The sequence below is a fragment of the Leucopleurus acutus genome, assembly GCF_964270905.1.
Source record: "Leucopleurus acutus genome assembly, chromosome: 11".
NCBI lineage: Eukaryota > Metazoa > Chordata > Mammalia > Artiodactyla > Delphinidae > Leucopleurus > Leucopleurus acutus.
In genome coordinates, this window is record NC_139152.1 from 45,858,636 (window position 1) to 45,919,583 (window position 60,948).

At 48.9% G+C, this 60,948-nt stretch overlaps 4 protein-coding genes and 1 pseudogene across 5 annotated transcripts; 1 reads left to right on the top strand and 4 right to left on the bottom strand.

The window, feature by feature from the left end:
* Nucleotides 1-10,802: 10,802 nt before the first annotated feature.
* SDR9C7 (short chain dehydrogenase/reductase family 9C member 7) lies at nucleotides 10,803-22,382 on the bottom strand (the record flags this gene model as incomplete). The annotated part of the gene is given in 5 exon segments (XM_082850449.1): nucleotides 10,803-11,083; nucleotides 17,877-18,049; nucleotides 18,704-18,962; nucleotides 22,066-22,327; nucleotides 22,329-22,382. Coding segments are annotated over 5 exon segments (1,014 nt in total). The 5' UTR covers nucleotides 22,368-22,382.
* A 2,674-nt stretch (nucleotides 22,383-25,056) lies between these two features.
* Nucleotides 25,057-29,786, bottom strand: LOC309968938 (retinol dehydrogenase 16-like; annotated as a pseudogene). Its single transcript has 4 exons — nucleotides 29,474-29,786; nucleotides 27,059-27,322; nucleotides 26,009-26,172; nucleotides 25,057-25,067 (listed from the first exon to the last, which is right to left on the bottom strand). The product of its transcript is annotated as a retinol dehydrogenase 16-like (transcript).
* Nucleotides 29,787-33,368: 3,582 nt separating this feature from the next.
* Nucleotides 33,369-37,812, bottom strand: LOC309968498 (retinol dehydrogenase 16-like; the record flags this gene model as incomplete). Its single annotated transcript, XM_082849761.1, has 4 exons — nucleotides 33,369-33,586; nucleotides 34,142-34,305; nucleotides 35,161-35,419; nucleotides 37,500-37,812. 4 exons carry the CDS (start codon nucleotides 37,810-37,812, stop codon nucleotides 33,369-33,371), a joined length of 954 nt encoding a protein of 317 aa, XP_082705887.1.
* A 7,543-nt stretch (nucleotides 37,813-45,355) lies between these two features.
* Nucleotides 45,356-48,081, bottom strand: LOC309968614 (retinol dehydrogenase 16-like; the record flags this gene model as incomplete). The annotated part of the gene is made up of 2 exons (XM_082849917.1): nucleotides 45,356-45,591; nucleotides 47,769-48,081. 2 exons carry the CDS (start codon nucleotides 48,079-48,081, stop codon nucleotides 45,356-45,358), a joined length of 549 nt encoding a protein of 182 aa, XP_082706043.1.
* An 11,120-nt stretch (nucleotides 48,082-59,201) lies between these two features.
* ACKR5 (atypical chemokine receptor 5) lies at nucleotides 59,202-60,377 on the top strand (the record flags this gene model as incomplete). Its single annotated transcript, XM_082850687.1, has 1 exon — nucleotides 59,202-60,377. One exon carries the CDS (start codon nucleotides 59,202-59,204, stop codon nucleotides 60,375-60,377), a length of 1,176 nt encoding a protein of 391 aa, XP_082706813.1.
* Between the last annotated feature and the right edge of the window lie 571 nt (nucleotides 60,378-60,948).

The window sequence follows — 60,948 nt, forward strand, 5'->3', positions numbered from 1 at the left end:
TTTCCTGCTGAGTAAACAAGGAGACCAGTATATACTTAGGGAGAATGGTTGTGATTCTTAAACCTCTCTTTCTTCATGTAAAGGAGGACAAAAGCCAAATGAGAAATGCCAGGAACAAAAGCCAAATGAGAAATGAAACCATCCTGTCATGGAAAGGGAGGCTCTTCCAGGCTTCTGGTTCCAGATCTGAGCCCAGAGCTCATGAAAAGCTCCCATGATGAGGCTGTGGACTGAAACAGGACAGGACACTGGAGAGTCAAAGGACGACCTGATGAGGCTGCCTGGACAGGAGAAGAGGAAGAAATTTTCTTCAAGATAAAGTTGCAAAAGGCAGGAGATTATTTTGAAATTATTATGCCCAAGACTATGCCAGTGCTGGAGGAGGAAGGGTATAAACATAGATGGGAGACAGACATTGTGGTGAGTGGCCTCTGGGATTCAGACAAATTCTTGCCTTGTGAAAACACAGTGAAAGAGTGAAGGAGGGTTCGGAAACTGGAAGAGAAGGAACCAGCCTCTTCCACAGGCTTGCAAGAAGGGCCATATGCAGGAACCAAAGAGGCAGAAAAACACTTTTCCCCAGGAACAAGGATCTAGCAGAATACATCAAAATTCTAAGACCTCAAACTAAGCCACCAAAAGTGTAATAAATTGAAGATGAAGAAGAAACTGATCAAATATGCCCTTTCTAAATGCTGCCACTAGCAAGCTAAGAAATCTCTATTCTTGCTTGAGCAGATGGCTGGAAGGATATGCAACTGCTACAAGAGTAGATTCTGTAGAAAACAGTTACTGCCTCCAAGAATTTGAAGAGTGTCAGACTTGGAGAGGCCCACAACCCTGATTAACTTGAAATGCTGCCTTTTTCATCTATTAAAAAATGTACACATACATATTAATTGTAGAAATGATACCTAGGAATAAACTTAACCAAGGAAGTGAAAGACCTGTACTCTGAAAACTAAAAGACATTGAGGCAAGAAATAGAAGATGACACAAATAACTGGAAAGATACACCATACTCATGAATTGGAAGAATCAGTATTGTTAAAAAAAACAAAAACAAAAAAACAAGGCAATCTACAGATTCAATATAATCCCTATCAAAACACCAACGGCATTTTTCACAGAGCTAGAACAAATAATCCTAAAATTCGTATGGAATCACAAAATACCCTGAACAACCAAAGTAATCGAGAGGGGAGAACAAAACTGGAGACATCACACTTCCTGATTTCAAACTATAATACAAAGTTACAGTAATCAAAAGAGTATGGTGCTAGCATAGAAACAGACACATAGACCAATGGAACAGAATGGAGAGCCCAGAAATAAATCCATGCTCATATAGTCAATTAATCTACAACAAAGGAGGCAAAAATATACAATGGGGAAAAGACAGTCTCTTCAATAAGTGGTGTTGGGCAAATTGGACAGCAACATATAAAAGAATGAAACTGGACTACTTTCTTACATCATATGCAAAAATAAACGCAAAATGGATTAAATGGAAGATGTCATCATCTTAGAGATCCCACCCAACACCAGCTCCCATTGATTAATCAAGGGAAGGGCCTCTGACTCAAGCTAGGCTTATGATAGAGCCCTCGACCCCTGATTACAATTAACTGATTCAGGGATTGTCATCTGATCCAAGTACTTTTTTTTTTTAACTTGGCTCCATGATGATGAAGCTATGAGATGTGAGGTTTGGAGATGTCAAAGACCATGTGTCACTGTGAAGAGGAAACCAGTCTCAGAGAGAAGCTAAGGTGTGGACAGGAGCCAACACCTCCACTTATGCACTCTTTCCTACTGAAAGTTTCCAGCCCCTCTTTCCTACTCTAAGATACCAACTCAGCAACCCACTCCTTTCTCTCCTTCCTTTCACCCTCTATCGTATCATTGCCATCAGTACACAAACATGATGCTATTTCTCCCATCTTCAAAATGAATGGAGTCTCTTGACTCTGCTTCCCTTCCAGCAACTGCCCCATTTCCCTGTTTCTTATTAGAGCAAAACTCCTTGGAGGAGCTCCCTGTACTCATGGTCTCCAATTCTCCTCCTACCCTTCACAGAAATGACTTTCTGAGATAGATAACCAAGAGGGAGCAGGCCATGGAATGGAGATCACCTGATGATGAGAAGAGCCAAAACATGGGACCTGGTCTGGGCAGGACCCACTCTGGGAAGAGTGGGGGGTGTTCCATGAGGCTTTGCATGAGACCACCAAGGTTGTGGGGATGGACATAAAGAACGCAGAAAAGGCAAGTGGAAGTGAGGGATTGCGCCGGGACTAACCTCATAATCGGCGGTGGTGCCAATGGGTCATTTGGGGAGAATTTGTCCTCCCATATAGCATATAATTACGTAGCATTTACTGTGGACTATGCACTATTCTATGTGCTGTACACTTTTCTTTTTTTTGCATGTCTTTTTTATTGAATTTTATTTTATTTATTTTTTTATACAGCAGGTTCTTATTAGTTATCTATTTTACACATATTAGTGTATATATGTCGATCCCAATCTCCCAATTCATCCCACATATTATCACATTTAATCGTTGCTACAACCCTATGCAATAGATACTATTATTATCTCCATTTTTGCATATGAGGAAAATGAGGCACAGAGGGATTAAGTAATTTGCCCAAGTTCATACAGCTAGTAAGAGGCAGATGAGGATTTGAACCCAGGAAATCTGATTCCACATCTATGATTTTTAACCACTATTTGAAGGGAAATAAAAGGCTTGCCATGCAAAAAGCATGTCCAGGTGCCCGAATCCACCCAAATCGCCTCTCTCAGGTCCCTCCTATAAAGAGTCTGGAGCCAGGACCATTGGGGTGTCCATGACTATGCAGTCATCACAAAAAAACTGTCACCCTGGAATCTACAGGTGGTTCATATAAGCTCAGGTCAAGTTGTTTCTTTCTTTTGAAATGTTTTCCACCTCAGTCCCTTCCCCTCTGTCTTTTGGAAACTTATTCCCTCTCTTTTCTTTCCCAGGTATTTACTCCTGTAGCCCCTTGTCAACAGTTTCCTTCCTCTTCTAGTTTTTGATAGGAATCTGCTGGACACTGCCAGCAGACAGAAGTCCAAAGTCCTAGAAATTAGGGGGATTCAGGCTGAACAAGGGAAATTTGGGAGAGAGTAGGAAAAGAACCCCCTCTCTCCATAAACTGCTAAGTCTCCCCATTTGCACAGAAGACAGGGCACTGATTCTCTAGCTTGGCCTGTGACTTCCCAGTTCCATCATCTGGCTCCACCTCACCTTTACACAGTTTTTTATATCCATTACCTCATGTATGCTTTACCAGAACCGCTTGAGGGGAGATATTATTATTCCCACTTTACTGGGAAAGACATTGAATCACTGAGGGGTTAGATGACTTTTTTTTTTTTCAGTACGCGGGCCTCTCACTGTCGTGGCCTCCCATTGTGGAGCACAGGCTCCGGATGTGCAGGCTCAGCGGCCATGGCTCACGGCCCCAGCCGCTCCGCGGCATGTGGGATCCTCCCGGACCGGGGCACGAACCCGTGTCCCCTGCATCGGCAGGCAGACTCTCAACCACTGCGCCAGAGTGGAGAATTTTATCACAGGTATCCAGACTTCAACTCCCATGTCTCACTGCACCAGGATGTGCAGGAGCTCTGAGCAAAGACCTCTGCTGTGGGTCTTGCTTTTCCACATTAAAAGTATTCAAATAATCTGAGGTGCAATCAAAGTTCTTGAAACAGGACATGGCGTAATGTATATATAAGAACTTTGTAACACTGTGAAGTGCTATACAAACATGATTTGTTATTACATAGTTTGTACTTATATGAAGCATGTTTATATACCTACAGCTACATGCCATGGCGTGTGACTAAGTAGAATCAGCTGCTGTCCTGGATCCAGACGATTGCTCTTTTCCGTCAAAGTAAATAACTAAGAGCTCAATTTATAACTTGATAGTATCTCTCCCTTATTTAATAGACTGGTGTCATCTCATGGGGCCACTCCTTGGAATAAGAGGACATCCAGATTAAGAGAAATATACCTAAGTCATATCTCTGTCCCCCACACACTCCTTTACTCAGTGGGTGGCTACAGCAATGTTGTCTTGGTGACATCCAGGATGTCCCCAGCCTGTCTGACGTTTGGTTCCTCAGCTGCTGCACCCCCTTCCCCATCAGACACGCAGCCAGCACCCTCAAGCCTCACAGGTCCAGCTGGCTGGCCAGCAAGTTCCCAAAGCCTGAGTCCCATGTCACAGTTAAGTCATAGTTGTCTTGGAGGTGGCTCACCCCTCACTGGTCTTCGCAGATAACAGTGCAGAAGATGGAAGAACCCCCTGGGGGAGTTTTCCTCCTCCTTCAGTAGGAGAAATTCAGATCTCTCCTTTCCCGGCAACCTTGGAAGAGTTGGCATTTCTCTCCTTACCTACAAAGCCCTCTGAAATGTCTCCTAAGTGGAGTCTCAATTCTGCCTTTGAAAATTGTTTACTTGCGGTTCATATTCATTTCCTGGTTGAAACTTGTCCCTGACTATTAAATAAACACACACAATTTAAAAAAATCCTCACTCCTCCTGTTCCTCTGTCAGAAATTCCAAAAGGAACATTTTGTTATTGTTTCAAGTTTGGCATTAAAATTCTCTGTATCATTTTGTTCTGGTCCAGATGCAGTATTTACACTGCCGTTGCTCAAGAATATCTCAAATATTCTGGCCAGGCAATAGTTCAGTGACCAGCAAGTCCCAATTACTCTGGATGGTGCTCTGTCCTCCCACCTCCCATCACTTCTGAGTTGAGGTTGACAGGAGATCAGAGAGCTGAGGCTCAGGGGAAAGGCAGGCATGCCCCATAGGAGAAAAGGAGGCCATGGAGGACAGAGGCTCCCCTCCTTTCATGGGGAAGGAGCTGGAAGAGAGGCCCATGCAAGTCTGGCTAGAAGAGGTTCAGAAGGTTTATGGAAACAGAAGCAAAAGCCACATCACAGCTGCTGGCCAGAAAACCCTGCTACAAATGTGTGTGGACAGAGGTGCTCCCCAGGGTGAAATTAAGCACATGCTCAACGAATAGCATTCAGAAATAGAAGGACCTGCTCTGCCAGTTACTTTTAAGGTATGTAATTACCCTCTCTGAGTAATTTGCCCAAGTTTCTTCCTCATTAAAACTGAATAATAATATCCTTCTTTCAAGGTTGTTGTGAATATTAAAGTGCTTAGAACAGTGCCTGGTATTCAGTAACCACTACGTAAGTGTTTGCTATTGTAGTGTGTGGTGAACGGCAGGGACTGGAATCCTCTCTGCCATTTATTAGCTATGTAATCTTTTTTTAAAATTAGTTAATTAATTTTTGGCTGTGTTAGGTCTTCGTTGCTGTGCGCAGGTTTTCTTTTTAGTTGCAGCAAGCAGGGGTGGCTAGTGGGGGCTACTCTTCGTTGTGGTGCGTGGGCTTCTCATTGCGGTGGCTTCTCTTGTTGCGGAGCACGGGCTCTAGGTGCGCGGGCTTCAGTAGTTGTGGCACGCAGGCTCAGTAGTTGTGGATCGCGGGCTCTAGAACGCAGTCTCAGTAGTTGTGGCACACTGGCTTAGTTGCTCTGCAGCATGTGGAATCTTCCCGGACCAGGGCTCGAACCCATGTCCCCTGCATTGGCAGGTGGATTCTTAACCACTGTGCCACCAGGGAAACCCCATTAGCTATGTAATCTTGTACAAATCACTTAACTTTCTGAGTCTTGGTTTCCTCCTTTATAAAATAGGGATAAAACCACAGGGCTTGTTGCAGGGGTTAAATAAAAATTAAATGGATAGTATTTGGAAAACACAGTGCTTGGGACAGAGTAAATGTCCAATAAATGCTAATTATTATTATTTCTATGATTTTGTTGTTACATTTCTCTCACCATCTCTAGTCTTGCTCCTCTTGCACCCCTCCAGTCCAGTTCATTCCAACTCATTCCTTAAGGGCAGCAAAATTATCTTCTTTAAAAGTAAGTAGCCTCAGAATGAATCTATAGTGACAGCAAGCATGTCAGTGGTTATCTGGAGCTAAGGCAGAGGAGAGGGAGGGTGAACTGCAAAAGGGCACCAGGGAAATTTCTAGGATGAGAGAAATGTTCTATATATTGACTAATGGTGGATGCACAGGTATGTTCGTATGTCAAAACTCATCAAACTTTACAATTTAAAGGATGCATTTTGTTATATATAAATTTTGCCTCAATAACTGGTTGTTTCAAAAGGTAAGCAGCCTCCCTGGTCTTCTATTAATTACATTACTACATTTTCTCTTTTCCATGACATTTATCAGTATATAAAATTATTTCATTCATTTCTTTATATGTCTATTCCCCAACTCCTCTCCCCATCAGAATAGAAACTCTTTGAGGGCAAGGGCTCTGTCTGTCTTGTCCACCACTATAACTCTGGCATTTAGAACTATGCCCAGAACACAGTAAGAGCACAGTAAATTCTTCTTGAATTTATTCAGACTAACTGATTAAAATCGTTCAATGGTTCTAACACCAAATTATACACTGATTTCATCCATTCTCGTCATCCTCACTCCACTACTTTAACCTAAGGTAACAGTAATTTCTTGCTTGGATTATGCAATCGTCTCTCTGGAGGGTGTCCTTGCTTCTACCACTGTCCCCTCATTTCAGTCTCCAAAGAGCTCTTACAGTGATCTTTAAAAAATTTAAATCAGGTCACATTACTTCTCTGCTTTAAAAAAAAATGTGGAAATAATTTGATTAAGAGGCTGAATAAGTGAATAAGAAAAGGAAAGTCAATTTAAAACTCTAGGAAAATACAAAAGCTATATAAGAAAAGTTGTGATCCTAATATGAAATAAACTAAAATGTAAAATTGGAGCACTTATAAATTTCAGTCCACAAATTCCGAACTACCTCAACTATTAATGATGGGGTGGGGGACTAGCCCTCAGAGCAAAAAACTAAGTCTTCTATCTGCATAGGTTACCTCTTAAATGTCTGTTGTGCCAGGACTTCCCTGATGGCACAGTGGTTAAGAATCCGCCTGCCAATGCAGGGACACTGGTTCGAACCCTGGTCTGGGAAGATCCCACATGCTGCGGAGCAACTAAGCCCGTGTGCTACAACTACTGAGCCTGGGCTCTAGAGTCCATGAGCCACAACTACTGAGCCCACGTGCCTAGAGCCCGTGCTCTGCAACAAGAGAAGCCACCACAATGAGAAGCCCACGCACTGCAATGAAGAGTAGCCCCTGCTCGCTGCAACTAGAGAAAGACCGCACGCAGCAACGAAGACCCAACGCAGCCAAAATAAATAAAAGAAAATTTAAAAAAAAATGTTTGTTGTTCCAGTCTACATGCCTTTTTTTTTTTTTTTAATATAAGTAAGCAGAGTGCCTTTTTTTTTTTTTGGCTGCGTTGGCTCTTCATTGTTGCGTGCGGTCTTTCTCTAGTTGCAGCGAGCAGGGGCTACTCTTGGTTGTGGTGTGCGTGTTTCTCATTGCGGTGGCTTCTCTTGTTAGCATGGGCTCTAGGTGCGCGGGCTTCAGTAGTTGTGGCACACAGGCTCAGTAGTTGTGGCTTGTGGTCTAGAGCGCAGGCTCAGTAGTTGTGGCGCATGGGCTTAGTTGCTCCGTGGCGTGTGGGATCTTCCCGGACCAGGGATCGAACCCGTGTCCTCTGCATTGGCAGATGGATTCTTAACCACTACGCCACCAGGTAAGTCCCTACATGCCCTTTATATCTGGTGAATCTCTACTGCCTTCCTGCCATGGTGGGACACATGTGTCTTCTGTGAGGTCACCCAGAGTCTCATGTGCCTAAACACACAACGCAGCTGGGACTATCTTGAGTCTTGCCACTTCCCCAACATACTACCAAAAAGTGAACCCTGGTCTTCCCTCATCAGAATTAACCAAAGTGAATCTTCTAGTCTTAGGGGAAAGGCCCTGCTTCTCTGAGACATTGTATAAACCCACAAGACACATTCCCTTTTGCTTCTTTCCCTAAGTCCTATTAAAGATATTAAGGTTGGGGGAAACTAAATCTGGAGAAAGTACAAGAAATGTATTTATTCTATTCCATTAGATGTCTCACCCTAGGTAAAGAAGTACCAAATTGGCTCCTTGCTTGAGTGGGGAAGGGGGAAATAAGAAACCAAGGAGCAATGAAAATGTGTAAATTAATATCTCAAAATATTACCTAGCTATAGGTAGTATGGCTACTCCTCCTAGTAAATTTTTGTGTCTTCAACAAAGAAAATTTATTTTTGACCTAGATTTAACCTTCTCAATAGCATGGAGTCTGAGGTTTGAATGTTCCAGGGCAATAGGCACTGTGACTGTCTCCCCAACATTCCCATTCTGTCTTGTGATTAATCTAAACAATTCGTGGCAATTTACCCCCTTGTCAATGACTGGTCCACAGATGGACAAACCTAAGCCATCCAGGTCTCATTTGGGTCAATGTGATTTTTTTTTTTAATATAAATTTATTTACTTATTTATTTTTGGCTGCATTGGGTCTTCATTGTTGGGTCTTCATTGCCATGTGCAGGCTTTCTTTAGTTGCGGTGAGCAGGGGCTACTCTTCGTTGGGGTGCACGGGCTTCCCATTGAGGTGGCTCCTCTTTTGCGGAGCGCGGGCTCTAGGCGCATGGGCTTCAGTAGTTGTGGCACGAGGGCTCAGTAGTTGTGGCTTACGGGCTCTAGAGCACAGGCTCTGCAGTTGTGGTGCACGGGCTTAGTTGCTCTGTGGCATGTCCCAGACCAGGGCTCGAACCTCTGTCCCCTGCATTGGCAGGAGGATTCTTAAGCACTGTGTCACCAGGGAAGTCCCTGGGTCAATGAGATTTAAGGAAAGCCTCAGTGAGGGCTCTGGGAAAGAAACTTCCTAAATCTTTAGCGTCATGGAAAGACAGGCTCTCTCTTTTCTTATAAGTTGTGAATGAAGAAGCACAGAGTTCCCGTTGCCACTGGCAGTCGTGCCACAACAATAAAGGTAATTGGATTTAGGGTAAAGACTAAACTGTGGATACCAGAGCAAAGAAGCAGAAAGATGATGCAGTTATCATTTAGCTATGGGGTCCTGCCCTAACTCTTTCTTTGTTGTTTAAACCAATGTGAGTTGACTTTTCTGTTACTTGCTGCTCAATGCATCCTACCTGATACAGAGAATTTGGTGCCAGGAATAGACGTGATGCAAATAACAGACTTAGTGGGTTGTATGGTGGCCCTCCAAAAAATACGTCCACACCCTAATCCTTAGAACCTGTGAATGTTACCTTCCTTGGAAAAGGTGTCTTCAGCAGATGTGATTAAGTTACATTTAATTATTTTCAAGTTCAGCTGGATGTTGAAGAGACACCAACTAAAGACATTTTAATTCTAAAAATTCACATTTGACCTTTATTACGTGATCACTCCTCAAGATCAAAAGTCTTTTCAATAGAACTTCATATGGCTCAGAAGTTTAAGGATTTTTAAAGAATAATAATTTCGTTTCATGACTTTTTTTTTTTTTTTTTGCGGTATGCGGGCCTATCACTGTTGTGGCCTCTCCCGTTGCGGAGCACAGGCTCCGGACGCACAGGCCCAGAGGCCATGGCTCACAGGCCCAGCCGCTCCGTGGCACGTGGGATCTTCCTGGACCGGGGCACGAACCCATGTCCCCTGCATCGGCAGGCGGACTCTCAACCACTGCGCCACCAGGGAAGCCCATTGTTTCCTGACTTTTTTGACAATGTTACTAATTACGGGAATTTATTCTCCTGTAACTAAAATCCTAGCCTGGGAATCTAAACACCTGAGTTCTGTCAAGGCTGTGTTGCTAGGGGACCTCCCATAAGTCACTTCCTCCTCTGAGCATTAGTTACTCCTATGGAACTATCAGCAGTTTCCAAGTGCCCAGAGGCATCAGAATCATCTAGGTCCTTTTGACAAATACAGATTTCTAGGCTCCACCCAAGCCTAATGAATCAGATTTTCTAACACCAAGGCCCAGGAATCTGTGTTTTAATTAACCAGGTGATTATGATATACACAGCCAAGTTGGGGAACTACTGAATTAGATAAACTCTAGTGTTCCTTGTAGCTCCAAAAATTTGATTTTCTGATTTCTGTTTCTGCTATCGCTATCCTGTCTCTGCTACTAGATATTGTGCTAAAATACAAAAACAAAACCACAAAATAAAGAGTGAAAAACCAAGACCATGATTCAATCATATTTCTATGCTTCTAGCACCTACACAGGGCCTCGTCTATAGTAGGCACTCAGGTAATATTTGAAGAATTAATCAATGGTGATTAAACAAACGAGTGTTACTTCATGGGAGTCCCAATCACCTATGGATATAGAAATCCATAAAAGAGAGAGAAAATACTATGATAAACTTTTGCGTGATATAATCTTGCACTCCCTGTTTGTCCTACTACATACTTCAAATAATGGTTTATGTGAATAAGGTTAATGCATATTTAGAGACACGAGAGGAAAGTGGTTGAGTTCTCCTGTGGGCTACATAATCCCACAAAATTTCCCAGTGGTGGTGATAACTGAGGGAGGCTCATGATTCAGCAGGAACTAGTTTTCCTCTCCTTGACTCCTCCAGGTCAAGAAAAAGCCATATCCTGATTGGGTGACAGATGTTCTTGGGGCCAGGCTGCAGGTCTTTGAACCTGTAAAGGCCTCCTCAGGTTTCTGTGAGGCCCCAGTGAGTAGGAACACCTTCTGTTAGAAGTTATCCATAAATTCACCACCAACAGGTAGGGTGTCAGCCAAGCAAGGTGTCCCCAGAACATCTGATACCCCCTCATGTGACCCTACAGTGCCTCCTCCTCCATACTCCACTGACCACCCCTTGGGCTTCCCCAGCTCGGACACTGTCTGCTGGCCTTGGAAGGTACCGCCTCAGGATGAAATCTGTCACAGGGGTAGGAAACTTAGCCAAGGGGAGGTAGAGGAGTTTGACATCCAGGCCAGGGTTGTAGTGGATGCGGGGGTTCTGGGAAACAGTAGCGTGCTCCATGCTGTTAGTGATTTCACTGATCCTTGACTCTGCCAGCTGCATCGTGTTCTTTAACTTGTCAGTATCTGTTTAAGGGTACAAGAGGGGGAAGAATCAAAGGCTCTATTATTCTTCATTAAAGATTGTTTCTTCTGAATTCCATCCAAGCTCCTTTTTCACCGGACCACTGATCTAACATTTCAGACAGATTTCACAAGCTCCAGGTTGCCCCTTAAACAAACACCCTATAAATAATCTTATTTCTCTTCCCGAATTCAATAGTTGTGAATTGAATTCCTACTATTGCATTAGACTAGCAATGAGGAGAACTGTGCCCAGTTCTGCCACTTATTAGTTGTGTGACTTTGAGCTTAAACTATCATCATCTGTAAAATGGGGATAATAATACCTGCCCTAGAGAATAATAAAGATGAATAATAGCAGGGTAGACAGTGGAGGAAAGAGGAGAGAAAACAGGTGAATATAAGTGCACAGAAAAATTGGAAGGAAATAAGGAAAAATACTGTCTGTCTGGTGAAATTCCTAGTCGCTGGAGGGTTTTTTTTGTCCTCCTGTGGACTTCCTAGAGTTTCCAAATTTTCTACCAAAGCATGCAGGGAAAAGATGTTATTAAAAAATAGTAACACTGCCTTTGCTTTGGTCATAAGGTCATTACGGGGCTCAGATGAGCTAAGGCACAGACCGGTACCTTGTAAGGCTCTAGCAAATGTGAGGGGCTGTTCCGTTAGCATGGTACACACGGGTGTGGAGATGGGTCCAAGTCTGCTGTAGCTTACAACACAGATAGGAGACAAGCCACACGATACACTTAGGGAGCCCTGATCTGCACCCTCACCCCAGGACTCTGGGAAGGGGGTAGCTCAGTGGGACTCATATTTCACTGAGCGCCCCAAGGACTCAGGAGGAAGTGGTGCCTGAGAGTCAGACTTCGTGATAAGGGATTAGAACTTGAAAACAAAGAGGGAGCAAAAGCTAGCCTGACTTTGGGGGTGGTCCAGGAAGGCAGAGAAGTCACCCCTTCTGTGCAGGACACTGGTGGGCAGTTGATGAGGGCAGAACAGTGTCGTTCAAGTATGTTTTACCCACCTCTCCGACTCCGAGGAACTCCCTTTCTGTTTCTTAAAGAGAAAACTACTGTAGTGAAAAGAGGTAAACTACATATTAGGGGTCCCAAAAAGAGCCACACTGACTTAAAGCCAGGCTGTCTATAGAGCAATAATGTCTTAGGAATCCGACACTCTGTGCTCCATCCTTGGGTCTGACACAGAGTCCACCACCAACAGGTTCCAGGCAGGGAAGCGAGTGTCAAAGGACTCATTCATGAAGCTCAGGGTTACGGCTCCCTCAGAGGGAGGGAAGGCTGTGTGGGCTGATGAGGATGAGGCAAGCTGATGGGATGAGATGGCTTTGGACCCACAAGCTGATGGGGTGGAAGAAGCTGCCTGAGACTCTGAAATAGTCTAAGGCACATCCTTTCCATGTTCTCTCAAATAGTTATTGCACTCCTGCTTTGTGCTGGGCACCCAGCTAGACATGGATTGAGGGAGACAGGGGTACCCTTTAGCCCCTGTCAGTCTCCTGGACAGTGAGGAAGAACTCAGGCTTTGCATTTGGGCATCCAGGAAACGTTTGTGCTATTGTGAGAATTCAGCAAAATAAAGTCTATAAAACAGCAGGCACTAGGCTTTGGCACTCAGTATGGACCCAACGGTCCTAGTCCCTCCCTAGGAAGAAAGGGGACTAAAAGGGGAATTTTTGGTGGCTTCCCTGGCAGGGTTGAGATAAAGAAAGAAACTTGGCAGGTGGCTGTGTTGCTGCGAAGTATGCTAACAAGCCAGGCTGTGCTCTGTGTGGACCAGAGCACTGTGTCCTGTTCACGTGCTTATCCCAGTGACTCTGTGTGCTGCTTCTTCGGGTATGTGCCTAGGTTAGGTTGCTATTAACTAGCCATTTCCAATATGGTTCTATTTTGGGGATAGCTAAAAATCACTCCAAGATACCTGGCCTGTTCCCCGATTCACAAGGCAGGGGCCTGTTTGATTGGCCATAACAGCTTGCTGGAGTTCGTGTCCAGTGGTGCTTGTGACCACTCCTAAATATTTCTTCAGTCTGTCTCCACAGCACCCGCCCCCCCCCCAACACTACCCCACATACATACATACTTCCCACAGTGCCCAAGACCTTTCACTTCATGCCTTTGTTGGTCCTTCACTGGGTTTCTGAGGGGGCCTCCCAGCTGGTCTCACGTCTCCATCCTCATCCTTCCCACGGCACACAAATCTGATCAGGTCATTTCAGAGCCATTTAATAAAAGGCTCTCCGAAGTCCTTCAGGATGAGAGCCACACTTCTTTTTTTTTTTTTTTTTTCACAGCCACACTTCTTATTGGACCCATCAAAGTCTTCTACTATCCGACTCGTAACGTCTCCCGGCTTCATTCCCGTGCCCACCTCTTTACACTTCACACTCAGGCCAGACTAGTCATAACAACGATGGCTAAGATTGTTGAGCCCTTATCATATGGTTGAGCTGAGTACTTTACATTCTTGTTTAACTCTCCTAACAACCCACGAGAGAGGAATTATTATACTTTATCGTGGAGAGACTGAAGTATAGAGAGTTATGTAACACGGTTAGAGGGATTACTGTCGTCTAGAGCTTGCATCCACACCACCTTCGAAAGCACACAAGTGCTATGGCAGGTCTCCAAACTGTTGCTCGTGCTCTTCCCTCTGTGAAACATTTGCCATCTTTTTCCCTTTTGGTGAACTCCTATTTATTCTTCAAAACCCACTAGGACACCAATGGTCACCTCTGTGAAGGCTTTTGTGACAGCAGAATTAAGTCCCTGTACTGTTGCTTTGTTTGTTTTTATAATTTACGTCATTTATTTAATTAATTTATTAATTTATGGCTGTGTTGGGTCTTAGTTTCTGTGCGTGGGCTTTCTCTAGTTGCGACAAGCGGGGGCCACTCATCATCGCGGTGCGCGGCCCTCTCACTGTCGCAGCCTCTCCTGTTGCGGAGCAGTAGCTCCAGACGCTCAGGCTCAGTAGTTGCTTTGTTTTGTATGTATGTCCATTGTTGCACAATTTGTGTGGCGTTATACTTGCTTTCAGACCTCCCCTTCTAGATTCCTAGAGATTTTTGTCTCATCTGTGTATCCCAGTAAACACTAGTAAAACTGAAGTAAAAATTAGAGTATGATCACTCGGAAAATTTTTTTTCTAAAAGTAGTCAAATGCCTGCATAAAAATGTTCCTCTGAAATCGTGGAGAGAACTACAGATGAATCAGCCTATAGTATTTTATAACCCAGCCCTTACTTTTCTTCTGAAGAACATCAGCTTTTCAACAGTGGTTTTCAGAGGAAGTTCGCCTTTCTACACATTCTTTTATGGACCTCGCTGAAGACTCTACAGCTTCTGCCTGCATTGAGCTACTTAGAAAATGCCTTTGTGAGGTTTCCAGATACTGGCTGAGTCTGTGTTTCACCCCAGCCTCATAGTGACCCCATAAATAATTTGGATCATTCTTTGCTAACTGAGAGTTTTAGGGGAAACTCACAGGGAATATATATTATCCTCCCCCCAACCCCCAAACAGCTATTCCCCTTGTTTGTAGCAACAGCTACAGATTTCTCTCTGGGAATCCACGCCTCTTCCATTCTGAGTCCTTTGGTCTAGGTAGAGTGCATGACCCAGCCTGAGCCAATCAGAGCTTCACATTTCCCCGGGCACAGTGATGGGCTCAGGGTTGAGTACATCCTGCAATTCCCTCTGCTTCTGCCATCATTGGCCCACCAAGTCAGAGTAAATCTTAGACCTTTTGGGGAAGCTACTGGAAAGGACTATCCTGGGAGGAGATGAGGAGATGCTGCAGCCATGGGACCCCACCAACAGGGGAGAGAGCTGTAAGCCTGAAGCTAGTACAGAAGAAGCAGAGTCAAGAAATAGGGTGATTTGAAATGAAAATAGAGCTTTCCTCAGCTAGTGAAGGGTTTACCACGGCTGGATTGTAAAGGACAAGTGTCACTGAGTGAGCACAAGACAAAGGGCAGTCACATGGATTAGCACAGCTGGTGTATTAGCTCTAATTCTATCGATTTATTTAGCATTTGAAACATCCAGCCCTCTGTTCAAATATTTATTGTAATTCCTGGTTACTTTAAGACCTCTAACAGGCCTGAATAAATCTATAAGTACTGAAAAAAAAAAAAAAGAAATAGGGTGAAAGCAGGTCCTAAGAACATCATTTGTGGACTGGATCAGGCAGTGCCTGAAGCCCATATCCTTATACTTTTTAGTAATAAGCATCAAGAAATTCCTTTTCTGCTTAAATGATTTGGGTTGGATTTTCTGTCACCTGTAACTGAGAAAGCCCTAACTGATCCTCAGAACTTTTTACTTCTCCTCACAGAATTCTAATATGGCCAGAACTGAAAGATTACTTTCCCCAAGGAATACTTCTCCAAATACTTCTCCCTGACTTTTCCCTAAATCAATGAATGAATGATGCCTCCACCCATCAGGTTTCTTGAACTAAACCTAGCACTCGTCCTGGATGGCTTTCTCTCCCTCCCAGTACCAGAAGGTCTAATACACACCGGGCATCTATCCACTTCTTTCCATCTCCTCCACTTCTCTGTAGCCCAAACCACCGACATGTGTAGCCTGGAATACTGCAGCAACCACAGCAGGCTTTCCCAATCACAAATCAGATCACATCCTTAATCCTCAGTGTGCTTTGATGCTCTAATTTATCCTGGGTCTCTTCTGCTCCTCCCCGCACTGCTCCCCACCCTCTGGTACCTTTAAAGTTCCTCTAAGGGAACTCAGTGCCTCAGGGCCTTCCTGAAAAAACTTTCTTGCCTATCCACTTTCCAACAATGCCTAACTTATTCTTCCCCAAAGTCAACTCAGAGAAGCCCTCCCTACACCATAATCTAAACTGGGGCCCCACTCCCAACCCTATTCTTTTTTTCATGGCCTTGTGTTTCTTCCCATGGTCATTATCCACATTTGTCACTAAATGTGTGTGTCGTTATTAAGATCTATCTCCTCCACTGGGCCTTAAGCTGCAGGCAGCCAGCTGTGTGCCCTGCTGCTTTGTCCACTCTCACCCCCGGCCCTACCCAGTGCCTGGCATGTGGTAGGTGCTCAATAAAATGTGCATTAGGTGAATAAATGGCTGTTATGGTTTTTAAGTTATGGTGTCTTGGCTTTTTACTCTGTGGATGTATGAGGTCTAGGAGAGCAATTCCCTAAAATAACCACCCCTGCCCCCCAGACAGTTAGATACCTGCCATTAATTTAACTGAGTGATTATATTTAGCCCATTCAGAGTTTCTGGGTATATGTTTAAAATTCATCACTTTGGATTTTGGATGATTGCTAGTTAAGAATATCTCTTTGCAACACAGCTCGCAGGTACCAGTGTACTAGAGAAAAGGAGGCCATGCTCTTTTTCTCTGTTACACTGGTAATAGATAAAAACAACAAACTTTTAAATCAAATTGTTCCTACCAGGAAGCAGATAATATTCTAAGCACTTTTTATATATTAACTCATTTAATTTTTATAACCCATTACAGATGAGAAAACTGAGCAACTGGCCCAAGGCAAGCAGGAGAGATGAAATTTACAGTCAGGCAGCCTAGTTTCAGAGTCTAAGAGCTTAAAACCACAACAGGAAATTGCCTCTCAGGGATGTTCATGGAAGTCAAGTAAAAGAGAGGGAAAAAAATCTGGGTTAGGGAAATATATGACTAGGCCACTGAGGCCCAAATGGAGCAGGACGGGGCTGAGAGCCGGCTGCTTCACTCTGGACCGAGGGACCCTCCTGAGCCAGAAAAATGCCAGCCCCACCTTTCCGTCCCACACAAGGGCAGCTCCAAGGGTGGCCCTGAGGGGCTGTTCCCCCTCCAGGCACTTGGAGGGGAGAAATGGAGAGAAGCAGGAAATCTTGTGAATGATCCTGTCCTGAAACCAACTGGCTTGGCTTTGGGATTAGAGGCTCTGAGTGAATGTGGGGCCGCCCAGTCCTCAGAGTAGGCCTCTCCCTACCACGAGGTACTCCACCAGGTCTTTTGGCCAATCCCTCCTCCGCTGCACCTGCAGGCCACCCCTCCTCTTGTTCTCCAATGGTGGGGGCTCCGTGCATCCCTCAAACTGGAAGAGTTCCCCAAACTGTGAGTTTGGGACAGTATAGTAAACAGCTGTGATGTCCCTCCTCTACTCTCCAGAAACACCTGAGATTCACAGGAGACCCTTAGGCCAGGGAGAAAGAGAGCTCCCAGAGCCCCTTCCTTTAAAACATTCGTGTGATTTTCCTCTTTACTGATTTGACAAGCACTTAGTGCATGAGAGAGACTTCACAGACATTAATCCTCACAGCAGCACTGTGAGGTAGGCACTATCATTAACTCCATTTTATAGATGAGAAGACTGAGGCTTAAGGCGACTAGGTAACATTCTCAAAGTCTCCTCCTAGTCCGTAAGTGGCAGAGCCAGGCTTCAAACCCAGGCAGTCTGGCTCAAGTAGCTGTGCTCTTAATAACTTCTCTGTACTCGTGGCAGTGCATTTTCACCTGATTCACCTGCATACGGATGTTTGGGGGGAAGGCAGGTGCCAGGGGGCGGGTGGGCAGCATCTCTCTTAACACCCCCATCTCCCCGCAGCTATGGTTTTGTCACTCCCCCAGCAGTTCTCAAATCCCAGCTCTGCCACCAGCTGTGTGGCCTTGGGCTCATAACCTCTCTGAGCCTTCATCCCATCATCTGTAAAATGAAAGTGGGTCAGTGACCCCCAAGACCTTTCCATCCCTCTCAGAGATCCCTTTCTCTCCTGGGGAACACACAGATAGGGAAGTACTCCTCTCCATAGCTCTCGCGGGTCTCCTGAGGCAGCCGCTCCCACAGCTTGCACATGCTCTTCTCCGTGCCCTCCAGGTCCTTCTTGCCCAGAATGGATGTCTGGTAGTTCCCCGGCTCAATGATGCTGACTTTGACCCCGAAGTAGTGGAGCTCACGCCTGGGAAAGAAGAGCTGGACTCAGTCTGGGACTCCACGATGACAAAGGATCATCAGGGAAAGTCACCTCTGACACCTCTAGAGGAGCTGATCTCCAGAGATCAGGAACTTGGAGGTGTGCCCCCCACCCCTGCACCAGGCCCAGCACTGCTTTCATTCAAATAAGCCCTTTCCCAAGCCTGTCTCTGGACGATTCACATTAGGCCAGCCTAGTCAGGAGGAATCTAGACCAAAGCCTTGCTCCGACCAGGTCCCTCCCACTCAGCCCCACCCCCAATGCCTAGGTGGCAAAGGAGTGAAGGGATCTATGCAAGGCTTGCATCCTTCTCGGAGGGCTGCCCACAGCACATCTGCCCCCAGACCTCTCCGTCTGTTTGGAGGACTCTCCCTCCTACTCCCACAGGCCCAAGCAGCATGTTGCTTATTCTGAGACAGCTCAAGGGAAGGCTGCTCATCACCACCCCACCTCTTCTCATCCCTCTTCTCTGGGTCCCTGAGGAAGGCCCCTGGAGGTCTAGCCTTCCTCCTGCTACTGTTTTAGCATCTTCTCTCCAGATCTCCCCTGCCCACAGGGTGCCCCCACCCAGCCCTCTCTTCCTAAGGTGAAACCCCCAGAACTCCTACCCTGAATGGTTTGGCACCTGGGTCCGGTCACCTGATGCTGTCAGAGAAGACCTCGACGCCAAACTTAGAGACGCAGTAGCCGCCACCAGTGATAGCCACATGGCCACCAGAGCTGGACATTTTGACGACCCTGCCCTGGGCTTTCTTGACCATGGGCAGCTTATGGAGAGTCACTTCGATCAGTCCCACCAGGTTCACGTTGATCACCTTCACATAGTCTTCCTTGGTCAGCCATTCATTGGGACCACTGGGCAGGCCTACACCAGCATTGTTCACCAGGGCCCAGAGGCCTGGGGGCACAGTGGAGGGAGGGAGAACCAGACAAAAATCAGCAGTGTTTCTGGAAAAGCACAAGGGTCCACGAACCCCCAGCTCAGGGCTGCTGAGGATGGTTGAGCATGTCACAAGGCACGAGACAGCCAGTCTGGCAGCGTGGGGTGGGGAGCTATGACAGCCCAAAGGGACATGGGCATTTTACTCATGGGTTTTCCCTAAAGGGGCAGTTTTTCCGATTCACGCAGTCTGCCAGCTAGCTGGACACTGTACCAGCTACAATCCAGGCTTTAGCTAATAGCATCTAACCTATTGGCTCTGGGAAAAGAGATCTCATTTTCATACCAATGAATTAATGTTTCAATTCCTTCCCCCATCATGCTTCCCCCTCTCTGTTCACCTGAGTGTAAGAAACCAACTCCATTTCACACATTACCAAAATCACTCTGTTCATTCATTCATTCATCCATTCACACATTCATTCATTTCATGCATCTGTCAGTTACAGAGGAAGGTGCTAGAGACATTAAATGAACAAAACATGGTCTTAATCCTCAGTGATCTCAGAAACCAGAGAAGAAATAAATAAGACTTATAAACAAATACAGAAGACATTTAAATAAAATAATTTTGGAAAAATGTGAAAAGGGCTCCCTTTGAGATATTTAAACTGAGTTGGTATAAATGGAGAGAAATATTGCTAGGTATTGTCCTTCAGCTCTGCAAGAGCCAGGCTTGAAGAGCCTCAGGTTCTAGTCCTGGTTCTACCTCCAGCCTTGGACAGGTCACTTCCTTTCCCTAGGCCTCAGGTTCATCGTTGAGTGGATTAGGACAGTTGTTTCCAACCTGTGGTTTGCAGTCCTGAGAGCTTTCAGGCTGAACCCCAGAACCTGATAAGGAAGGGAGATGCAGGAGAACCTCCATTTTCATTTGTCTTACATACTGAGGTTCCAAGTAAAATTCCACTTGGGGGAAGGGCTTGGGGTTCCTTCCCTTTCCCTCCCCTTATCTCACTACCCCACCTTGGCCTCTGTAGCCTCAAGATACTCTTCCACACACACGTGGGCAGGTCTAGATGTAAACACCAATCATGGTTCACCCCTTCCCCTAGGCCTGGGGTCCCCACACAAGCTGTGTCCCCATCCTATCTTTCTGCCTTCCTCCAAGTAGAGACCCCAGGAGACCAACTGGCTGGCAGGACTCAGAGCCTTCCCAGCTAGGGGAGACTCTTGTCTTACAGTGGAAGAAATGAGCTGCTGAGACCCAAAGACTGTAAAACCCGAGTGGTCTCTGCCTGTGGAGAAGGGACACGCACTCGCTGCTACCTCTGATCATCCCTGGTAAATAGCTCTGCCTTCTGGCAAACCAGGACTACTTTAATTTTTTTTTTTTTTCCTGCAAAGAGAGCTAGAGAACTTTCAAAACAGTGTGAACAGCTTTAGGGTCATGCCAACTTGTCATGTCCAGAGACTCTGAGGGGCAAAAAGAAAGCATGCAAGTATCCCTTCCTCCCATTTCCCAGTGCTTCTTAGACCAAAGATGTTGCCCAATGGCCCCCCAGAGATGTCCCCATACTAATCCCTGGAACCTGTGAATATGGTGGATTACATGGGAAAGAGGAATTAAGGTAGCAGATGAAATTTAAATTGCTTAACTGACCTTAAAATGGGGAAATTATCGTGGATTAGCTTGGCAAGCCCAATATAATCACAAAGGTCCTTCTAAGTGGAGAGGGAGCCAGAAGACAGAGAACCAGAGAGACGGCAGCCTGAAAAAGACTCAGCCCAACCTCGCGGCCTTGAAGATGAAGAAGGTCATGAACCAAGGAATGCAGGAGGCCTTTAGAAGCTGGAAAAGGCGATGAAATGCAATCTTCCCTAGAGCTCGGTTAACACTTTGATTTTAGTCCAGTGAGACCCTTTTTGGACTTCTGACTTCCAGAACTGTAAGATAATAAATTTGTGCTCTTTTAAGCCACCGACTTTGTGTGCACTTGTTACAGCAGCGACAGGAAACTAATTAATATACCCAGGGAGTCATTAACACAAGGGGCTCAAAGCTGAATGTAGGGCACTGGGCGGAGGCAGCCTGGTGAAGAGAGAAACTGACTCTTGCTGAATTATTCATAAGTTAGTTCATTTGACAAATATTTATTGAGCACCTTACTAGATGCCAGACACTGTTCTAAGCACTAAGGATATATAATAAATAAAAGGAAAAACACCTCCCCCACTAGAAGCTTTATTCTAGCAGGAGAAATAGAAAATAAATAAGAAAAATAAGTAAAATAGATTGAATATTGGATAGTGGTAGATGCCAAGGAGGAAAATAAAGCAAGAGTTATTGTCTGCCCCTCCTGGGCCCCAGAGCTCTCCTGCCCTGACTCGTGTGCACACCCCAGATGAGCTCCCTCAGGAGTCAGGACTTCCCCCAGGCTGCTCCTTCTACAACTGAGCCACCCTGTTCCTCCATTCCTACACCCACATCTCGCGTGTGGGAAGATCCCTGGGTGGGTCCCCATTCAGTCCTAGTCCATCCCTAGCCCACAGCCTCCTTTCCCAATAAGAGCAGCCACCCTGACATAGGCACTTACCCTTAGGTCAACCTGGTATCCATCGTGATACGACGAAGAGGAGAGATCTCGCTCCCCACCCTGCAGTCTAGCCCGACACAGTCAAGGAGAGCAAATGTCCCCACTCAGGGAGTCCAACCTCATGTTCCCTCTCTCCTCCCCCTAGCCTGATCCCGACAAGAAATGTGCTCACATTTTTATAGGAGCTGATAGTTAGGACTACCAAAGCCCAGTGAGGCAACTCCACCTTTCCGACAGACGGAATGCATATTCCCTCCCTGAACTTCTAGCGCAACCTCCCCCAAACCCTGCTAACCCTCTGAGTTTCTGGGAAAGAAAACTTCCTTGGGAAATCACCTCTTCATGTGGACAGTCCAAACCCTGCAACAGGTCTGATCCCACTGAGCTACAGGCCCGGCCCCTTTCTCTACATCACCTCTCCCATCCCATCTGAACAACAGGGTCCCTGATAACTCTCAGATACCTGCAGGAGAAAGAGAGAAAAAGAAGGATAAACTGAGAAAGCCAAAGAATGCAATTCGTCCCACCTTGCTCTCCCACTTGGTCCTTCACCCGCTGGGCTGCTGCTTTGATGCTCTCAGTCTTGGTGACATCCAACAGGGTGGTCTCCAGCTGGTAGGAGGTATCCTGCTGAAGCTTCTGGGCCCCCTCCTCAGTGAAGCAAGCAGCCAGCACCCGCATGCCCCGATCAACCAGCTGCATGGCCAGGAGGTTCCCGAATCCCGAGTCACAGCCCATGATGAAGACGTACTTGTCCGAGAGGTTGCGGACCAGATTGCAGTTCTTGAACGTACAAGTCCATAAAGGAGAGGTCCGTGATAGCCGCCATAGCAGAGGGGAGAGGTGATGGCCAAGAAGAATCGGGCTCAGAAGATAGCAGGAGAGGCTGGTCCTCTGAGCCCCAGTCTGCTGGAGCCTGTTGAGAAGAGCTCTCCTCCCTTCTGCTGCCGGCGACAGATGCACGGCCCCTGGGTGAGCCACTCTATAACTTGTATAGGTGGATGCATCACCATGCCAATTTGCCTAGATGCAAGAAATTCAAGTCCAACCTAAAGCTTTGTCACTTCAGACAGCCTTGGTGGCTCCCCCTCTCTCTCCCCCAGCCGTAATGGGTGAAGATGCCAAGGATGGGAAAAACCACAGTGGTGATGTTAGTGCTGAGAAGTGGCTCCCCTGGGTGGTCTGAGCAGAGGAAAGAAGGAAGGAGGACTCAGCCCAGAGGACCCTCCTGGAAATCCCCCACTTCCAGCCCAGGGATCAAAATCCTTTGTCATGAATGCGGGCATGTGAAGAAATGTAACTGTTATTTTCGGTGGAAAAATTAAGACAAATTCGCTAATGCAAAACAAACAAAATTGGTTTTGTGCCCTCCAAACCCCAAGAGAATTCCAGGTTATCAGTTCTTTGGAATTCTCTGTCCTTAGGTGAGTCTCCATTGCGAGAGATGATGAGAAATAAAGGGTCTGCCCCAGGGTGGATGTGCCTCCGTTGTCCTGAGGTCAGAGGCAGCAGGCCCCCGCTTAAGGGAAACTGGTTATGTGAGGCCCCAACTCCCAGAAAGCAGAAACCCCTGACGGGCTCAGGGCCTGGGTCCTGGGGAGGTGATGCTCAGGTCACCAATGAGGAGTCCCCACTGCACTCCAAGCGGGTCCAGCACCCCCCTCACCCAGCAACCAGGTAAATGGAGGGAGTCAAGGACCGAGGACACAGAAGCTCCCCCGGGCAGGACCCCCAGTGAGCATTTTTCTTCTACCTCCAGGACCAGATACACGCTAGGCTGAGCTGAGGAGCCTGAAAGGGGGTGATGGGGGTGATGTCGGTGAAAGGAAGGGACTGTAAAGTCAACTGACACAGCGGCTCATGGAAAATGCAGAGGGAAGGGAGGCCAGGAGTCAAAATGATTCTGATAACAGGTAGAACCACGGGTGTCAAGAAAAGTCAGGAGGAGACACTTTGGGCATCGGGAGAGAGGCAGGAGAATAGAGAGTTCTGATATGAGCATTACTGAGACGGAGGCCGAGCTAGATGATAAGCATCATTGAGACTGAGGTCCAGCCAGATGATGAGGATGGCTCATGAATGCCCTGGGCAGCTGTGGGAAGGGCCTGGGGCCAAGTCATGGGCCCCGAGAGGGGATGACATATGGGAAGAGCAGAGGACCGGGGTCAGGGACTTAGAAAACTCTCAGGGTCAGGACTGGGAGGGAAGGGAGAGATTCCAGGCAATGGAGCAAAGAACACACAGAAAGGTAGAAGGGAAGCCAGTAAAGAAAAGGAAGCAAGGATATGAGACAGAGGTATGCGTAGTGAGGGGCCATGCCCAGGGCTGCATAAAATATGGGGACAGAATTATGCTGGAGTTTGTGGTGGTTCTTTGGATAAACCTCTAGGGTCACCATTTCTCAGGATAGGCCTGAGAAAAGAGCCCAGGCTCATCCTGAGGGACCCGGGACAGCTGCCTTCACCTTCCCTGTCTAGAGGGTCTGACACAGAAATGGGGCCACAAAGTTCTCTAGAGTGAAGGGAAAAGGATGCGTCTCTCTGCTCTCTGCTATCTATCTACCAAGGTTAGTCAGCTCCAGAATGTCACCACAAATCTCGGAGAGTCTGGCCATTCTATACCAAGGGTGGTAGGAGTAGGGGGGGTGGGGGTCAGTTCATGGACCCAGCCCTGGGGAGCAGACCCAAAGCCTGCAGGGTATGGAGGTAGGAGGTGGGAGGTGGAGGCGAACCTCACCTACTTCATACCCACCCCAAGGCACAGCACTGCCTACAGTGGGTCTGGGGGGCATCTCAGAAGTCTGTCTGCCTCCTTGGTGAGTGAACAAGGAAGTCTTGGCTGGGAGAAGTCAGACAATGTCACCCAAGGGCTGAGCAGGCCCAGGAGTGTCCCAGTTCTTCAGACAGTCCCAGTTGGTGAGATCCAGGGTTTTGTCACTAGACCTGAAAAAGAATGACTTGGAACTGTCCCAGCGCAGGCCTGGGCCTGACTCACCATCTCATGGGCCTGTCTGCTGACTGCTGGCTCAAGCAGCACTTCCCTGGACTCAAACTCCCAACATCAGAAAAATGCAGGCCATGGAATGGGGGTTGGGGGGGCTGCAGGACCACGCAGAGGGCTCTTCTCCTAGGACTGAGAATGCTGCCCACTCTGATAAGTGGCCTCCTTATTCAGCTGGCACATGAGGCTGATGGGTCAGGCTGGTGGTTGCCTTGTGCATCCCCAGCCCCTGCTCACAGGTACTTTCAGTGGAGAGAGGACCCTTTGCCTCTTCCAGGCCATTTCCATCCTGTGGGATGAGGAAACGAAGGCACACTCTGAGGAGATGAACAGAGGCAGAGCAGGTGGGGCTGAGCCCACTCCCAGCGGCTCACACCCTCCGAACAGTGCAGATTCCTCAGGGTGGCAGGAGGGCCATGAGGCTCAGAGCCTTGAGAGGCTGCTCAAGGATGTGTGCTATTGGCTCCCTGTTCCTCAGCTGCAAAACTTGGTCCTTTCTTCCTAATATCCCCAGAGCCTCAGAAGAAGCCTGGAGTAGAGATAAGGAGGAGGATGAGCTGCATGACCTTAGAGACTGGAAAGCCCCCTCCCTCCACCTTCTTTCCCTTCTCTTGAAGCATCATCCCTCACACAGCAACCCAAATAGACCTCCCATACACCCCAATCTTGACTTCACAGGGCCCTGGCCCTTGAGGAGCTCCCGTAGACCATGGCATCCATCAGGAAGGAGGGTATGTAGCTCTTGGGAAGTAGATGAGCTTGACATCCCAGTCAGGTGAGTATCATCAGGTGCGTGGGTGGCAGGTGGTCAGAGCACGTTCACGAAGTTCATGACCAAGGACAGAGATTCAACTTGCATTTTTTCAAAATATTTTCAGTTATTTTGATGTCTGTTCAAGATGAAAGTTTCCTTATATACTTCCACATCCCTCCTTTCCAATTCACAGCTCTAATATGGGAAGGAACCTTCTAAGAAATCCTGCCTTCTCCCTGCCCCACCCCCACAAACCCATGTCCCAAACTAATCCATTCAAATTCTCCAAGAAGCGCCCAAATTCTTACCCCAGGGATAACTGTTCCACACTAAGCGACCTCTGGCTCTACTTCTGAGAATATCCAATACATAAATTGGATCTTTCTATAAACACTAGAAATCTAAGCACATGAAAACCAGCTGCTCTAAAGTCAGTTTGCCATGAGTCCACAGGTGTCTATCCTCTCTGGCTTCAGTTTCCTCCCAAAATAACAAGGGGTTCAGATGAGACAGTGGTTCCCAGGTTTACCAAGCCTGGATCCTTTCCTTAGGTCACCAGTTGACCACATGGGATCCTGGGGATGGAGCTCATGTGCCCACTATGTGGGTGAGTCAGAGCCTGGAGGATGGACCTGAGACTGGAGGAGGTGCTAATGATGGACCTAGGCTTCCAGACAAGGGTTTGCTTCTCTCTCCAAGGTCCACAACTCACTCACCTGAGGCCAGGAATGCCTCCTCATAGAGTTCCTTGACCTCTGAGCTGGCCTGATCCCACGCTGCCTGGAGGCCCCGAGAAATTGCCTCAGGGCTGGTCACAAAGGTCTTGAAGTAACCAGGCACGATCATCTCCTCCTTCACCCCAAAGTAGGAGAGCTCCTTCCTGCAAGGGAGGCAGGCAGAGGGGCAAAGACTTCAGAGTTTTTATGAACCAAGACACAAAAACACACACACACAAATAAGACACCAATACAGTATTGCAGTGCGATAAGCAGGAAACTCTGGGAGGTTGTGAAGTACAGAAAAGCCAGAAGGAGAAATCTTATGATGATGTTATTCTGTATAGAGTTTGAATATTTTTCCAAATATTTTATATACATGTGCTTATGCTTCTAAATCCTACCAGTTGAGTTGCAAGGTACCACTTAAGTGCTATCTCCTCATATTCCCCTCACATCCAATTGATCACCAGGCTTTTTATATTTTATCCCCTTCACACTCAATTTCCTCTCTTCCCTATCCTAACCAGTCTACTGCCTGGCCATTTATCAGCTGGGCTGGTGTAACTGGACCCTAAAATGCATCTCCCTACCTGGGATCACTTCCCTGCCCCATATTCAGAGCCATCCTCAGCCCTGCAGCCAGTAGGGTCTCTACTGCTGATATGATTAATTACTTTCCTTGATTAATTGCTTCCATGGGGTTACATTGCAAACAAGGCTCCCCCAACCTAATATCATAGCAGTAATGTAGGTGGAGCACACTGTAGCCAAATTATATCGGTGACAATTCTACCTCACTTTCTGAGTGTGGGCCAACTTCCAGGGCAGAGTAAGTTCATTCAAACTCTACAGTCGCCAAGTCCATCCTGACACCAAGAACTTAGAAAGGAGCTTCCCAATGAATGCCTGGCAAAAGCAAGAGAGAAAGTTCTGGAAAAAAGAACTCTAAGTCTGTGATGAAAGGAACCCTCTGTAAAAGACTCCCCCAGAAGCACAGAAGCAGAGGGACCAAGGGGGTGGGGGAGGGTCTCTGTCCCAGGCCATAACCTGGGGGAGTCCAAGTCCAAGAAGGCCTCCATGCCATATTGGAAATGCAATAACCTCCACCCCAGAGGGACACACGGCCCGTGACGCTGGAGATGTTGACCACACGGCCCCTCGCCTTCCGCACTAGGGGCAGCAGACTCAGGGTCACCTTGATCACCCCCAACAGGTACACGTCCAGTATCTTCATGAAGTCCTGGTTGGTCAGCCACACACTGGGTGCAGTAGACATGGAGATGGCGGTGTTATTCACCAGGCCCCAAAGTCCTGGGAACAGTGAGAGCAAGAGGGCAACACCATGCTGGGCCCGTGAGTGAGGACCCAGCAGAGGTTCCAAGTCACCTTCCACCCAGTGAGGACTTTAGGAGAGAGGCTGCAGGGGGAACGGCTGGAACAGAGACCAACATGCTGAAGGTGCGCCACCCTCCTGACTCAGTCTTCACGCCCAGCCCACTGCCTGGTGACAAGGGGCAAGCACCCCAGATTGGATGAAGGCAGGGACTGAGGCTGAAGAAATCTAGTGGGTCCATAGTCTGGAACTCGGAGGGTGAAGTTTTGGGTTTTCACAGTCCATGTTGTCCTTGCAGACATTATCAAAATTCACCTACAAGCAGAAACTAACACACCATTGTAAAGCAATTATACCCCAATAAAGATGTTAAAAAAAAAAAAAAAAGAAAGAAAAGTAGTGGTTAAAAAAAAAAAATTCACCTACATTTTCAGATTTTCTGACAGCTGCAGGACTGAGTGCTCAACAACTAGCTAGTATAAGGGAAAGAGAGGGAAACAGAGAGGGACAATGAGGAAGGGAGGGGAAGAGAGGAAGAGAGGAGACAATGGATAAAAGACAAAAACAAAAAAGATGAGAAATATTTGGGTGCAGATTGGCTGGGTAAAACAGACCTGAAACCCCAGGTTTGGGAGAATGTGTTGACAGGCCTGGTATTGACCTCTAGGGCCTGGCTTTGAAATACCCGCATCGATACTGAGCAATGTTCCTGCAGGAATCTGGGGAATTCCATGGGGTAGGCTTCAGGGGAAGGCAGGGCTGCCACTATTAACCACCCTCCCCCAAATCGGAATTTACACTTTGTCCCAGAAATATACACCCTCTCCTCCCTGCCACACAGGAGGCAACTCTGACCCCATAACTCTCAGTTCACAGTTCACCAAGCTTCATGGAAACCTCTCTGCAAGACTCAAAGACACATACCAAATATTTAAACACTAACCAATTAATAGAACTCAGGGCAGAAGAGCAGGGTCAGGGGAGTTGGGTACAGGGTGTTGGAATTATTAACACAGAGTTAGTCCCTCCCCTGCCCAGTACCAAGCCTGCCCTTGTAAGAATATATATTCTCCCACCATATTTGACACCAAAGACCCAATTAATACATATGGTTACAACGTAGGGAGTTGGGTAGAAAGTTTACCAAGACATCATTTCGTTGAATCCAATGAATAAAATGTGGGAAACAATTACATTCATGCCATGAGGTACTTTTTACTAAGTAGTGCTATTCTAAAGTATGGAACATTCTCAATCATTATTTATTATGTTTTTGAAGAAATTTTTGTTATGTGTAAATTTGTTCAACTTCTTTCAGTGGAAAATTAGGATACAAATTATGTACAAAATGTAATATCCTGTATGTAAAAATGTTATCAGTACTTATCTGCGGGTGGCGTGATTTGGGGTAACTTTGGTTTTTATCCATGTACTTTTCCCGTTTTTCACAATGATCATGTTTTAAATCTATACTTAGATAAAAGAAATTAAAGTCCTTTCTTTCTACCATAAAACACAGGCAGAACTACAGTAAAACACACACACACACACACACACGCACACGCACACACACACAGAAAAACGAAAAATAAAAGAGAGAGAAAGTAACTCCATAGTAGTTTTCTGACCTTCCTTAGAAAAGTCCTGACAGCTCAGTGTCGACATCTGAAAAATACGTGACATTTAAACACAAGTCGGATGACTAGGGGTCACCAGCAAGAACATGACCAAGTGCTGAGAACTCAGCTCAGCTCCAGCGCCGCCCCCCAGCCCCCCATGCAGCCTTCCAGCCAGAGTGCCCATCTCCACCCGTCCTCCAAAAAGTGCACCCCGATCACCCTGGTCACTCAGCATCAAGGAACCCAGACCTCCTGCTGAGGGAGGAGGGGACACCAGACAGAAAGTCTGCAAGGACGCATTCTCATCAGGGAAAACTCTCCCCCAAACTGCCGAGCCTCAAGTTTGGGAGGTGGAGGTGGGATGGAAGAGGCTTGGCTGGTAAGCTGGATGAGGAGAAGAACACAGGGAGGACTTCAAGTCCTGGAAAACACCTTGGGAATCTCCCCAGGCAGCTGTCAAGGGGTCTCCACTTCACAGAGAGGAATCAGATTGAGAAATATGGGTGGTACCTCTGTCCCTCGCATGTTCCTTTACCCACTTGGTGGCCGCAGTGATGCTCTCAGTCTTGGCGACGTCCAGGATCACCGTCTCCAGCCTGTCTGATGTCTGGTTCCTCAGCTGCTCGGCCCCCTGCTCCGTCAGACATGCATCCAGCACCCTCAAGCCTCGCAGGTCCAGCTGCCTGGCCAGCAGGTTCCCGAAGCCCGAGTCACAGCCCGTGATGAAGACGAACTTATCCTGGAGGAGGCTCACCACCTGCCTCTCCCGGTACCAGCGCAGGAGGTAGTACAGGCCCACGAGGACCGCCAGGTACAGCCACATGGCTTTGCAGGGGACAGACACAGGCAGGCTGGGGTGAAACTCGAGTCTGGCTAGTGTTGAGACAGGAGGACTTAGAACACACGCAATGTTGGTTGGCCAACCAGCCTCCAGGCTCTCTGGCATGGAGTCCTCAGGATTTTCCTGTTCACCCTCTTTGGTGAGTAATACTGACTCTGGCCCCAGTGTTAATGCTCTTTGGTACATTTACACCATTTCTAATAGATGTCATTGCATTTCCAACACAACCCCTTGAGGCTCTTTTACAACCACCATTTCCAGGTCCTCCCACTCCTCCCTGTTTCCCCTGCTCACCTCTCCCCTCCCCACTCTCCACATTGGGCCTTTATGTCCTTGGTCTCATGGTTCACAGCTATCTTCTTCCCTTTTTCCTGCTCAGCCTGGAACCGGGGTCTCCCTTACCTACTGGAGATTCTTACAAGGGGAATACACGTGGAATCAAGACACAAGTGGCTTCAAAACCCAGCTCTGCTGCCAACCAGCTGTGTGACCTTGGGCAGCTGGCTTAGCCTCTGAGCCTGGTCTCCTCCTCTGGCTCAGCTCCCAGAATTCACTCCTGAAAGACTAAGTCCCTCTCAGCCTCTCTAGGATTAGAAGGGGAAGGCAAACGAGAATAAGGTGTCTCCTGATGAAGAGGTTCCCTGGGTCAGAAAGGTGTTCAGCAGAACAGCGGGGGTGTCTGATCTCAGAGGCAAGGAAGGAGAGGGGCGACACACGCAATGGTGAGACGTCTCCCAGATGCCGGGCCAGTTGTTGGAAGGACTCACACAAAGCTGGTCTAACAGTTGTTCCCCTTTCACTCTGTGAAGATGCCCTGCCCACAGCCCTGGGTGCCTGGCTACATTGCCCTCTGCCCCTCCTGTGCTGAGTGAGGCCCTGCCCTGCCCGGCACCACACCCCGAATCCAGACCATTCAGACACTGAGAAAAGACTGACTTGAACGGGGATCATGGGATGGGCTGTGCGAACCTCCCCCCAGGCAGCGTGGGCTGTAAAGCCCAATAATTGGAAAGAATCAGGTCAGTTGTATCAGGGTGATGATGGAGAAGAGGAGGGAGCTGCCCCCTCAGGAGATTAAAGAAAGGACCAGAGGCTGGACCCCAGAACAGCTGTGCATGCAGGGACTTTCACATTCAGTAATGGGGGTGGACCCATCAGGGGCACAGAGCTGGTGAGTGGGGCAGGGACAGAAGGAGCCTGGTTCAGTGCGCTGGGCATCTCCTGACCGTCCACATTTACTACAGCTCCGACTGGTAAGTAAGGAAATACGAGAGGTACTGGGAGGGAAGGAGAGGTTTCCCCAAGCAAACAGACGCTCAGATGCCCCTGGAACCCACCCCAGCAGCCAACAAAGACAGACAGGGGCACAGATTCAGCCTTTAGTGGTAACTGTCAAGTGCAGGGAGCTGACTGTAGTCCTGAAAGTGTTTGTCCCTCAGGTGGGAGCTGGCAGCAGTAATAGAAAGGCTCGTCTTGCAGAAACCAGCCTGTGCCTGCTTCCTGCGTGACCACCGGGTCCCTCCTACATGGGCTTCCCAAAGGGTGAGGACGAAGAAGGCAAGCATGAAGGATGGTGCCCTGGAAACTGTGTGGAAACGGTGTCAGGAAGCCGGGGCGGCATGCAAATCCTAGGCAAACACAAACCCTGCTATGGGAGAAGGTTTGGTTTCTTTACTTGGAAGAAACAGGAGATTTTTTTTTCTCAGTGACCACGAATTCCTTCAACCATAAACTCCCAAGGGGCCATGCAGCAGACACGTCCCAGCCCTCATGCCATCTGCTTCCCTCTTGTGAACCCTGAAAGTAATATGACGGCTCGCGGGGGTCTCAGCTGTTTCAGACTACATTCCAGGTGGGAACAACCACAGGAAGGTCAGGAGAGAGCAGTAAGAGAAAGGAGCCTGGGGTGACACTCACTCACCTGGGAGCTGCGGGGGCCAGAGGAAGAAATCTTTCAGAGGCGACCCTGTCAGGGAGACTCACTGACAAAGATCTCTGCATCTATGGTCCAGGGAATTGCAGCTGGCCCAGATTCTGAGGCCGCACCCGTGAGCCTGCTTGTGCTGGAGCAGGGGCTGCCACCACCAGGTGTCGCTCTGCCCAGTCTCAGTAGGACCACTGTCAAAGACAGGGTGTCCCACACCATCCCCTCTTCTCATCTCAGGTTGGGTCCCCTGAAGTGGGGAGAGGCGTAGGTAACCAAAGGGGGCTAGAAGGTGCCAGGAGTGAGGGCTAATTGTGCAAGCTCTTTTCCAGCCCTACAGGTATGCAGTCCCCCTACTGGAGTGAGCTCCCAAAATGGAGAGACAAATCCCGCCTTCAGGCGCTGAATATCTGATACTTGGAGGAGATGAGATTTTCAGTGGGGAATCACTGATCCTTTGTCAAAAACCACCGGGACAGCCAAGGGGAGGATTAGGGAAACTTCCTTGTGACAGCCGCATGGGCCCTCACGGCATGGGTTCCAGCCCCTTCACACGTCCATCAGACCAGACCTGGTTCCCTCCCTAAGAAAGGCAGCCTGGAAGGAGGAGGAATAGGGATCTACGGAAGGTCTAGGGTAAGGACGTGGGATGGTGTGCATTGCACTTCTTCTTTCAGCGCTTTTGTTGCTCCGCCTTGTCTAAATAGGGGTCCTTGTGTCACAGTCCACACTGTGGGCCATGGAACCCAACTCAGTGCAGCCCTGCACCCCCCTGTAAGACCAGCAAGGAGGACCAGGGCTTTGCAATCTCACAAGCTCTCTGACATTCTGGAGAGGATTCCTGGGGCTGAGTCCAAACCTCCTGAACACATACCCCCAAGGCATAAAGTGAATCAATGATACTTTATTTGATTTCAGTTTGTTTGGTGTGACTGGCTCGGTGTCTGTGTGTGTAGGTGAGTGTTTACGTGTATAAATAATAATTTGAAAAACAGGAGTCTTCAGATTAAGCATGAAGCTCAAGCAGGTGAACTTTTCAACTATAATTTTAAGGAAAAAATAATCAATGGAAATTCTTGTTTCCAAGAGAGATCAAAACCCGGTTTGTTTGTTCTCCGACAGGATCGCATTCCAGCCAAGTTCTACTGAGTTGGCAGCTAGGCTCGTGAGTCAGGCTGGTGGTTACCCTCCACTGTCAACACATACCCTCAGGCAACAGGGGCCTTTATCTCCCCTGTCCATTTCTATCCTGGGGGAGAGGAAGACTGGACATGGGAAAGATACATCAACAGGTGGACAGAGGCGTAGCAGGGGGGACTGAAAACTCCCAGCCGCTCACACCCTCCCCAAAGCGAGGGCTTTTCACAGCTGCATGTGGGTCATAAGGCACTGAGAGGCCACTCAAGGAACAGGACACAGATGTGAGATAATGAGCCCTGTTCCTCGGCCATAAGACTTGTTCCTTTCTTCCTAATATCCCCAGAGAACTAAGTAATGTCCCAAGAGAAGCCTGGGGACTGAGGTGGGATGGGTGTCCCCGGTGACATGAGAACCCCTTCCGCCACTCTATTTCCCTCTCCCTGATGCATCCCCTCCCCACACTGTTCCCAACTGCCCCCACCATGCACCCCAGTCTTGGGTTACAGGGCCTTAGCAGGCCGTGGGGCGCCCCAGTACATCATGAGATCCACCAGGAAGGTGGGCATGTAGCTCACGGGGAGGTAGAAGAACTTGGCGTCCCAGCCAGCGGAGTACCGGGCGCGGGGGTGGCAGGAGGTCAGGGCGTGCTCCATGCAGTTGGTCATCAAGGACAGATTCCCGGACCATGACGGCTTCAATAAATTAGATGTCTTCATGACTGTCCAGAAGGAGACACCATCCAAAATGTTCTCATTTCCCAATGCTCCCACTTTCAGATCAACATGACAGTTTCTAAAAAGTCCTTTCTCTTCCAAAATCATACTCCAAATCAAATCCATGGATTTCATTGGAGTGTGTCCTGACACTTACCCCAGGATCTCTATCCGTACCAAGCCCCCTCTGGATCTATTCCTGGGAATATGTGCACTACATAAACTGGAGGTCTTTGCAAACACTAGAAATTGAGGCACCTGAAAAAAGCTGGTTCTAACACCAGCTTACCGTGATTCCACGGGTGTCTTCCCTCTCTGGCTTCAGTTTCCTTCCCAAATTAAAAGAGTTTCGGAAGAGAAACTGGTCCCCAGGTCTATCAAGCCTGAATCCCTTCCTTGGGTCACCAATTGACCACACAGGACCCTGGGGATGGAGTTCATGTCCCCACTATGTGGGGGGACTCAGAGCCTGGAGGATGGACCTGAGACTGGAGGAGGTGCTAATGATGGACCCAGGCTACCAGACAAGGGTTTGCTTCTCTCCCCAAGGTCTCACTCACAGTCAGCCACGAACTTCTCTCCATAGAGTTCCTTGATCTCTGGGCTGGCCTGATCCCATGATGCCTGGAGGCTTCCATTAAACACCTCAGGGCTGGTCATATTGGTCATGAAGTAACCAGGCTCAATCATCGCCACCTTCACTCCGAAGTAGGAGAGCTCCCTCCTGCAAGGGAGACAGGCAGAGGGGCAAGGACTTCAGAGGTCCTCTTGCAAAACAAAACATGAAAGAACAGTAAGACACCAACACAGGATCGGGGTAGGATATGCTGGAATGTCTCAGAGGTTGTGAGGTACAGAAGCCAGGGGGAGAAAACTCAGGATGATGGTATTGCTTCTGTATAGAGTGGGAATATTTTTCCAATTACTGTACATACCTGCGCCTATCAGCTCTAAATCCTACCAGTTGTGCTACAAGGCATCCTTTAAACGTTATCTCCTCCTATTCCTCTCCCCTCCAATCAATCACCACACTTTGCACGTTTTATCTTTCCCATACTCCCCAGTCCCCTCTCTCCCCTCTCCTACTCTGCTAACCCCCTGGCCACCTGTCCTCTAGGGAGCATCTCTCTGCCTATGGTATCAGATCCCCCACATCAGAGCCACCTTCTCCCTGCAGCCCGTGGAGTCTCCACACTGATTTGATTAAGTGGCTCCCTGGATAAATGGCTTCATGGGGTACACTCCCCACAGGGCTCCCAAAACCTAAATACCGCAGCAGTTGAGCACATGGAAGGGCTGCACAGACAAATAATATCAGGTCCAATTCTGCCTCCGACACTTTGGTGACTGTGGACCCTCACGCAAGGCAGGAATATGTTGAATCATATTAGGCCTCACACCCACCTGGACACCGAAAAGATAAAAGGGTGCTTCCCAGTGAAAGACCTACACAGAGCAAGAGAGAGGGATCTAGAAGGAAGGGCCATTAGGTCTCTAAAGAAAGAAAACCCCTGTAGAAGGCACCCCCAGAAGCATAAAGCAGGAGGACAGAGGAAGGGCCTCCATTCCAGGCCATTACCTGAGGGAGTCTGAGAAGGCCTCCACGCCGTACTTGGACATGCAGTAGCCCCCACCAAAGAGGGACACGCGGCCCATGACGCTGGAGACGTTGACCACACGGCCCCTCGCCTTCCGCACTAGGGGCAGCAGACTCAGGGTCACCTCGATCATCCCCAACAGGTTCACGTCGAGCATCTTTACGAAGTCCTGTTTGGTCAGCCACTCATTGGGTGCCATGGGAGTGCAAATGCCGGCATTATTCACCAGGCCCCAGAGTCCTGGGAACAGTGAGGGCGAGAGGGCAACACCATGCTGGGCCCGTGAGTGAGGACCCAGCGGAGGTTCCAAGTCACCTTCCACCCAGTGAGGACTTTAGGAGAGAGGCTGCAGGGGGAACGGCTGGAACAGAGACCAACATGCTGCCTGCGGGTTTGGGGAGACCAGACCCTGTAAGCGGTTGGAGGACAGAAGGTGCGCCACCCTCCTGACTCAGTTTTCACGCCCAGCCCACTGCCTGGTGACAAGGGGCAAGCACCCCAGATTGGATGAAGGCAGGGACTGAGGCTGAGGAAATCTAGTGGGTCCATAGTCTGGAACTTGGAGGGTGAAGTTTTGGGTTTTCACAGTCCATGTTGTCCTTGCAGACGTTATCAATATTCACCTACATTTTCAGATTTTCTGACAGCTGCAGGACTGAGTGCCCAACAGCTAGTATGAAAGAAAGAGAGACACACAGATAGACCATGAGGAAGGGAGGGGAAGAGAGGAATAAAAGAGACAGTGGATAAAAGACAAAAACAAAAAGATGAGTAATATCTGGGTGGAGATTGGCTGGGTAAAACAGACCTGAAATCCCAGGTTTGGGGAAACATGTTGACAGGCCTGGTATTGACCTCTAGGTCCTGGCCTTAAAACACTGAGCAATGTTCCTGCAGGAATCTGGGGAATTCCATGGGGGTAGGCTTTCAGGGGGAGGAAGGGCTGCCTCTGTTTACCCATCACCCCCAGAACACAGAGTTCACCCCCTACCCCAGAAAATTCCATCTTCTCCTGCCACGCACACAGGAGTCCAGTCTAGCCCCATCTCCTTGGTGCAAATTCACCCAACTTAATGGAGACCTCTCTGCAAGTATCAAAGACACAATCCCAAGGTTTTAAAGACTTGGTAACCATAGGCCTCAGGGTGGCAGGAGCAGGCTATTGAGGGATGGGGTAGGGCTGCCAGAAGTATCCACTCAGAGAGTTGAGTTCCTCCCCTACTCAGTAACACGTGTGCCTTGTAGGAAGAATATTCTCCAACCATTGTCACCAAAGGCACAATCAACATATGCGGCTATAGTGTAGGGAACTGGGTAGAAAGAAGTTTGCCAAGATATCATTTATGTTGAATATGATGAATAAAAGTTAGGAAATAATTATGTATCATACCATGAGGTACTTTTTAGTAAGTAATGCTATTCTAAAGGGTAGTATATTCTCAATCATAATTTATTAATTTTTGGAAGAAATTTTTATTATGTTGTAAATCAGTACATCTTTCTTTAGTGGAAAGAAAATGATACTAATATGTGCAAAATATAATACTATGTATGTCAAAATATTATCAGTACTTATCTCTGGGTGGTGAGATTTTGAGAGAGTTTGGTTTTAATCCCTGCACTTTTCTGAGTTTCCACAATGATCATGTTTTAAATTATACTGAGATGAAAGAAATACAAGTTCTCTCCTTCCCCTGCAAAACAAAGGCACAACTGTAGTAATTAAAAAAAACAAACAAAGAAGGAAAAGAAAAGAAGAAAAACAGAAAACAGAGAGAGAGAAAAAATAACGCCTAAGTAGTTTTCTGACCTTCCTTAGACAAGTCCTAACAGCTCAGTGTCGACATATGAAAATTGGTGACATTTAAACCCAAGTAGGACGACTACGGGTCACCAGGAAGAACATGATCAAGTGCTGAGAACACAGCCCAGCTCCAGCGCTGCCCCCCAGCCCCCCATGCAGCCTTCCAGCCAGAGTGCCCATCTCCACCCGTCCTCCAAAAAGTGCACCCCGATCACCCTGGTCACTCAGCATCAAGGAACCCAGACCTCCTGCTGAGGGAGGAGGGGACACCAGACAGAAAGTCTGCAAGGACGCATTCTCATCAGGGAAAACTCTCCCCCAAACTGCAGAGCCTCAAGGTTGGGAGGTGGAGGTGGGATGGAAGAGGCTTGGCTGGTAAGCTGGATGAGGAGAAGAACACAGGGAGGACTTCAAGTCCTGGAAAACACCATGGGAATCTCCCCCAGGCAGCTGTCAATGGGTGTCCCCTTCACACAGAGAGAAGAAATAAACAGAAAAAAGAAATCTGGGTGGTACCTCTGTCCCCGACACGCTCCTTCACCCACTCGGCGGCCGCAGCGATGCTCTCAGTCTTGGTGACGTCCAGGATCACTGTCTCCAACCTGTCTGATGTCTGGCCGTTCAGCTGCTCGGCCCCCTGCTCCGTCAGACACGTAGCCAGCACCCTCAAGCCTCGCAGGTCCAGCTGCCTGGCCAGCAGGTTCCCGAAGCCCGAGTCACAGCCCGTGATGAAGACGAACTTATCCTGGAGGAGGCTCACCACCTGCCTCTCCCGGTACCAGCGCAGGAGGTAGTACAGGCCCACGAGGACCGCCAGGTACAGCCACATGGCTTTGCAGGGGACAGACACAGGCAGGCTGGGGTGAAACTCGAGTCTGGCTAGTGTTGAGACAGGAGGACTTAAGAACGTACACAATGTTGGTTGGCCATCCAACCTCCAGGCTCTCTGGCGTGGAGTTCTCAAGATTTTCCTGTTCACCCTCTTTGCTGAGTATTATTGATTCTAACCCCAAATGCATGCTATTTGGTGCGCTCACAGCATTTCTAATACATGTCATTGCGTTTCCAACACAACTTCTTAAGGATGACAGTGCTTTTCCAGCCACCTCTTCCTGGTGCGCTCACTCCTCCCTGTTTCCCTCTACCCACCTCTCCCCTCTCCACCCCACCCCCAAACGTTGTAACTCTTATATCCCAGGTTTCATGGTTCACAACTATCTTCTTCCCTTTTTCCTACTCAGCCTGGGACCGGGGTCTCCCTTACCTACTGGAGATTCTTACAAGGGGAATACACGTGGAATCAAGACACAAGTGGCTTCAAAACCCAGCTCTGCTGCCAACCAGCTGTGTGACCTTGGGCAGCTGGCTTAGCCTCTGAGCCTGGTCTCCTCCTCTGGCTCAGCTCCCAGAATTCACTCCTGAAAGACTAAGTCCCTCTCAGCCTCTCTAGGATTAGAAGGGGAAGGCAAACGAGAATAAGGTCTCTCCTGATGAAGAGGTTCCCTGGGCCAGAAAGGTGTTCAGGAGAACAGCAGGGGTGTCTGATCTCAGAGGCAAGGAGAGGGGACAAGAAGGGAACGGGGAGGGCTTCCCTGGTGGCGCAGTGGTTGAGAGTCCGCCTGCCGATGTAGGGGACACAGGTTCGTGCCCCGGTCCGGGAAGATCCCACATGCCACGGAGCTGCTGGGCCCGTGAGCCATGGCCGCTGAGCCTGTGTGTCCGGAGCTTGTGCTCCACAACGGGAGAGGCCACAACAGTGAGAGGCCCACGTACAGCAAAAAAAAAAAAAAAAAAAAAAAAAAAAGAAGGGAATGGGGGTGACACACGCAATGGTGAGACGTCTCCCAGATGCCGGGCCAGTTGTTGGAAGGACTCACACAAAGCTGGTCTAACAGTTGTTCCCCTTTCACTCTGTGAAGATGCCCTGCCCACAGCCCTGGGTGCCCGGCTACATTGCCATCTGCCCCTCCTGTGCTGAGTGAGGCCCTGCCCTGCCCGGCACCACACCCCGAATCCAGACCATTCAGACACTGAGAAAAGACTGACTTGAACGGGGATCATGGGATGGGCTGTGCGAACCTCCCCCCAGGCAGCGTGGGCTGTAAAGCCCAATAATTGGAAAGAATCAGGTCAGTTGTATCAGGGTGATGATGGAGAAGAGGAGGGAGCTGCCCCCTCAGGAGATTAAAGAAAGGACCAGAGGCTGGACCCCAGAACAGCTGTGCATGCAGGGACTTTCACATTCAGTAATGGGGGTGGACCCATCAGGGGCACAGAGCTGGTGAGTGGGGCAGGGACAGAAGGAGCCTGGTTCAGTGCGCTGGGCATCTCCTGACCGTCCACATTTACTACAGCTCCGACTGGTAAGTAGGGAAATACGAGAGGCACTGGGAGGGAAGGAGAGGTTCCCCAAGCAAACAGAGGCTCAAATGCCCCTGGAACCCACCCCAGCAGCCAACAAAGACAGACAGGGGCACAGATTCAGCCTTTAGTGGTAACTGTCAAGTGCAGGGAGCTGACTGTAGTCCTGAAAGTGTTTGTCCCTCAGGTGGGAGCTGGCAGCAGTAATAGAAAGGCTCGTCTTGCAGAAACCAGCCTGTGCCTGCTTCCTGCGTGACCACCGGGTCCCTCCTACATGGGCTTCCCAAAGGGTGAGGACGAAGAAGGCAAGCATGAAGGATGGTGCCCTGGAAACTGTGTGGAAACGGTGTCAGGAAGCCGGGGCGGCATGCAAATCCTAGGCAAACACAAACCCTGCTATGGGAGAAGGTTTGGTTTCTTTACTTGGAAGAAACAGGAGATTTTTTTTTCTCAGTGACCACGAATTCCTTCAACCATAAACTCCCAAGGGGCCATGCAGCAGACACGTCCCAGCCCTCATGCCATCTGCTTCCCTCTTGTGAACCCTGAAAGTAATATGACGGCTCGCGGGGGTCTCAGCTGTTTCAGACTACATTCCAGGTGGGAACAACCACAGGAAGGTCAGGAGAGAGCAGTAAGAGAAAGGAGCCTGGGGTGACACTCACTCACCTGGGAGCTGCAGGGGCCAGAAGAAGAAATCTTTCAGAGGCGACCCTGTCAGGGAGACTCACTGACAAAGATCTCTGTACCTTATGTCCTGGGAAGGGCAGTTGGGCCAGATTCCAGGCCAACACCTGTGACCCTCATGTGAGCTGGAGCTGACGCACACACCCCCCGGCGTAGCCCAACAGCATCTCAGTGCGGACCACTGTCAAGCGTAAGGCCATCTCCCACCCACTCCCTCTTCTCCACCCAGGACAAGTCCTCTGAACAGGGGGAGGTGTAGGTAACAACTGGGGGAGCTGGAAGGGGTAGAGAGTAAGAGCTAACTGTGCAAGCTTGTTTCCATCTCTACACGTACGCAGTTCCACTGTCTGGAGTGGAGACCCAAAAATGTAGAAACAGACCAGGGCCTTCAGGTGTTGAAGATCTGGTGCTCAGAGGGGATGAGGGTTGCAGGTGGGGAGTCACTGACCCTATGCGACTCACAGAGGGCCAGGACAGCCGAGGGAAAGAGTGACAGCAGCTTCCTTGTGGCACTCCCCTGGATCCTCATGGCATGGGTTCCAGCCCCTGCGCAGGTCCATCAGACAAGGCCTGGCTCCCTCTCCAAGGAAGGCAGCCTGGAATGAGGAGAAAGGGGGTTCTGCTGAGGGCCTAGGCTGAGGACATGGGCCGGTGTGCACTGCACTTCTTTTTCAATGCATTTGTTCTTCCATCTTGTCTGAACTGGGGTCCTTGAGTCACAGTCCACACTGTAGGCCATGGAACCCATCTCAGTGTAACCCTTGCCTCCCCACCCCCATGTAGGACCAGCAAGGAGGGCCAGGGTTTTGTTTTGTGTGTGCGTGTGTGTTTTTGTTTTTGTTTTTTTTTTGCGGTACGCAGGCCTTTCACTGTTGTGGCCTCTCCCGTTGCGGAGCACAGGCTCCAGACGCGCAGGCTCAGCGGCCATGGCTCACGGGCCCAGCCGCTCCGCGGCATGTGGGATCTTCCCGGACCGGGGCACAAACCCATGTCCCCTGCATTGGCAGGCGAACTCTCAACCACTGCGCCACCAGGGAAGCCCAGGGCCAGGGGTTGTAATCTCACAAGTTCTCTGACATTCTGGAGAGGATTCCTGGAGGTGAGTCCAAACCTCCTGAACACATACCTCCAAGGCGTAAAGTGAATCAATGATGCTTTATTTGATTTCAGTTTGCTTGGAATCTGGCTCTGTGTGTTTCTCTCTGTGTGTGTATAAATAAAAATATGAAAATCTGGGGTCTTCAGATCAAGTATGAAGCTCTAGCTTTGTATTTAAGAGGTAGACATGATAGACCTTGAGGGGCTGACATGACAGCCTTGAAGTACTCAGAGATCCTAGAGGAAACTCCTAGCCATCTTTGTCTCTTCAGCAGTCCCCTGTCTGACACCAAGCGCTCACCACAGTCTTGAGTTTCAGTGGCCCTGCAACTTTTGAACTCACTCTCTGCTCAAAAATGGTGATACTGGGCTTCCCTGGTGGCGCAGAGGTTGAGAGTCCGCCTGCTGATGCAGGGGACACGGGTTCGTGCCCTGGCCCGGGAAGATCCCACATGTTGCGGAGCGGCTAGGCCCGTGAGCCTGCGCGTCCGGAGCCTGTGCTCCGCAACAGGAGAGGCCACAACAGTGAGAGGCCCGCGTACAGCAAAAAAAAAAAAAAAAAAAAAAATGGTGATACTGTTCTATAACATAAGGTTCCCCTAAAGACTTCATACCCTCGACTTTGAACAAAAGGAGAAAAAAGTTCAGGTTTTCTAGTTGACACTTGGGGAGGTCCCTCCCACTCCAATTTGTACTCAGCCCAGAAATCTGTATGACTTTGAACAGATGCCTTCTCCACTGAGTCCATACTCAGACCATCATAAGAAGAGTGGACACATAAAGAGTCGGGGTCTCAGGAAGCACTGGGACATCAAGGGAATTCCTGTCCTGCACACAGTAGGTGCTCAGTAAAGATTAGCAGAAAACATAAGACCGGGGTCCAGAAGTGACCCCCACTCTCCTCCACTGGAGGGTTGGGGGAGGGGATCTGGACCAGGGGACCCGGAGGTTGGCAGAGGATGGACGGTGGTGACTCTAAAGGAGGGGACAGAGGGAGGACCACAGAGAGAGGTTTCTGGTGAGAGAGAGACTAGATGTCCCCAGGGAAGGGTCTGGGCCCTGCCTGTCCCTTAGACACCTCTCCTTGTTTGTCCATCCTGTGTCTAACCCTGGGAACCCAGGTCACTTGATAAGCCCCAGAAAGACACATTAGCCCCTCACTTCTGTGGATGAAGGGATGACCTCGCTTCCCTCTTCAAATCCCTCCTCAGGTCACCCCACTCACCCCTTCTCCTCTGTGAAGTCACCTGACTCTTCCTCTCGTAGGCACACACCCACTGCTGCCCAAGGCATCGGTCCCAATCACTGGGCCTGCGTAAACTTTTCAACTTTTATTTTCAGGAAAATATAATCAATGGAAATGCATGGTTTCAAGACAAAACAAAAATTGGTTTGTGTGTCCTCTGTCAGGACCCCTACTGAGGACAGCCCTTTCCAGCCAAGGTCTGCTGAGTTGGCACCTAGGCTGCTGTGTCAGGCTGGTGGTCACCCTCCACACACACCCCTGTCTACAGGTATCTTTGGAGGGGAGGGACCTTTACCTCCCCCAGACCACTTTTATCCCATGGGAGGGGGAGACTGGCCAGGGCCAAGGCACACCCAGAAGAGGTGGACAGGGGCAGAGGGTGGGGGGCCGAGACCCTGCCAGCTGCTCACACCCTCCCCAAAGGTGTGGATTTTTCACAGCTGCATGTGGAACATGAGGCACTGAGAGGCCACTCAAGGAACAGGACACAGACGTGAGCTATTGACCCCTGTTCCTCAACCACAAAACTTGTTCCTTTCTTCCTAATATCCCCAGAATCCTAAGTAATGTCCCAAGAGAAGCCTGAGGAGAAGGTGGGGACTGAGGTGGAATGGATGTCCCTGGTGACATGAGAACCCCTCTCTCCACTTTATTTCCCTCCCTCTGATGCATCCCCTCCCCACAGAGTCCCCAACTCCCCCCTACCATGCACCCCAGTCTTTGGTTATGAAAAACAAGGGACGTCACTCATCATCCAGTTCTACAAGGATTAAGTCATTAGTCACTACATTGCTGACCTACAATATACCTTGAAAGGAATTCAGAACAAAGATCAGGATGGGGAACTCTGCTCTGGGAAAATAGCAAACAGGCCCTTACATAGAAATATTTCTGGAGAAATTCTTTATTACCCTGGAATCTTGCATCTTTCCGTACTTCAGAAAGCACTAAAATCATTAACTGAGTTATCTGTTCCTTGCGACTAGGAGTAACCTTCTACCTAGATGTATGCCTGATTGCACAACCCCTCAACCAAAATCACATAGTTGCTGGTTTCTCCTTCTGCCTCTTCGGGGCAGGTCCTCAGAGGTATCTGAGAGACTCTACCCTGGGCCACAGTACGCAGGAAGACATTAAATCAACTCAACTCGCAGCTCTTACATTGTGGGTTTTTTTTTCAAGTTGATGGTTTCAGGGCCTTAGCAGGCCTTGGGGATCTCCAGTAGATCATGGAGTCAATCAGGAAGGTGGGCAAGCAGCTCATGGGGAGAGAGATGTCCATGCCAGCAAGGCCAGGTGAGGATTGGATCTGGGGGTGGCAGGCGTCAGGGCATGATCCATGCAGTCCCACATGAGGAGATGTTCTCAGATCATCTTGGCTTCAGTATTTCAACTGACTTCATGACTATCCAGAAGGAGACGCCATACAAATGTATCCTCACTTCCCAGCCCTCCCACTTTTAGATCAACTTCAGGAAAAGGTTTCTACTAAATTCTTGGTCCTGCCAAATCATGTTACAAATCATTCAAGCCGTGTGTGCCACCTCTTACCCCAGGGTCACACTCCAGACTAAAGCCCCTCTTGCTCTGTACCTGAGAGTGTGCGCACCGCAGAAACTGAAGGTCTCTACAAACACTAGAAATAGACGCATCTGAAAATCAACTTGCCGTGAGTACGGGTACCTTCCATTTTGGGCTTCAGTTTTCTCTCCAGATAACATGGGGTTCCGATGAGACACTGGTCCCCAGGTCTACCAAGCCTGGATACTTTCCTTATGTTACAAGTTGACCACACGAGACCGTGGGGATGGAGCTCTTGTTCCCATTGTGTGGGTGAGTCAGAGCCCCGAGGATGGACCTGAGACTGGAAGAGGTGCTAATGATGGACCCAGGCTTCCAGACAAGAGTTTGTTTCACTCCCCAAGGTCCACAGCTCACTCATCTAAGGCCAGGAATGTCTCCCCCTAGAGTACCTTGACCTCTGGGATGGCCCGATCCTATGCAGCAGGGAAACTTCAAGAAAGCACCTCAGGACTGGACATAGCGATCTTGACCAGGCTTGATCATAATTATTTTCACCCCAAAGTAGAGAGCTCTCTCCTGCAAGGGAGACAGGGAGAGGGGCAAGGACTTCAGAGGTCTTGCAAAACAAAACACAAAAATGCACCAAAAAAAAGTCACCAAATTAAACTGTGCTGGGTAACTGGAAACCTCTGGAGAGTTGTAAAGTATAGAATCCAGGAGAAGAAATGTTATGATGATGGTATTACTTCTGTGTAAAATTTAAATATATTTCCAAATATTTTACAAACTTATAATTCTTAGCACTAAATCCTACCAATTATGAGGCAAGGTACCACTTAAATGCTATCTCCTCTTCTTTCCCTCACCTCTAATCAAACACCAAACTAGGCACAATTTACCTTTCCCATACTCCTCAGTCCCTTCTCTCCCCTCTTCCACCCGGGTAGCCCCCTGGACATCGTTCCTCTAAGGAACATCACCTTGCCTGTGGACACAGCTCCACACAATTAAAAGCACCCTCTCCCTGCAGCCCGTGGAGTCTCTCCCACAGATATGATTAAGTGGCTCCCTGGATAAATGGCTTCATGGGGTACACTCCCCACAGAGATCCCAGAACCTAAATACCGCAGCAGTTGAGCACATGAAGGGCTGCACAGACAAATAATATCAGGTCCAATTCTGCCTCCGACACTTGGTGACTGTGGACCCTCACGCAAGGCAGGAATATGTTGAATCAAACTCTTTAGGCCTCGCACCCACCTGGACACCCAAAATATAAAAGGGTGCTTCCCAGTGAAAGACCTACACAGAGCAAGAGAGAGGGATCTAGAAGGAAGGGCCTCTAATTCTCTGGTAATAGGAAACCCCTGTAAAAGGCTTCCCCAGAGCACAGAAGCAGGAGGACAGAGGAAGTGCATCCATCCCAGGCCAATAACTGAGGGGGTCTGAGAAGGCCTCAGCACCGTACTTGGACATGGAGAAGCTCCCACCAAAGAGAGACACCCGGCCCAACACTGGAGATATTGACGTCACGGCCCCTCGCCTTCCGCACTAGGGGCAGCAGACTCAGGGTCACCTCGATCACCCCCAACAGGTTCACGTCCAGTATCTTCATGAAGTTCTGTTTGGTCAGCCACTCATTGGGTGCGGTGGGCATGGAGACGTCGGCTTTATTCACCAGGCCCCAGACTCCTGGGAACTGTGAGGGCGAGAGGGCAACACTGTGCTGGGCCCATAAGTGAGGACCCAGCGGAGGTTCCAAGTCACCTTCCACCCAGTGAGGACTTTAGGAGAGAGGCTGCAGGGGGAACGGCTGGAACAGAGACCAACATGCTGCCTGCGGGTTTGGGGAGACCAGACCCTGTAAGCGGTTGGAGGACAGAAGGTGCGCCACCCTCCTGACTCAGTTTTCACGCCCAGCCCACTGCCTGGTGACAAGGGGCAAGCACCCCAGATTGGATGAAGGCAGGGACTGAGGCTGAGGAAATCTAGTGGGTCCATAGTCTGGAACTCGGAGGGTGAAGTTTTGGGTTTTCACAGTCCATGTTGTCCTTGCAGACGTTATCAATATTCACCTATATTTTCAGATTTTCTGACAGCTGCAGGACTGAGTGCCCAACAGCTAGTATGAAAGAAAGAGAGACACACAGATAGACCATGAGGAAGGGAGGGGAAGAGAGGATTAAAAGACAATGGATAAAAGACAAAAACAAAAAGATGAGTAATATCTGGGTGGAGATTGGCTGGGTAGAACAGACCTGAAATCCCAGGTTTGGGAGAATGTGTTGACAGGCCTGGTATTGACCTCTAGGGCCTGGCTTTGAAATACCCGCATCAATACTGAGCAATGTTCCTGCAGGAATCTGGGGAATTCCATGGGGTAGGCTTCAGGGGAAGGCAGGGCTGCCACTATTAACCACCCTCCCCCAAATCGGAATTTACACTTTGTCCCAGAAAAACCCACCAAAGGAGGCCACTCTGGCCCTAAGCCCCTCTACTCACAGGTCACCCAGCTTCCTGGAAACCTCTCCGCAAGACTCAGAGACATGTACCAAGAATTTAAAGACTTAACCAACTAACAGAACTCAGAGCAGTAAAGCAGGGTCAGGGGAGTTGGGTGCAGGGTGTTGGAATTATTAATACACAGAGTTAGTCCCTCCCCTGCTCTGTACCAAGTATGCCCTTGTAGGAATGTATATACTCCCACCATATTTGACACCAAAGACCCAATCAACATACAGGGTTATATTATTGTACAACATGAGATATGTAGCCAATATTTTGTAATAACTGTAAATGGAATGTAACCTTTAAAAATTGTAAAAAGAATTTTTTAAGGCAAAAACAAACAAACCAAAAAACCAACCAAACAAACAAAAATATGCATGGTTATAGACTAGGAAATTTGGTAAATAAATTTTATCAAGACGTCATTTACGTTCAACACAATGAATAAAATCTAGGAAACCATTACATATTATATCATGATGTACTGCCTTAGTAAGTAATGTTATTCTAAAGGATACAATATTCCATTATTAAAAATTATGTCTTTGAAATTTTTCTATTATATTGTAAAATTTATTAACTTCTTTTAATAAGTATCAAGATACCACTATATGCAAAATATAATACCATGTATGTCAAAATATTATCAGTACTTATCTCTGGGTGGTGAGATTTTGGGTGAGTTTGGTTTTCATCCCTGTACTTTTCCGTTTCCACAATGATCATGTTTTATATTTATACTAAGATAAAAGAAATTAATGTTCTTTCCCTCACCAATTAAAAAAAAGACAGAACTGTAGTAAACAAAAACAAAAAAACAAAAAGAAAAGAGAAAGTAACTCCATAGTAGTTTTCTGACCTTCTTTAGACAAGTCCTGACAGCTCAGTGTTGACATCTGAAAAAGGCGTGACGTTTAAACACAAGTCGGATGACTAGGGGTCACCAGCAAGAACATGACCAAGTGCTGAGAACTCAGCTCAGCTCCAGCGCCGCCCCCCCAGCCCCCCATGCAGCCTTCCAGCCAGAGTGCCCATCTCCACCCGTCCTCCAGAATCTGCACCCTGATCCCCCTGGTCACTCAGCATCAAGAAACCCAGACCTCCTACTGACAGTGGAGGGGACACCAGACAGGAAGTCTGCAAGGACACATTCTCATCAGGGAAAACTCTCCCCCAGGCTGCAGAGCCTCAAGGTTGAGAGGTGGGTGTGGGATGGAAGAGGCTTGGCTGGTAAGCTGGGTGAGGAGAAGAACACAGGGAGGACTTCAAGTCCTGGAAAACACCTTGGGAATCTTCCCAGGCAGCTGTCAAGGGGTCTCCACTTCACAGAGAGGAATCAGATTGAGAAATATGGGTGGTACCTCTGTCCCTCGCATGTTCCTTTACCCACTTGGTGGCTGCAGTGATGCTCTCAGTCTTGGCGACGTCCAGGATCACTGTCTCCAGCCTGTCTGATGTCTGGCCGTTCAGCTGCTCGGCCCCCTGCTCCGTCAGACACGTAGCCAGCACCCTCAAGCCTCGCAGGTCCAGCTGCCTGGCCAGCAGGTTCCCGAAGCCCGAGTCACAGCCCGTGATGAAGACGAACTTATCCTGGAGGAGGCTCACCACCTGCCTCTCCCGGTACCAGCGCAGGAGGTAGTACAGGCCCACGAGGACCGCCAGGTACAGCCACATGGCTTTGCAGGGGACAGACACAGGCAGGCTGGGGTGAAACTCGAGTCTGGCTAGTGTTGAGACAGGAGGACTTAAGAACACACACAATGTTGGTTGGCCAACCAGCCTCCAGGCTCTCTGGCATGGAGTCCTCAGGATTTTCCTGTTCACCCTCTTTGGTGACTATTATTGATTCTGGCCTCAATTTGCATGTTTATTTTTAGTACACTTAATTCATTTCTAATAGACATCATTGCATTTCCAAAACAACACCTTGAGGATGAGAATACTTTTCCCAGCCACCTTTTCCTGGTTCCCCACTCCTCCCTGTTTCCTCCTGCCCACCTCTCCTCTCCCCCACGAGCCCCCCGCACACACATTGGAACACTTATATCTCAGGTCTCATGGTTAAGGGCTGATTTCTTTACTTTTTCTGCTCAAGTGTGGGACCCGGGTCTTCCTGACCTACTGGAGATTCTTACATAGGGAATAAACATGGAATCAAGACACAAGTGGCTTCAAAACCCAGCTCTGCTGCCAACCAGCTGTGTGACCTTGGGCAGCTGGCTTAACCTCTGAGCCTGGTCTCCTCCTCTGGCTCAGCTCCCAGAATTCACTCCTGAAAGATTAAGTCCCTCTCAGCCTCTCTAGGATTAGAAGGGGAAGGCAAACGAGAATAAGGTGTCTCCTGATGAAGTGGTTCCCTGGGTCAGAAAGGTGTTCAGGAGAACAGCAGGGGAGTCTGATCTCAGAGGCAAGGAAGGAGAGGGGACAAGAAGGGAATGGGGGCGACACACGCAATGGTGAGACGTCTCCCAGATGCCGGGCCAGTTGTTGGAAGGACTCACACAAAGCTGGTCTAACAGTTGTTCCCCTTTCACTCTGTGAAGATGCCCTGCCCACAGCCCTGGGTGCCCGGCTACATTGCCATCTGCGCCTCCTGTGCTGAGTGAGGCCCTGCCCTGCCCGGCACCACACCCCGAATCCAGACCATTCAGACACTGAGAAAAGACTGACTTGAACGGGGATCATGGGATGGGCTGTGCGAACCTCCCCCCAGGCAGCGTGGGCTGTAAAGCCCAATAATTGGAAAGGTGTTAGTTCGGTTTGTATCAGGGTGATGATGGAGAGGAGGAGGGAGCTGCCCCCTCAGGAGATTAAAGAAAGGACCAGAGACTGGACCCCAGAACAGCTGTGCATGCAGGGGCTTTCATGGTGTGGTGGTGAATACCATTTGTTAAAGGGGGTAGAATTATGATGAGTGGGGTGCCTACCCACTGGCACCCTTGTGGCCTCTGATGGACTGGGCTCCAGTCCCTGCTCAAGTCACCAACTGGACCTGCCTCGCCCCCCAGGAGAAAAAAACTGGGATGGGGTTGAGGCATGCTGAGGCTCCGAGGGACGTTGAGGAGGAGGACACCTTTGTCACTGCGGTTCTCCCTCCACTGCGACCGGCTCCTGAAGGGAGCTACAGGAAGCAGCGGTGGTTTGTGTCCTTCCGGAGGTGCTAGCAGAAACCAGAGTCCTAATCAGTCCACTCTTCCCTGACTCTCTGGAGAGGATTCCCGGAGGTGGGCCCAACCCTCTTGAATACCTTTCCCCACGGGGATACAAAATGGCTCAATAGTCATTGTCTGGGGGAAGAGAAACGGCACGACGTTGGCTGGCCAACCTGCCTCCAGGCTCTCTGGCACGGAGTCCTCAAGATTTTCCTGTTCACCCTCTTTAGTGACTTCTGAATTTAGTGAAATCCAGAAGTTCCAGGTTAAGCCTGAAGCAATGGTTTCATGTTAATGAAGCCACACGGACTGTGCTGTGTGTGCTGAATTCTAGAGAATTGCTGCCTCAGATCCCCCCGAGGGCAAGGGCTGAGTCTCATCTTCTTGTGTTTCCAGGACCTGGCAGTGCCTAGCATCTGACAGAGATGAATGAATGATCACCGCAATATCCTTTTCCCCTGCATTTCTTTCTTTTTTTTTTTTTTTGCGGTACGCGGGCCTCTCACTGCTGTGGCCTCTCCCATTGCAGAGCACGGGCTCCAGACGCGCAGGCTCAGTGGCCATGGCTCACGGACCCAGCCGCTCCGCGGCATGTGGGATCTTCCCGGACCGGGGCACGAACCCGTGTCCCCTGCATCGGCAGGCGGACTCTCAACCACTGCGCCACCAGGGAAGCCCTCTTTTTTTTTTTTAGTAAATTTATTTTTATTTATTTATTTTTGGCTGCATTGGGTCTTCGTTGCTGTGTGCGGGCTTTCTCTAGTTGTGGCGAGGGGGTTGCCCAGCAGTTGTGGCGCACGGGCTTAGCTGCTCCAACAGCATGTGGGATATTCCCGGGCCAGGGCTCGAACACGTGTCCCCCGCATTGGCAAGCAGATTCTTAACCACTGCGCCACCAGGGAAGTCCCTCTCCTGCATTTCTTACCTTGTCTGACAAGATGAAATTCCCTGAAGCTTCCATCTCCCGCATCTTTATAATGGGGGAGGGGAATCCAGATGACTTCAGTGAGTCCTCTCAGCTCCAGCTCTCCAGGAGTCTAAGAATCCATATGTTGTCATCAAAATAGTGAAACTTTAGGAAGTTGGGCCCTCAGGAAGCACCGGAAAATTCAAGGGGAATTTCTGTGCAGCACACATTAGGTGCTCAAGATGAGTCAGTAGAAACAATAAATCTGCAATCAGAAAGGGAATGTTAGCACATCTACCGAGACCCAGGGAAGGTGCTTCGGGTCAGGAGGTGGGGGAATCTGAGTGAGGAACAGAAGAAAGGGGAGGTATGGAAAAGTGAAGGGGTGGGGCGGAATACTGAGGCCTTCCAGGAGGCTGCTGGGTGGGGCCGATTTTCCCTGGGGTAATGGTACCCAGGGCCCTTCCAGTCTCTCTCAGTCTCTCCAAGCTTCCTCTTCCTCAGACTAATGTGCACATCCCCACACACACTTTCCCAAGAGGGAAACCATGAGAGGAAACAGTTGTCCTTCATCTTGTGGAAGGATAAGGGCTGGGAGAAAAGTCAACTCATCTTCCCTTTCTCAAGCGCTTCCCTAGATCTTCCCACACATCTCTCAGTCTCCAAAAAGGGGGCTTCTCCCCCAACCAAGAAATATCCCAGAACTCCCAGGGCTCAGTCCGCTTCATGGAAGTGTTGGTCCTACCCCATTTTCTCATCCTAGCCCCTATCCATGAGAAGCTCTTCTACTAGGGTGGTCATTTTTAACCTTTTGGATATCATGGACCCCTTTTCTTTTTAATAAATTTATTTATTTGTTTTTATTTTTGGCTGTGTTGGGTCTTCGTTGCTGCGCATGGGCTTTCTCTAGTTGAGGCAAGCGGGGGCTACTCTTCGTTGCGGTGCTCAGGCTTCTCATTGTCATGGCTTCTCTTGTTGCCGAGCATGGGCTCTAGAGCGCAGGCTCAGTAGTTGTGGTGCACGGGCTTAGTAGCTCCATGGCATGTGGGATCTTCCCGGGCCAGGGATCGAACCCGTGTCCCCTGCATTGGCAGGTGGATTCTTAACCACTGCGCCACCAGGGAAGCCCCATCATGGACCCCTTTGAGCACCCAAGGAAGGCTCGAAGCCCCATAAAAATGACAACACAACAGGCAGGATTTTGTACCTAATTTTCGGTGAGTTCACAGACCACCTAAAGCCATTAGGTGCCAGCATCCAGGTCAAGAATCCCTGCAGTAAGAGTTTACTGAACTACTAGCAGAGAGACTCAGGCGAGTTGTTGAATCTCTCTGTGCCTCAGTCTCCTTGTCTACAATAGAACCCACACCTCATTAAGTTGTTGCCAGGATTAAATGAGGTGATACTTGGAAAGCACATTGCAGTCATGCCTGGCAAATGTAACTGTAATGGCTGTGAGCTCTCACTGTTACTCCATCTCTTCTGTGGTGATTCATAGTGGCATTTGTGGTTCTTGACCTTCTGTGTAAGAAACACAATGTCAGATACTAAATAAAAGAGGAAGCTGGTGTTGATCCAGTTCAGAGAGAAAAAAAAATGGTTAGTGTCGGTGGGACTAGGGAGAGGATCTCAAGGTCAATTCCACAAAAAAGGGATTTCTCCCTTCTCATCTCCAAGAAGCAGAACATGGGGCATGTTTATGCCAAGCACTTTACATATACAATGTCATGTATCTCATACAGGAATCCTGCAAGGAGGCACCATTATCCTCATTTTACATATAAAGAAAGTGAGGCTCAGGAAGATAAAGCGACTTGCCCAAAGTCACACAGCTACCAAGTGGTGGGACAAGGCGTCAAAGGCAGGTCTGGTCCCCAAGCTAGTGTTCTCTCTACTGTCTCCGGGATGAGTGAGGGAGCAGGGGAGAGCTGAGCAGAGCAAGGATAGGGTCACTGGGCCACATCCATCTTTGGGGAGCCTGGGGAGCTCCCGGTCTGGTGTTCCTGGGTAGACAAGGCTGCGTCCCTGGTGTGGGGCAAAGCCATGGCAGGAGGGCAGAGCAACTTCTGAGGCTGGACTTGTCTTCTGCACTCAGTGAGCTTCTGGAAGCTCAGGCTGGGGAAGGAAGAACAATGGTTGTCAAACTCCTCAGCCTTGACCTGTCCACAGTCCACCTGCCCTCGCACACAAAGTAGGGTCCTTTGCCACACGAGCCGGACAAGTGGGGCAATTCCTGAAACAGCCCACCCCACCCCTTCCTCCAGGGTCCAGGCACAAGCTCTTGGCCCTCCCAACCCTGGGAAGCTGCCTGCCTTTATCTGTGTCTTCCAATAACTCCTTCCTGGTACCTTCCTTCCTTTCTGATTGTGATTACAATATCTTGTCTATATTTTGGGGGGGGAAAATGGGGGGGAGGGAGAGGAAGGAAAAAGAGTAAATTTCCAGGAATTGTTTTGCTGCTGCTGCTCCTGTTGCTTGGAGCAAAGCTGTTTGCCCCCCTCCTCCTGCCCAGGCTGGCAAGGAGCCTGGGATCCTGCCCCTCCCTCTTTCCCTTCCTTCCAGTCTCTCTTTCCAGCTGCCTCCCTCCTCCCTCCAAAGAAAAACACCCACATGAAAACTGCAGAGTTATCACTCATTCCTTCCTGAGGGGGCAGCTTTCCCTCTGTGCCTCTGCCAGAAGGAGCCACCATCACTTCCTCTTGCTGCAAATACACATTGGGAGGTGGGGGTGGGCGGGGGGAGGGCTGGGAGCAGGTGGAGGTAAGGCGGCAGGGGGTGACGTCTCCACGTGGGAGGGAGAAGGTCCTGGGTAGAAGATTCAGAGACCCAGGACTGAGCCAGTAAAATGCAGTCTTGAGAGGAAGGGAAATGACCATGGGTCAGAATGTGTGGTCCCTGTGGAGAGAATAGAAGGCAGAACTAGGGTTTTTTCTGGCGGGTGCTTGGTCCAGTAGAGCCTCCATCTGCATGGGTCAAAGGCATGGAGAAGGAAGTGAAAATTCTCAGAAGGCTCCTTACTGAAAAGAGATAGCCATAGGATAGAAACTGAGATCCTAAACAGAGAGAGTAGAACTGTCTGAAAAATCAAGGTAACCCACATTTTAGGGATTCCTTGGTGGTCCAGTGATTAGGACTCAGCGCTTTCACTGCTGGGGGCCTGGGTTCGATCCCTGGTCGGGCAACTAAGATCCCACAGGCCGCAAGGCATGGCAGAACACACACACACACACACACATTTTACTTCGTCACAGCTCATCATGACAGATTTCTTGACCTAGGAGTGATCTGATGTGTGAGTGGAAGTGTGACATAATAAATATTTGGTCTCTGCTCCCAGTTCCTCACACAGAGCTCCTAAAACCCTTGTAATTTCCTGAGTGATGCAAGTGATAGGAGCATCTTACACAGAATTCCTAAACCCCTTGGAAATTCCTGGGTGACAGTAATGCTTTTGTTCTAATGAGATGACTCTTGGTGGGCTCCAGGAAGGCTTCAGGATGGGGCTGGTCACCAGAAAGACCAAGTCTTGATTAGAAGCTTAGAACTTTTAGCTGCACTCCCACCATCCTCTGGAAAGAAGAATGGGGTTGGAGATTAACTTAATAATTGATCATGCCTATGTGATGAAGCCGCCATTAAAATTCCTAAACTGGGCTTCCCTGGTGGCACAGTGGTTGAGGGTCCGCCTGCCGATGCGGGGGACGCGGGTTCGTGCCCCGGTCCGGGAGGATCCCACATGCCGCGGAACGGCTGGGCCTGTGGGCCGTGGCCACTGGGCCTGCGCGTCCGGAGCCTGTGCTCCGCAACGGGAGAGGCCACAGCGGTGAGAGGCCTGCGTACCGCAAAACAAAAAAATTTCCTAAACTATGAGGTTCAGAGAACTTCTGGGTTGGTGAATGCATCCAAGTGCCAGGAGGGTGGTGCATTCCAACTCCACAAGGACAGACCTTACCCTGTGTACCTCTTTATCTGGTTGTTCATTTGTATCCTTTATAATAAAACAGAAAACATAAGCAGAAGCAAACTATCAAAATTGCCAGGAGGGGGGTTGTGGGAACACCTGTCTTTGCAGTCATGTTGGACAGAAGTGTGGGTACCTAGGGGAACCCATTGATTGCATCTAAAGTAAGGAAAATCTTGTGAGACTGAGCCCTTAAACCTGTGGAGTTGGACACTAACTCCAGGTGGCTGGTGGCAGAATTGAATTAAATTACAGAACACCCAATTGATGTCTGGAGAGTTGGAAAACTGGTTGGTTTGGGGGGAGAAAACTACACATTTGGTGTCAGAAGTGTCATGAGTAGAGAAACAGTTTTTCTAGAGGAGGCCTTAAGAAAACTGAAAATTAAAAATATTCCCTTCCATGGAGATGGTTGGTGGTGATGGTTGCTCAACAATGTGAATGCACTTAACGCTACTGAACTGTATACTTTAAAATAGCCACAATGGTAAATTTGATGTTATGTTTATTTTACTACAATTTAAAAAGTCAATTAGCAGACTTCTAAAAAATCCCCTCCTTGAATGGATAAACAAAATGTGGTATATTCATGCAATGGAATATTACTCAGCCACAAAAAGGAGTGAAGCACAGATACAGGCTACAACACAGATGAACCTCAAAAATGTTATGCTAAGTGATGTAAATCAATGAAGTTAGAACACTCCCTCACACCATACACACACACACACACACACACACACACACACACACACACAAACTCAAAATGGCTTAAAGACAAATGTTAAGATATGACACCATAAAACTCCTAGAAGAGAACACAGGCAAAACATTCTCTGATATAAATTGTAACAATGTTTTCTTAGGTCAGTCTCTTAAGGCAATAGAAATAAAAGCAAAAATAAACAAATGGGACCTAATCAAACTTACAAGCTTTTGCACAGCAAAGGAAACCATAAACAAAATGAAAAGACAGCCTACAGAATGGGAGAAAATATTTGCAAATGATGCAACCAACAAAGGCTTAATTTCCAAAATATACAAACAGCTCATACAACTCAATAACAACAACAAAAACCCAATCAAAAAATGGGCAGAAGGGGACTTCCCTGGTGGTCCAGTGGTTAAGACTCTGTGTTTCCAATGCAGGGGTCATGGGTTCGATCCCTGGTGGGGGAACTAAGATCCCACATGCTGCATGGCACGGCTAATAAATAATAATAATAAATGGGCAGAAGACCGAGAGAGACATTTCTCCAAAGAAGACAGACAGGGACTTCCCTGGTAGTGTAGTGGTTAAGAATCCGCCTGCCAAGGCAGGGGACACGGGTTCAAGCCCTGGTCTGGGAAGATACCACATGCCACGGAGCAACTAAGCCTGTGTGCCACAACTACTGAGCCTGTACTCTAGACCCTGCGAGCCACAACTACCAAGCCCATGCGCCTAGAGCCCATGCTCTGCAACAAGAGAAGCCACCGCAATGAGAAGCCCTCACACTGCAACGAAGAGCAGCCCCCACTCGCCGCAACTAGAGAAAGCCCGCGCAGAGCAACGAAGACCCAACGCAGCCAAAAATAAATAAATACATTTTTAAAAATAAATAAAAATCCTTAAAAAAAAAGGCATACAGATGGCCAATAGGCACATGAAAAATGCTCAACATTGCTAATTATCAGAGAAATGCAAATCAAAACTACAATGAAGTATCACCTCACACCCGTCAGAATGGCCATCATTAAAAAGTCTACAAATAAAGTGAGAGAGTGGCATGGACATATATACACTACCAAACGTAAAACAGATAGCTAGTGGGAAGCAGCCGCATAGCACAGGGAGATCAGCTCAGTGCTTTGTGAAGGGTGGGATAGGGAGGGTGGGAGGGAGGGAGACGCAAGGGGAAGAGATATGGGAACATACGTATATGAATAATTGATTCACTTTGTTATAAAGCAGAAACTAACACACCATTGTAAAGCAATTATACTCCAATAAAGATGTTAAAAAAAATGTCTACAAATAACAAATGCTGGAGAGGATGTGGAGAAAAGGGAACCCTCCTACATACACTGTTGGTGGGAATGTAAATTGGTGCAGCCACTATGGAAAACAGTATGGAGTTTCCTTACAAAACTAAAAATAGAGTTGCCATATGATCCACCAATCCCACTCCTGGGCATATATCTGGAAAAGACAAAAATAATAATTTGAAAAGATACATGCACCCCACTGTTCATAGCACTATTTGCAATACTCATGACATGGAAGCAACCTAAATGTCCATTGACAGATGAATGGATAAAGAAGATGTGGTGTGTGTGTGTGTGTGTGTGTGTGTATATATATATATATATATATATATATATATATCAGCCATAAAAAAGAAAGAAATAATGCCATTTGCAGCAACATGGATGGACCTAGAGATTATCATACTAAGTGAAGTAAGTCAGACAGAGAAAGATAAATACCATATGATATCACATGTGAATCTAAAATATGATACAAATGAACTTATTTACAAAACAGAAACAGACTCACAGACATAGAAAACAAATGTATGGTTACCAAAGGGGAAAGGCAGTGGGGGAGGGATAAATTAGGAGTTTGGGATTAGCAGATACAAACCACTGTATATAAAATAGATAAACAACAAGGTCCTACTGTATAGCATAGGGAACTATATTCAATATCTTATAATAAACCATGATGGAAAAGAATATGAAAAAGAATATATATATATATATATATATATATATATATATAAAACTGAATCACCTTGCTATACACCAGAAACTAACACAACATTGTAAATCAACTATATTTCAATAAAAAAATTTTTAACATCATGCTAAGTGAAGAAAAACAGACACAAAGGTCACACGCATGATTTGACTGATATTAAATACCCTTAATAGGTAAATCCACAGAGACAGGAAGCAGAAGGGTGGTTACCAGGTGGCTGCCAGGGGCTGAGGGGAGAGGGGATCTGAGACTGCATGCTTAATGGGTGTGGTGTTTTCTTTTGGGGTGATGAAAATATTTTGGAATTAGATAGAAGTGGTGGTTGCACAACAACGTGAATACTAAATGTCATTGAATTGTAAACTCTAAAATAGTTAATATTGTCATAGGGATCTCACCTCGATTAAATCTAATCCCCTCCAGCCAGCACACCCCTGGCCCTACAGCCTACAAAACATGGGCCCAGCTCCAGGCGGTTCTGCTCTCTTTTTGCTGCTGCTGTGTGGCTTGTGTGAGACAGGCAACGTCTCTGGATAAGGAAGCCCATCCTCCCTCCCCGCAGAGGTACCTCAGGGATCAAATGACTAACTGAGGTGAAAGAGCTCTGAGAAGCAGGATGCTCTGCTGACACGATGCTCACCAACAACACAAATCCAGGGGCTCCAAGCCTTCCCCTTGGCTTGGAGGGAGAGAGAAGCCTGGTGTCTGTCTTCTCTCTCTCTCCCTCTCTCTCTCCTCCACACTTGGCCAGAGCAGTATGAGCTGTAGGGGGGAGAATGCTGTTCTCCTTCCCCTCCCCATCCAGGAGTCTCCCCGAAGCTCAACACGGCCCCTTCCCCACCCACATTCAGTCTACCTCTCTCTCCAGATTCTCACCTCAGATCACAAAGTGAAGGCTGGGGGAATGGCAGGGGCGGCCATTCAGCGAAAGAGCCAGAGTGATTACGTCTGAATAATTTTCAGATTTATTTTAGCCCTCCCACTCCCATCCAGTTCTGCTTCAGTAGGTATCAAGACAGACAGGGCAGAGTGGGATGCCAATCCCATTTATCGGGTGGAAAACACATACATACGTAAAGCGTTAGCCGTCACTTTGATGGCTCATTTAATTCTCACAGACACCCGTATTAGTAGATACTATTGCTGTCCCATTTTGCAGAGGAGAGAACTGAGGCTTAAAGAGGTAAATTCACACAGCCACAGGAGTCTGGAATTTAACGCTTGCAGCCTGACTCCTCCCTGTCACCGCTACACTGGATGTTTTGCTGTGACTTCCCCTCTAACTGGATTGGGGGAAGGCAGGAAAAACCCCGACCCTCTCCCACAGAGCCTCAGCCAGTGATACTGCTTCCCGGATGAGAAGGGCGGCCCTGAAGCCCGCAGCAAAGCCAGCCCCACGGCCACGGTCCCTCCAGCCTCCCCGCAGCTCCACAGCAGTCCAGACCTGCCGGCCCTCCAGGACCGGAGGTGCTCCCAACAGGGAAACTCAGGTGAGTGTTGCCCTCTCTCAGGGAAGAAGGCAGTGGAGTTTGGAGACGATTGGCTTCCCTGCGCGATCCACAGATGTTCCCAGGGATGAACTGGAAGTGTGTGTGTCTGTGTCTGTGTCTGTGTATGTGTGTCCCATACACAAGGCCCAAATAGCAAGACAGAGCAAGAGCCCCTAAGGAAGGCCTGTGTGAAAGGGCCAAAGGGTGAAGCGCCAGGAGAGAAGTGGAGGTTGAGCCCACCTGGGCTGGAGGAGGGCGGGACTGGCCGGGCCGGGGAGAAGGCGTTTGGCCTCTGGTCTCTCCCACCACTGAGACCCCTTAACAAAATATTTGTGTTCGTGGGTTAAAGCCGGCAGTGAGCCGTGTGCTATTTATTCACGGTTTGAATGTTACACTTCCCTTTCTTGCCTCTTCAGACGCAGGATCTTTCCCCGAAGCCTCCGGCCCCTGTGGCCTGCGACCTTGGGAACACCAGGCTGCTTTCGAGGCCTCCCCTCTCTTCCAACCCTCCCTTCTCCCCACTAGGCACTTGCTGGTCCTCATGTCGGCCCCGGGGCCCAGCGTGGCGCCCGCCAACGAGGCGGGAGAGATCCACAACTGGACGGAACTGCTCCACTTCTTCAACCACACCCTGCCCGAGTGCCACATGGAGCTCAGCGAGAGCACCAAGCGAGTGGCCCTGTTCGTGCTCTACCTGGCTGTCTTTGTGGTCGGGCTGGTGGAGAACCTGCTGGTGATCTGCGTCAACTGGCGCGGGGCGGCCCGCGCAGGGCTGCTGCGCCTCTACGTCCTCAACATGGCTATCGCCGACCTGGGCATCGTCCTGTCCCTGCCCGTGTGGATGCTGGAGGTCACGCTGGACTACACCTGGCTCTGGGGCAGCTTCTCCTGCCGCTTCACTCACTACTTCTACTTTGCCAACATGTACAGCAGCATCTTCTTCCTGGTGTGCCTCAGCATCGACCGCTACGTCACCCTCACCAACGCCTCTCCCTCCTGGCAGCGCCACCAGCATCGAGGGCGGCGGGCCGTGTGCGCCGGGGTCTGGGTCCTCTCGGCCCTCATCCCGCTGCCCGAGGTGGTCCACATCCGGCTGGTGGAGAGCTTTGAGCCCATGTGCCTCTTCATGGCGCCCTTTGAAACGTACAGCACATGGGCCCTGGCGGTGGCCCTGTCCACCACCGTCCTGGGCTTCCTGCTGCCCTTCCCTCTCATTGTGGTCTTCAACGTGCTGACGGCCTGCCGGCTTCGGCGGGCAGGACAGCCTGAGGGCCGGCGCCACTGCCTGCTGGTGTGTGCCTACATTGCCGTCTTTGTCACCTGCTGGCTGCCCTACCATGTGACCCTGCTGCTGATCACACTGCACGGGACCCACATCTCCCTCCACTGCTATCTGGCCCACCTGCTCTACTTCTTCTACGACATCATTGACTGCTTCTCCATGCTCCACTGCGTCGTCAACCCCATCCTGTACAACTTTCTCAGCCCGAGCTTCCGGGGCCGGCTGCTCAACGCTGTGGTCCATTACCTTCCCAAGGTCCAGGCCAGGGAGGGCAGACATGCTTCCTCCTCCTCCTCCTCCACCCAGCATTCCATCGTCATCACCAAGGAGGGCAGCCAGCCCCCTGCAGCCAGCCCCCGCCACCACCCAAGCCTGAACTTCCAGGCAGCAGACACCCCACCCACCTCTGCTCCTCGGGCTCTTATAGCCAGCTGAGGAAGATTCCAGTCTCCTCTACCAGCCAAGTAGAAAGCTGGAAGTGTAGGTGAGAGATCGGGGGTGGGGGTGGGGGGCTGGGGGAGAGGGTCAGAGCCCTCATGGCCGAATTTTGAGTATGTCTTAAAATATTGAAGTCGGGGCATGGGGTGGGAGGCAGGGAGGGAGAGGGAACGGGTCCTTGGCGTTGTACCATTCGACACGGTCCCTGTGCCGAAGGGAGACACGCAGGGGAAAAGGAGAAATAAAGAATAGAGACAGACATGACTCTGGATCTCTGAAAAAGTCTGCACTGCAACCTGGGACTGGGAAGGGAGCTGAAGCTAAAGAGATGCTCAGCAGAAACCAGACGCACCCGTTTCAGAAACCACGCTGGCCGGAAAGAGTGAGCTCCACAGGAACCCCACACAACTTTCCTTTTGTGTTTGTGCTTGTTGATCTCCTAGCACACATGTAGGCTACAGGGACAAGAGGCCAGAGGCCAAGGAGCCAGGAGGCCTCAGGAGGCTGTTTTCTAGCAGTGCATCCTCAGTGTGATGATAAATGGAGGGGGTGGGCGGTGGGGACAGCA